The sequence below is a fragment of the Lactuca saligna genome, chromosome 5, assembly GCF_052625555.1.
Source record: "Lactuca saligna cultivar CGN05327 chromosome 5, ASM5262555v1, whole genome shotgun sequence".
Taxonomy (NCBI): domain Eukaryota; kingdom Viridiplantae; phylum Streptophyta; class Magnoliopsida; order Asterales; family Asteraceae; genus Lactuca; species Lactuca saligna.
In genome coordinates this window covers 231,023,337-231,095,425 of record NC_136421.1, presented here as the reverse complement: position 1 = coordinate 231,095,425, position 72,089 = coordinate 231,023,337, and the positions used below count along the sequence as shown (strand labels likewise).

The window sequence follows — 72,089 nt, the reverse complement described above, 5'->3', positions numbered from 1 at the left end:
TCAGGAACACGAAGCCACCAGACTTCGATGGGACGCAGGACCCGATTGCTGCGATAAGATGGATCTCTGACATCGAGGAATGTTTCTATACGTGTTCTTGTCCAGAACACTTGAGGGTGCAATTCGCTCTGAACTAGCTCCGCTTGGAAGCAAGGGATTAGTGGAAGTTCGTGACAGCAAGCTTCACTCTGGCAGAGATTTCTTAGGTGATCTGGGAGAGGTTCACCACCATGTTCAGAGATGAGTATGTTCCCCCAGTGGAGAGGGAACGGTTGATTCAGGAGTTCTTAACCCTCAAGCAGGGTACCGATTCTGTTACAGTCATTACCAGAAGTTTCACGAGAGGGTGATGTTTTGCCCTGAACATGTGTCTACTGATCAGCCTCACATGAGCCGGTATCTGAGTGTTCTGAGGAGATATATACGGGAGTTCGTGGTGAACTTGACTTATCGGACATTTGCTAAGCTCCATGAAAATCCCCGGAAGAGGGAGATTGAATTGGAGACTCAGGCCAGGGAGGAGGCTAAGTCACAGAGGATGGATCGGCGGCCGACCCAGTCTCAGCCGGCAGCCAGGCGGGCTAAGCTCGCTGATTCGATATCTGGGGGCACAAAAGGCCGCACTTGTGGGAAGTGCGGCAAGAGTCACGAGGGGTCGTGCCGGGTAGGAGTATGCTACAAGTGCGAGAAGGAGGGACACATCACGAGGGATTGCCCCAAGGGATTTTCGGTTTGCTTCCATTGCAACCAGACCGGCCATCGGAAGGCCGAGTGCCCTCAGCTTTATCAGGGATCTGTGCCTGCAACCAGGACTACCGAGGTTCGGTTAGTGAAGGCCGAGACGCCAAAGGCTCGTGGGAGGGCCTTTCAGTTGACAACGAAGGAGGTCCGCGCAGCACCCGACGTTATGGCCGGTATGTATTCTTTTCTCTATTTATTTGAGTATGAGAGATTATGCTTATATCATGTTATGCGTAGGTACTTTTCTTGTGAATTATGTACCTACCCTAGTGCTATTTGACTCGGGAGCGAGTCGATCTTTTGTGTCGTTAGCCTTTAGTCGTCATATCAGTATTTGTCGAGAGGCTTTAAGTTGACCTCTGTGAGTTTCTATAGCTAACGAGCGAGCAGTGTATGCCATGGAGGTGATTCGAGGATGTAGACTTGAGATCTTCGGTGTGGGGTTTCCGATCGATCTAGTCCCGATTGAGATTGGGGACGTATGTGTCATAGTGGGCATGGATTAGTTGAGCCTATTTCGAGCTATTATAGACTGCGAGCGTCAACTGGTGACGATTCGAGACCCTAGTGGGGGAGTACTTACGATGTACGGTGAGGGCACCCGTCCTGAGTCAGCATTTTGTTCGGCTGCTAGAGCGAGATAGAGTTTACATCAGGGCTGTAGGGGATTTGTGGCTTATGTGATGGATACGTGAGTGGCTGCTGGGAGGCCAAGTTCGATTGATGAGGTCCAATTGTGCGGGAGTTCCCTGATGTTTTCCCCGAGGAGTTGTCGGGTGTGCCTCCTGAGAGGCAGGTGGAGTTTCGTATCGACTTGGTGCCAGGGGCGACACCTATTGCCAAGGCACCTTATCGCCTTGCGCCGCCCGAGATACAGGAGCTGCTGGGAAAGGGGTTTATCAGACCGAGTAGCTCACCTTGGGGAGCGCTAATCCTTTTTTTCAAGAAGAAGGATGGTTCACACCGGATGTGCATCGATTATCGGGAGTTGAACAAGTTGATGGTCAAAAACCGCTATCCGTTACTGAGGATCGACGATCTGTTCGATCAGTTGCAGGGGAATCTTGGTTCTCCAATATAGACTTAAGTTCGAGATATCACCAAATGAGGGGTCGGGATGAGGACATCCAGAAGACAGCGTTTAGAACTCGTTACGGGCATTATGAGTTCGTGATGATGCCATTCGGGCTCACCAATGCACCAACAACGTTCATGGATCTCATGAATCGGGTGTGCAGGCCGATGTTGGATCATTCGGTGATTGTTTTCATCAATGATATCTTGGTATATTCAAAATCTAGAGAGTAGCATGAGGAGCATTTGAGGGAAATCCTCGGAGTTCTGAGATCGGAGAGGCTTTACGCCAAATTCTCCAAGTGTGATTTTTGGTTACGGGAGGTCCAATTCCTTGGGCATCTCGTTAACCAGTAGGGGATTTTGGTCGATCCAGCCAAGATCGAGGCTGTGATGAGTTGGGAGGTGCCGAGGTCACCTACTGAGATCAGGAGTTTCTTAGAGTTGACAGGCTATTATCGGAGATTTATCAAGGATTTCTCCAAGATCACCGTGCCACTCACCAAGTTGACTCGGAAGGGTGTTGCTTTTTTTTGGGGTCCGAAGCAGCAGACCTCATTCGAGACACTTCGCCAAAGATTATGTGATGCGAAGCTCGTTGTTGGCCCTTCTGGAAGGGGTGGAGGATTTTGTGGTATATTGTGATGCATCGATATCGGGGTTGGAAGCGGTACATATGCAGAGGGGGCATGTGATAGCATATGCATCGAGACATCTAAATCCTCATGAGTCGAGGTATCCCACTCACGATCTGGAGTTAGGGGCAATAGTGTTCGCCCTCACGATATGACGTCACTATTTGTATGGGGTTCGGTGTACGATATACAAGGACCACAAGAGTTTGAAGTATTTGATGGATCAGCCCAATCTGAATATGCGCCAGAGGAGATGGTTGGACGTAGTAAAGGATTACGATTGTGAGATCCTATTCCACCGGGGCAAGGCTAATGTTGTACCCGATGCCTTGATCCGTAGGGCGGAGGGAGCCCCGATACGAGATGTTTGCATGAGGTTGACAATGATGACTCCGGTGTGGGACACCATTCGTGGGGCCCAGGCGGAGGCCGTAAGATCGGAGAACCGAAAAAGGGAGCGAGTGATCGAAAAAGTATCGGAGTTCGTTACCGATAGTTGAGGACTTATAACCTTCCAGGGTCGGGTTTGGGTACCATTTGTAGGCAGAACGCGTACCATCTTGATGGAGGAGGCGTACAGATCGAAGTTCTCGATCCATCCTGGGGCCACTAAGATGTATTTGGACCTGAAGAAGGAGTATTGGTGGCCCTGTATGAAGAGGGATGTTGCATGGTTTGTAGAGAGGTGCTTGACCTGTCACAAGGTTAAGGTCGAGCACCAGCGTCCGCATGGCAAGTTGCAGCCGTTAGAAATTCCCGAGTGGAAGTGGGAACAGATTACCATGGATTTTATCACCAAATTGTCGAGGACTGCTAGGGGTGTCAATGCAATTTGGGTGATTGTGGACAGGTTGACGAAGAGCACTTATTTCCTTGCCATCAGTGAGAGCTCTTCTGTGGAGAGGCTGGCAGAGTTGTATGTGAAGGAGGTGGTATCGCGGCATGGAGTACCGATCTCGATTGTCTCAGATCGAGATGTGCGTTTCAATTCCAGATTTTGGAAGAAATTTCATGAGGAATTGGTATGAGGTTGCATTTTAGTACTGCATACCACCCGCAGACAGATGGGCAGAGCGAACGGACGATTCAGACGCTCAAGGACATGCTTCGGGCATGTGCACTAGATTTCGGCAGGAGTTGGAACACGTATTTTCCCTTAGCTGAGTTTTCCTATAACAACAACCATCACTCGAGCATTGGTATGCCACCCTTTGAGTTGTTGTATGGAAGGAGGTGTCGGACCCCCGTTTGCTGGGGCAAGGTAGGGCAACGTGTGATGGGTAGTACAGAGATAGTGCTTCAGACGAAAGAGCAGATACAGCAGGTCAGACGGAGGTTATTAACCGCTTAGAGTCGCCAGAAGACTTATGCAGATAGGCGACGATCCGAACTCGAGTTCCAGGTCGGTGACTTCGTGCTCCTGAAGGTATCTCCTTAGAAAGGAGTGATCCGATTCAAGAAGAGGGGCAAGCTGGGACACTGGTATATTGGTCCGTTTAGAGTGATCGTGAGGGTGGGCAGGGTAGCTTATCGCTTGGACCTACTCGCGGAGTTGGACCAGATTCATAATACCTTCCACGTGTTGCAGTTGAGGAAGTGTATAGCCGACGAGTCGGAAGTGGTACCATTGGAGAATATCCAGATGGACGCGAGTCTAAATTATGCTGAGAAGCCAATCTTAATCTTGGATCAGAAGATCAAGATTATGAGAAACAAGGAGATACCTCTAGTTCTGGTTCAGTCGCAACATCGGAAGGGGTACGAGATGACTTGGGAGTCAGAGTCAGAGATGCGAGGGCAACATCCAGAGTTGTTCGTGGAATGAGACTTCGGGGGCGAAGTCTGGTTCTAGTGGGGGAGAATTTTAACACCCCGAGATTCAAGTACATTTATTCCACCCTTATTCTTTGTCAATTGGTCATGATTGGTCCTTGAGTGGAGGAAGCCTTACAAGTGAGTACGCTCGGCGTACGGGTATGCTGCGCGTACTCATGCGCTTATTTTGGATGCGGAGTCGCTAGGTACTCTGGGCGTACCCATAGTTACGCCGGGCGTACCCGGCCCAGATGTAAAACCCTAATAAGACTTGTGCACTATTTAAAGGATGCTAAGGCTCATTTCTTAGCCTCCATATCAATGAGTAAAACCCTAAGAGAGAGCCTTCCATCGTCCTTAGTGAGTGTGTGTGTGCTTAGAGCTAATAGTGCCTTAGTGTGTTATTGAAGAAGGAAGAAAGGAGCTTGTGGAGACTAAAAGCTTGAAGTGCAAGTCTGGATATGAGATCTACAGAGAAAGGAGCTGCCTTTAGAGGTATAAAGTTCAAAACTTTCCTCTTCTTTTTGGTTGTTGTTGCATGTGCCATTTCTAGGGTTAAAAACCCCAAAGGTGGAGACTATATGAGTGTAAGGTGCTCCATGGTCCGAGATCTGTCCCTTTTCAGTAGTATTTGTGGTCTAGATCCATAAATTTCCCATCTTGGTCGTTGATATGAGGTCATGCTTGAGTTCTATGCTTTCTAGGGTTAGAGAATGAAATGTTATGGGTGCTAGTGACTTATTCAGCCATGCAAGGGCTTAAAGTCATCGACTTTATGGTTTAAGAGGCTTAGAAATGGTCAGATCTAAAAGTTGGACGTGGGTCTTAACTGTTTAAGACCCCAAGAGCTGAAGGACTGAAATTGGGTATTACGCCCAGCGTAATTCCAGTACGTGCAACGTAGGGGGTGGCGCACCCCGATCCTCTAAAGTTATCGGTTACGCCCAGCGTACATGTTTGGTACACGCAACGTAACCCGAAATATTGACTTTTGTTGACTTTTAGGGTTTGGTCAAGTTTAGGGTATTTGAGCCATGTGAGGGGTAAAATGGTCTTTTACCCTCATGAGAGTATTAAGAGAAGGGATGGTCTAGCCTTGGGAAATGTGTTGATATCGATTACTTATTTCATATGATTAGGCGGAGGTTAGGTCTTATCCCACGGATTCCGAGATTTCCGAGATTTACGAGTTATCGAGCTACACGAGGTGAGTCTTCTCACTATACGTTACCTAGAGTGGTATTTATGTGGATCGGAGGGTCTTATGTGTTATGTATGAGATTATGTGAATCTATGTGCTATGTGATATTTGTATGCTATATGATTGTGTAGACCGGACCGGAAGGTCCAACGATACAGACCAGACCAGAGGGTCCAAAGATTTAGACCGAGTCGGAGGGCCCAACGAACTACGAGACTAGAGGGTTCCGCTGAGACACATCGACCGGAGGGTCGTACAGTAGCCTCAAGTGGCTTATGTGTTGTATGTGGTATTTTGGGGAACTCACTAAGCTTTATGCTTACAATTGTTGTGTTTTGTGTCTCAGGTACTAGCGAGGACCGTCGGAAGGCGTCGACATGACCCGTACACATTAGAGAAAGGATTTGATTTCATGTGATCTTGGGAAATGTTATATTTTGATAACTATTGTTGAATACTTTGAGAATGTTTTTGCTTAAAATTGGTTGTTGAAAAATGAAAATTTTGTTTTAAAAATCTCGTCGTCACAAGTTGGTATCAGGGCCTTGGTTTGAGGGACTTGGATGCACCTTTGGGCGTATCTGAACTCAAACCGAGGATTTGAGAAATTTTCAAACAATAAAAACTAAATTTTCTAAAAAGAGCAAGGAGTTTTGAAACAAACAGAGCAGAGCAGTGTGTACGGTCAGCCAGCGCCCGAACGGTGAATCCCGAAAATATCCTTACATTATGTCTTATAAGATATGTTATGTTATGTTATGCATGCTAGAGTAGGAGGAGGCAAACTCGGTGGTCCGAATGACAGCAAAACGATTATCGATATTCCATATGATATTCTCATTAATGATCCAGATGATCCTATAGGTTCATTAATTGAGTTTGTATATCCTTCAATTTTGGAGAAGTATAGTAGTACCAATTATTTCCAAGAAAGAGCGATACTTGCTCCAAAGAATGAAGTTGTTCAAGAAATAAACGACCGTTTGCTTAAGAAGTTTCCAGGAGATGAGGTTGAATATTTAAGTTCAGATAGCATATGTGAGTCCGAATTTGTCCATGATCAGTTTGATGCAAATTTATACTCTCCTGATGTATAAAATGGTCTCAAAGTATCCGATCTACCAAATCATAAGTTAGTTTTAAAAAATGGTGTTCCAGTAGAAATATTGATCAGAAAAACTGCTTATGTAATGGCACAAGACTACAAGTGATATCATTGGGCAAACGTGTTATCGAGGCGCGTATAATAACTAGAACTAATATTGGAAACCGAACTTTTATTCCAAGAATGTATTTAACTCCATCACAAAAAAAAATCCATTCAAATTCACAAGAAGACAGTTTCCTTTGACGGTATGTTTTGCAATGACTATTAATAAGAGTCAAGGACAATCATTATCGAAGGTTGGTTTGTTTCTCAAAGATCCGGTTTTTCACATGGATAATTGTATGTTGCGTTATCTAGAGTTCAAAGCAGATAGAGATTAAAATTATTAATTTTAGATAAAGATGGTAGACTAACAAACAAAACTTCCACTGTTGTTTATAAGGAAGTTTTTTGCAATCTATAACCAACTTTTTTGTAGCATCTTTTAATTATTTTTAGCACAACACATTTCATCCATCGTAATAAGTAAATACTTTATAATTACGCATTGTTTTTTTTATGTTAATTTCATGATAGACATCGTTTTTTTAATTTTGAATGAAATCAATTGTGATTTTTTTTTTGTCAAACGTCTGTTGCATTATACAAAGTATTTACTTTTATAAAATATGTGGATTTACATTTGTAATTAAATACTTAAAGTTTACAAATTTATTCTAAATAGAAAACATATCCTAAGAAAAAAAACAGACGAAAACAGCAAAAATTCTATTAACCTAACGTACAATCGACATGAAAGATAACGAAAAAAAGTAAAAAATAAAGGTTTTAAAAATCTCCATTTGTAGTTAAATGCTTAACAATTCTTGTGTAACTACATACCTACAAATAAAATCCTTATAAAAAATACAATATTAGTCTTCTAACTTAATAATATATTATTTATTACATAATTAAATTTAAAATTTAATTTAACATTAACATCCGTGGATTCCATGGGTTTTCACATAGTTAAACATATAATACAACTATATACGATGGTCAGTAAATAAAATTTAAAACCATAAATGATGAACCATTATATAGAGTAATTTGGTAAAATGATAAATTTGATTTAGTATAATTTGATAAATGGTATTGGTAAATATGATTTCTGTTTTTTGGGAATATGTTATTGTCTATGTCATGCTATTTGGTACCGGAAACACACCAACGAACGATATATATATATATATATATATATATATATATATATATATATATATATATATATATATATATATATATATATATATATATATATATATATATATATATATATATATATATATATATATACTATCTTATAAAAGAAATCCTACTATTTCTAAAAATAGATTGAATATAATAATATTATTTTTTTAAGACGTTCAAATCACTAAGGTAATAGTACAAGTAGTCATCAATAAAATAATATTAAATTTTAACTTGTGTTTTGAATCCTTATATTTCTCAACAAATTCTATCCCTTTCCCTGAATTTCGGATAATTCAAAATTTGAAATCATCAGAAAATACATGTTGATTCAAATATCCTTCCTACAGATGACTATTTCTTAACAAGTTTTTATTTTAATTCTTATTTGTAATTGATTTCATCATTTTTAACTTTTTGTATTTTTATCTTATAAATATATTGAGTGAAGGCTTTATTATATCATGTTTGTTTCCTAAAAAGGTTTTTACTATGTTTCTTTAATGTGTTGGCTTTGCAGGTTCAAAGAACTCAACCAAGAGGGCCAGTTAGAGCATTGTATTATCATTAGTTTGTATATTTTGGCATCTTATTTTTGCAATAAAGAACAGTTAAACACAAGATTTGACATGATTAAGGTAGTTTGTATATATTTTTTTTATCTTGTTTAGTCTAAAAATGAAACATTTTTCATCATTGGTCCTTATAATATCAAGTTTCATCACATGGACTTCCTGATTACGGTGATTATTGTCCTTATTATAAGGTTCTATATAGATTTTGTTCAATATTTTAAGGTTTCGAGAACCTAAATCAATATGAATCCTTGAATTACATACCATCGTTGAAAATGTTTTAATTTGTGACCAAACTTGGTTTAAAATCACAATGAACAAGTTGACACCTGAGTATTTTGGCCTTCTCAAAGGTCTATTTATCGACTTTTGAATCACAACACCTGATATTCTAAAGGTTTATTTTTATAAACTATTATTTATATCTTTTTAGCATTTTACATAGTAGGACATTAAATTAATAAAGGAATTAAGGAAAACGAAAAAAAAGGACGATAAATAGTACAAGTGGTTTAGGTATGTATAAATGGAAGTAATAACCATTTAGGGGGTGCTTGGCAAAAAAGCTTATTGCTTATTAGTTTATTAGTTTATAAGTTAATAAGTAAGTGTAGGGTAACTTATGAAAAAACGACGTATTAGAGGTTCCCCGCCGGAATAAGTTATTTTAATCCAAACACTTTTTTAACTTATAGTGATGTGGAACCTAATAAGTTGTTTTAAAATAAAAGCTTAGCCAAACACCCCCTTAATATGGTAATGCTCTTGAAAAATAGATGCCATTTAATAATCATTTCTCAAAGTGAACGCAAAATGGTTTTAACTCTAAAGAGATCAAATTATTCGTCAGGCTACTATATATATATATATATATATATATATATATATATATATATATATATATATATATATATATATAGAGAGAGAGAGAGAGAGAGAGAGTTAATAGAGTGTCAATTTCATTAAACAATTTACACTACTTATAGCCTTTTCAGTTTCGTAAACTCTCAAGGTTTAGAAACTGAGTCTACTTTGTTTTTAATTTGTCCCTGCCCTGATATGAACTCTAACTAAGGTGAAAATGACCATTTTTACAGACTCGTCCGAAAAGAACTACAATGATATGCAATTTTGTAAAAAATCATAATAAATTGTATAAATATCGTATGAACATCTGCAAGTAGTCCTTAAAAGGTATCGATATGAACTACTTGCATACAAAATAGTTTTGCAAACCACAAGGTTTAAAATGTTCAAAACAGGTCTTGAATAATCCACAATCTTTCACATAAAATCATAGCATTATGTAGTATGTTTTCAAGAGTGTATATATATATATATATATATATATATATATATATATATATATATATATATATATATATATATATATATATATATATATATATAATTTAAAATGGGGCCATAAACACTCACCTTAGTTACATGAATTTTGTTTAGATTTGAGAATATGATTGTGATTTTCAGGAAGCACCGCGAAATAGCACGAAATGGAAATGAACTTGAACCCGATTTGGACTTTATTTAAACCCACAAAATACCACCAAAAAATTGAAACTTGGGTTTAGAAAAATACTACAGAAAATGGAAGCAACAGGTGCCATAAAGGTGGTGGTGTTTGGTCGTCAAAACATGGGTGGGGCAACAGTGGTTCTTGGCGGTGGAAGGGCTGCTCCGGTGGGGTGTTTCTTGCCCCAAAATGAGAGAAATGGAGAAGGGAGAGTGAGGGGGATGTGAGGGCTGATGAATTTGGAGGAAATAAGAAGCCAAGGTCCTCCTTTTATGGCCTTATCAATCTCTTACATGCCCACGCAAACCATACTCTTCTTAGAAAGTTAAACACATAATACATCATGCTTTGTACCTTTGGAAAAAGTGTATAGCCAAAGGGGTAAGGTAAGGGAAGAGGGAAGAGGGAAGAAGGAAGAGGGGTTACACACATAGGCTAGAGGAAAGAGTGAAGCCTTGGCTTATTTCTCTTCATGCATGCAAGGATGATGGGCCATAGTGATGCCATACAAATCAAAAAGTCCCAATAATGCTTCTAGTTTTGTGAGCCAAAATTCTGACACCTAATACTTTTTCTAAAGTGGCGAATAGTAGAGTAGATCTCAAGGATTTCAAAAACCCGAATAAATTAATTTTTCTAGTTGTAGAACTCCAGAGAATCATGTTTAAAGATTCACGTCTAATTAACCTAAAACGTCCAATTTTTCAGCTCTGGGAAATACTTTTACTAAAAATATTTCGAGTATGAAATTAAATAACAGGCCATAGTCTAAATCCGAAAACGCTCTCGAAATTTCCATATGAGGTATACAAGTTTCTCAACGGGTAGAAATGGTTTTAGTAGTTTAAAGAAAATCAGTATTTTACTGGTTTGTTTTCTTATAACTGTCTTATCTTTTGCATGCAAGCTCCATTTTGGTCGTTCTTTATATTTTCGGAAATTGAGAAATATGTACTACGAGAATAAAATGTTTTCTTCACTCACAACTGCTTAATACGAATTTTCAGTTTTACGGACATATTAACTAAGGTTACAGTTTGAGTTATTTGATTGTTCGAGATTTTCTACAATTGGAAATAAGATACTATCTAGTATTTCATAATAGTTGTAATAACACTATATATATATTTTTTTCAAAATATGCGTTAAAACTCAATAGGTTCGATTACAAAGCGGTTCGATGTAACGAACCAATTTTACAAAATAAAATTTTCATTTTTAATTATCCAAAACATGATTCCATCATCCACAAAAACTAGTTACAATTGTTTTCAAAACCATATCAATTACAACTTTATTTCAAAATATCAGAGTGTCCCATAAAATGCCCGAGTGAGAGTGCACGCCCTACCATCAAGCATTGCCATTGCCCTTGGGCTCAGATGTACCTGAAACAAAACCACAAACTATAAGCTAATGATTAGTGAGTTCCCCAGAGCATACCGCACATACAATCCACATATCACATATCATATTAGCCACAAAGCTACATATATCATATAAGCCATGAATATAGACATATAGGGTTTCCGTGGAAACCTTCCAAGGTCTTACACCAAGCATCACAGGAAACCCCCACGTGGTCTTTACTAGCCACCACTAGAACCCCCACGTGGTCTTCACTAGCCGCCACTGGAACCCCTACGTGGTCTTGGCTAATTGTCGCGGGAACCCCCACACGGTCTACACAAGTCATGAGAATATCATCAAAGCTAAACAAGTAAGCATACTAAGAATCCATGGAAACCCTCCAAGGACTTATACTAATGCCATGGTAAACTCCTTATGGTCTTAATATACTGCATCGAGAACCTCCCGGGCTCTTTCATACAAATGTCCTAGCGACATATCACGCAACCAACCATTGATCTGTATAACATTAAACGGGTCGGACTTGGTGCCTTAGACTCATTGGTATGGTGAGGAGACTCACATGTGTCCAAATCCAAAAGCTGCTCTCCTAATTTTTCGTAACCTCCCGTGCTGAACAATGATAACTCCTAATTGTTCGTAACCTCCAATGCTGAACAATGATAACATTACCCAAGGTTAGGGCTAAACACAATCCAATTAAATACCTAAAGTCCAAGTCCTTTCCCAATGGTCCAAAAGGTCTTCCTAAGTTAATGGGCCCAAAGTTCATATTCAAAATCATTAATGGGTCTTATGGCCCAATAAAGCCTAATCATAATATTCATGGCCCAAAACATATAAATTGGCCCACTAATCCCAAAACATGATCAGGCCCAATGACTAATTGAGGCCTAAGAGCTCAAAGGCCCAAAACAAGTCCAAGTCCATCTACTGTTCGTACGCTTAGCGTACCACCCTGGTATGTGCAGCGTACTGAGTCCCTGGGTCGTACTATTTCTTTGTTTGCATTTAAAAAAAAATCAATATAAAGGAACCTAATCTTCTTGAATCAGTTGAAGTGGTAAATGAGTTGTGGCATGAGGTTAGAACTTGTTCGTTTTTCATTAAAAAAATCTTGAAACAGTCTAATCACACACGAACATGTCTTCCGAATCTACTCGTGCAAAACAAAAAATGATAAGGTTATCAACACCGAAGCATAACAATCGGTATAGGTTAGCCCATGGAACACACGACCGATCTTATGAGTAGTAAGTGCTCAATCATACTACCCTAACTCCAAATTCAAAAGAATCATAAAATGAATATAAAATTTCAATGACCAGAATCTTTCAGCGCTCTAAAAAGTCCTTTCTACATATTCCCTTCTAAATATCCTGCTTGGGGACATTGTGTCCAACTATACTTACGGGTCTTTGCACGTTTACATCAGTCCCCCGAAAAATGTCTTAGAAGTCTTTCACGGTAATAGATTGTGAGATGTCCCAACAATAGAAAGAGTCAAGGACAAAAATATAAATAATTCGGCCGAGAAAATAACTTAAATATGTAGATATGGTAGTCTCCCCTCACAACTGTACTCCTCTGTTTATGTCGTGTCAAAAAAAGGAAAAAAAAAGAGTCAATAAGTGGACAAATCAGAGCACTTGAGTTGTATAAATCAACACAACTAGGAAATAGGCTTGGCTATCAAAAGATCCCCTTGGACTTGATCTTGAACTTATGACATCGGGGATGGATGTGAACTAGTATGACTGGTGTAAATGGTTTGGAACATGTAACAAATCTAGGTAAATATTAGAGAATTTTTATAAAATATTTTCTAGAAAAAGATTGCTGTTAGTCAACAAATATTTGGAGTCGGTCATTGTTATACTTTGTAAAATGAAGTTGATTGATCATGTTTTTCATCACATGTTTTCACAAGAGTAAGACCATAATTTGTTCTATTTGCTAACCCAATACCGATAAAGTGAACAATTGTCACAACTTTTGATTTTGTTTTAAATGTTATATATCTTTGTGGGGTTAATGCCAAGTTATCTCAAGGCACGACAGATACACCTTCGATTGTATGACACAATGAGGTCAAATGGATTGAATATGTTCGTTTTGGTTTGTTTATTGCATTAATGCTTGAAAAAAAAATCTTTGGGGCTTTGTTAATCTTTTTGTACATATGTTATTTTCATTGGTTTTTCTTTTATTGCATGCACTCACTCTTAATTCCCTTTAAGGTCCTTTTCATTCCTCGCATTCTTCTCATCTTAGTTTCTCTTTAGTCACCTATTGTCCTCTCTAAGGTGATTCTTCATTTTGTTCTTTCTTGAGGACAATAAAGGTCTAAGCTTGGGGAGGTTTGATAGGTGCATTTTATGCACCTATTTTGCATTTTTTTTTGTCATTTCATAGCATTCTACTTCATAATTCTTGCATTTAGTTAATTATTTGGGCAATTGCATATTTCATTAGGAATGCTTGGTACTTCACTATTTTTGATTTATTTTGTAGTCATCATGGAGCTTGGAGCTTGGAGCACGGAGCCTGGAGCTTAGGTTTCATATCATCATAGCAAAGGACTTAATCTGAGTTCTTGTTGCATTATCATCATAACAAAGGATTATGTTTGAAACACGGTTCGTGTCACACTGACATGGGTTGTGTTTGTCCTTTCTCATCTTATAAGCAACATGACTTGTGGTGAAGACTTATTGGACTTTTAGCAAAAAAAGAGTCATGCTAAAAACACATGGTCAAGACACATGAAAATGCCAAAAACACATGGGCAAAAAACATGGCTATGCTAAAAAAACATGGCCTTGAGTTAAGCACGTGAGCAGTTTATTAAAAAACGGACGTTGCCATTTTTCGGAGAGATGGTTTTTGGAGCTTTCTCTGGCGATTTTGGAAGATTTTTTTGGGAATTCTTGAAAGCTACTAATCATTCCAAACACTTTTGATTTTCTTTTGTAAGCATTAACCATTTCCAATCCCATCTTTCTTTTTGATTGATTTGTTCTTAGCCATGCGTGGCTAAGAAAACCTAATTTCTAGTTCTTGTTCAAAACATGTTGATTGCTTGACTTGAAGCATATGATTTGATGTTTGATTTGTGATTCTATTCTAGTGATTATGTTTTTGTTTAAGCTAGAACCCTTGAATTTGATTTGCGTTTGATTGGCCACTTTCATGAATTGAATTTGTGTGTAGTTAATTAACTTTTAGGACACCTAATCGTTTTATTAAGTTAATAATTGGTAACAAACAATAACTTTTCTTATTCTAAAACATATATCACATATTTTCACGTTTCTGAGAGTATGAGAAGAAATGAACATTGTTGGGAAGTTTGTACAAAACTTAATGCAGTTTTTCAATACAATCTAAGAGCGTGTTTAGGTTGAATAAGTAAAGCTAGGTCTCGCCAAAGAGCGTGTTTCGGTTAGATAATTCGGTAAGAGAGAGGTATTAGAGCATGTTAATATCTTTAAGTACTAACTTAGAATAGCAATCATGAATTACATCAAGTCATAATCAAGTTAAATAACAACATTGAGAACTAGAACTAGAACCCTTTAATCAAATTGTTTACAAGTTTATTTTATTTTTTGCATATTTTAAAGTAGGGTGTAATTTTATTATTTCACTTTTCCAAACAAAGCCCCCTTTGGTGATCAAAGTACCTTACACAAAGAGGTATAGACTATTATCCCGTGTCTCTGTGGTTCGACCATGCTTGCCTCACACTACTTTTTAGTGAATTAAAGCAATTTATTTGGAGTCTGTTGTACCCCTATTCTTTGTTGGGTTTAACACGCCTAACGGTCATGGTACTGAGTCGCCCAACGGGTGTAGATGTAACGTGCGATCTCTATCGGGGCAACAGAAGCATATCTCCAGTAGTGGGATGAGCAGAGTGCGTGGGGGAACGGGAGGATCAACTAGAGCTTCGTCTTCGTGGTCGACAATCATCCACTCAGGAGCTTGCGGGATGCACCCAGCAGGAATATTATTTGGTAATCACTATCACGTCCGAGTGATATCCTGCTTGAGCTGGAGGGAGCTAAAATCCCTAGCAAGAACTCAAAAATGAGGTTTTTTCTTTACCAACCATGTAAGACTACCATCACTCTCTTTGCGGAAGAAAGATGAAGCCTCAAGGACATTGGATGCGACCCTTGTGTAATTTTCTTAAGATTAGGGCGTTTCTCCTCGAAAAGTCCAACACAAGCAAGGCAAGGGGCAAGATAAGTGATTATCCCACCACAATGAATGGGGCCGAAATCACTAGTAGAAATCTTGACAGGTTTGAAGGCAATAAAGGTGCCAAAATATGGTTTTTTAAGGCCAATCACCAATGAATTTCTAGCTCCGTTTTACCGGCTCTGCTTTTGTCTTCTTGGGAGAAGGCAACATTAGAGAGAATTCGGAGGGCTACCCTTAAGACCCGATGAATGATTTGAGAAGCTTTGGCGGCTCGAGCCTCCTAGGAATCCAGCCTTGTGATTTCCATCCAAAAGTCCTTAGCTTTAAAAAGGGCATTTTTTTCTTGCCGAAATCACTTCATCTTCAACCTCAAGAAAGTTTGAACTCATTAATGGTGGAATGTACAATTAGAGGTAAAAGCTTCAATCTTCCTTCCAAAACACCTCCCTGATCTTGCTCTTGAAGCTCTGCACAAGAATTTTGAAACATAATACAAGAATCAAGTAAAAATTTACAAAACAAAAACTAAGGTTTTATGTAAGATCCGATTTTTACATCTTCTTGGGGAGAATTCAACCTAGATGATGAAGGAGGTGAAGTTATGAAGCGAAAATTACATACCTTGGTGTTTTTAGTGCTTTAAACTCGTATTGATTGAAAAGATTGAAAGAAAATCAAAAGTTTATTAGGGTTAGGAGGGTTTTTGGTTAAGAGGAATAGAGTGGTGGGAGGATGCACCATCGTGAGTTTTACGTGAGAATCAAGAATGGTCAATTAGGTTTAAAGAATGGTCAATCGGGTTTAAAAGATTACCTGATCAAAACACATGGTCACATACCCTAAAACGCGTGGCCAATTGAAGCCGTGAGATTTTTAAGAAAATGGCGTGCATTTTTTTTTCAACTGCGATGACATGCACGGTAGAGCCTAAGGTCGTGCATTTTATGCTCTTTGCCCATGTGTTCTAAGAACTGCCCGTGTGTTTTTTCTGAACGCACGATTTTAATAAAGACCGTGCATTTTAGACGCAACCCCATGCCTTTTACCCTTGTCGATGGTAAAAAATGAGACCTTGGGTTTGAAGCTTTGGACCGTGCGTTTGTGAGGGTAAAAGAGTAAGTTTACTTGCCTTTTAAATTGGATAAGAGTCCAACGGAAATAAAAGAAGTAATTCAAGCAATAGTTTTGGAAGAAGGAATTCAGTTTCATTGTTCCTTTTTTTATTAAATGACCAAAATACCATTGTTATATATTGAGATAGAGAGGGATGACCTTTGATAGTTCAAAGAGTTGAGAGTGCATGCCATTTTGATCATGGTTGAATTTTGAACAAAAAAACAAAACACCAAAAAGCTTATGATTCATCTTTCATGATAAATAATACCGGAAAGAAGAGTTAAGTCATGATATGTGAGAAAAAAAAAACTATTTATTTCAAATATTAGCAACATAATGTGTGTATAATTGAAAAACATAAATAAATTAACAACCAAATTTAGTTTCATTGCAAGGTTCATCCCTGGCACCACTGACAATTATTATTATTTTTTTTTTAAAAAGTTGACTGTTTGTTTTTAATGACTTAAGATGAAGGAGATTGAGAATATGAAAATATGGGAAAAAAGTCAATTTACTTAAAACCCAAAATTTAAAACAAAATCAACATCCAAAAAAAATAAAAATAACCTAACTATAATCTTTGGTACCCTGGATCTTAAGCAATGTACTTTATTTGTTACATATTGGAATATTGCTATTATTGGTAAAGAGATGGAGTGTGTTGCAATAACAAGTAAGGAAATGTAATTATGTTGCTATTATGGGTTACACATCGCTAATTCGCTATCGTAGGTAAAAAAATAAAGTATTTTACCTATTTTATAAAAAAGAATGAAGTATATTGACAAAAAAAATAATGAAGAATAATAACTTTGTCATGATAGGGTAGCAATTATATAATAAGAGATCTTGGAAGCTCCAGTGAAGACAAACTTCTTTCAAGGAAGTTATTCACAAGAAATACATTCGTGTCTGATGATCTGAAGCAAAAAACAACATATTACAAACAACAATAATTTTTGAACATATCATATATCAAACTTAGGAAGCATATGAATTTTCTTTGGGTTTTAACATGGAAATGAAAGAAAAGCAGAAGACGGGGACAAAATGGTCATGTTCAAATATTTAACATATGTGTTATAAAGTTGATGACCCATGGACCAAAAATGTTATGAAACCATGAAATGAGTACCAAATTTTCAAAAAATATTCTTTTTTCGAGAATTTTTTCAGGGATTAGTGTATAGTTACGCTCTTTAAACGTATATGACAGATAATTTTAAAGAAAAGTGATGAATGTTGTTGGGTGAAGAAGACAGTGGCAAAATTGTCATTTTCATAAAGTTAACATATGGGCTGTTGAAGTTGCAACCCAGAGACCAAACACATTTTGACACCATGAAATGAGTACCATATTTCCAAAAAGATTATATTTTTAAGGATTTAGGGTTTAGTTATATTCCTTCAAAATATATGACAATTGTTTTTAAGGATAGAAATATAATTCTGTTGAAATGTCATCATGCTCTTTGAATACGGAAATGAAAGAGATGAAGATGAAAAGTACCTAAAGTGTTATGAAATAAGGACCAAAATTGCAAAAAGATTCCATTTCGGGATTAAACCACCAATCTGACAATAAGGACATGTTGTTTAACTGTGTCAAGAAACTTCTGGACTCCACTCCACTAGAACAGGAAAGAGGAGGAAATGCTAGACCTGAAATCAAGTAGATCACATTTAAAAAAGACAAAATTACATAAATGGTCCTTATGGTTGACAAAATAAACCAACTTTAGTCCTTATGACAAATTATTTGCGTAGATGGTCCTTGTGGTTTCAAAATGTTGCAAAGATGGTCCTTTTAATTAACGGTGTTAACTTTTCCAGTTAAGTCTTTTGTGGAATGACACATATGCCCATTCTGTCATAAGGACCGTTTTTGTAATTTGTTCATGCCATATGGACTAACACAAAGGACTTAACTAGAAAATTGAACACAATTAGTCAAAAGGAACATCTTTGCAACATTTTGAAACCATAAGGACCATCAATGCAAACAATTCGTCATAAGGACTAAAATTGGTCTATTCTATCAACCATAAGGACCATTTATGTAATTTTGTCTTTAAAAAAAATCATAAACATACATAAAAGATGTGGGCTTCTAAATAAATTCAATGTAAAGCAACATGAAATGATGATTAAGTAACACACTACTATCTGTTCTTACTTTTACTCTCCATTTTTGTATCCATAAATTTCAGCTAATGAAAAGAATAGCAGAGATTTAGGCTCTCCAGAATGAATCCAAACACAAGCATCACTTAATTATGAATTCACATCAATAACTTTTAACATAAAAATAGATTAAACTATTTGCTAAATGAAAGCAGTTTTTATCAAGTCAAACATGGATATAAATATAAATCCTGAAAACTTAAGACATCATTATCCAGGTAGAACTTTATTACTGCAATAGGTTAGATTTTGAAAGTACAATATCTTAATTAAAAAAAAAAACGAAGCTATAATGCTAACCAAAAGCAAACATGGTTAGTATTTTTAAGTACAATGACAAGATAGGAAAAATAATAGAATTACAATGTCTTAACAGTGAAAGTGGAATTAGGGTAAATGGATGGAGAATTTAAGTATTTGATTGTGTTAAGATTTTAATCAAATCCTTGTTCTTTATTCCTTTAAAGCTTAATTTATGTTTCACAAAAATATTGGAGCAACAAACATCATCTGGTTTTGGTAGAAGAAAAGGGTGATGGTTGTTACTTCCCTAAAAAGAAAATAAAAGAACAATGTTGAGACAAAATCTGGCTGTAGGGGCAAATAATATAATTAGGTAAAAAAATATTACAAACAACCAAAACAGATAAACTTACACATCAACATTTATACCTCAGCATTGTAACATGTGATGAATGTTGTGAAGATGTAAACAGATAAATTAAGTTATACCTCAACATTTGGTTGTAGAGAACATCTGATGCAATTTGAACTTGTGTAGTACCCTGTATGTAGAGTTGAAGTGTAGAATTATTTTCTTTGTAATCTCTTATATTTCAATTCAAAAAATTAAACAATAAAGACAAACAGTTTTTTATGGTGGGCTACAACAAGCTCTAAACATTCTTATGGGACTAAATGCAATACAACTTCATCTTTTCCTGAAGATAATACATAAACACAAGTTTTAGGAACAGAGGCGTATTTCTGGAAATAAACAAACAGGGTCATAGACTCATAACTATAGATACCTGTACACCTACATATCGTTTCCATGAGGGGCTTTATAGTGTCAAGGATATAAAAACCTACACTTTGTTGTCATCATCGGATGTATGTATACTTCATTTCAGGAACATCCACACACTTTACTTCTAAAACAAGAGGAATAACATACATCAATATTGGTTTAAATGCAAGAAATATCAATCTACTTTTATTGATTTGTGTATTACAACATTTCCAATTATAGCATTGTACTTTGAAAAGTATGCATAGAATTTTCATAATGTAATGCCCTTATAAGAAAAAAGTTCAAAATTACAATACTCAAAGTACAATGTCACAATAAGAAAAAAAATTGAAGTACAATGGTATAATTGGGTAGAGTTTTCAAAGCATAATGCCCTAATAAGAAAAAAGATGAAACTAAAATGCTATCGACATCTAAAAGTACAAGGACCTAATAAAAAAATAGCTAAAAGTACTATGCTATAATGACTGGTTAAATTTTTATACGTGCAGAGTCATAATAAGAAAAAGTTGAAAGTACAATACTGAAGTAGAAAGAAATGAAACTAGGATGCTGTAAAACACAAAGGAAGGAAAGCGAGTTGTTATTTATTGCATCTGCCCCACAAGTTTCTTTTATATCTTTTATTAAATACCCTGTATGTAGGTAGGGTTGAAGTGTATAATTATTTTCTTTGTAATCTTATATTCAACAGACCGATTTCAATTCAAAAAATTAAACAATAAAGACAAAGAGTTTTTTTTTATGATGGACTACAACAAGTTCTAAACATTCTTATGGGGCTAAATGCAATACAACTTCATCTTTTCCTGAAGATAATAGATAAACACAAGTTTTAGGAACAGAGGGGTATTTCTGGAAATACACAAAACGGGTCAGACTCTTAAATATAGATACCTGTACACCTGCATATCGTTTCCATGAAGGCAAATCACCCAACAACCTTATTTGAGATTCAATGGAACTAAAAGTGTACCTTTTAACAATAACAAAAAAATAAACTAAATAAGAACATAAAAGACATGAGGGGCTTTACATTGTCAAGGGTAAAAACCTACACATTGATGCTCAGGGGCATCTTTTTTTCCTTTTGTTTATCATAAGTTCTTTATTTAGTTTCTAAAACCTTTTCTTGTTGCAGAGTAATGAATAAAAATTCGTGAAAAGAAACAATTTGGTGTATTATATCAAACTTTAATGACTCCATGTTGTTCCTTTAAAAGCAAAAATAAAACATTTCTATCTGTACACATCGCATGTTTTGTCTGGATACAAAAGGCGAAACTTGTCAGAAGAATGTAAAGCACGCAAACTTAAAAAAGAAGAGTAAAATACACTTTTGGTCCCTGATGAATTTGACATGTACCATTTCTGGTCGTTGTTCCAAGTAAGAATAGCTGATTATTGTAATTTTGGTCCCAAAAAGATTGTCATTTTACTTTGAACAATAATTTAAAAAAAAAAAAAAAAAAAAACATCATAAATCTCAAAGGACCAAAACTGAAAAAATCAGCTACACTCAGGGACAAAAATGTAATATTACTCTAAAAAGATAGATGAATCATTCATATATCACATAGTGTTACTTAACTATTAAAGTATTAAGATATGATCCAGTAACAAAAACTAAAGAATGAGATGCTAAACCATACACTCTTAACATAATTTGGTTTGACTAAAGGGTAGTGCACAAACCATTGAAGTTTATTTGAAAATTTTTCATATTTAAATATAATATTTTCATTAGCAAATAAGAAATGATTATTATCTCACCAGAGATACGAAAGTAAACACCATCCCCTCTTTATATTGACCATTTACTTTTAACATTTCAGCCCCTCTTTTTAACATTTTCCTTCCCTGATGTCCTAATTCCATAAATAAAAGCACATTTTTTATTTTAAATAAATAAAAGAATTGACTAAAGAACAAATATCTTTTTGTAAAGAATTACCAGGCGTATAGATAAGTGTTGAGGGTGTTCTCCAAATATTCTACATCTTTTTTTTGATTGATTCAACATCAAGTATGTTAATCCCATCAAGATAATGAATAGACACAGGTTTTGGGAACAGAGGGGTATTTCTGAAAATACACAAACAGGGTCATACACTCATAGCTATAGTTACATATACTCTTGCACATCGTTTCCATGCTTTGTCAGCTTGTAATCAGTGGATAGAAGGTGGTAATTTGATAAAGCAATTTCATAATAACCCAACACAACACCCTTATTAATGAAACTAAAAGTGTACCTTTAAACATCAACAGAAAAACTAAATAAGAGCATAAAAATCATCAAGTGTTTTTATAGTGTTAAGAGTTAAAACATACACCTTGATTCTCGGAAGCATCTTGGTTTCTAGTTTTCCACCATAAGTTAGTTGTTTATTTGGTTTCTAAAACCTTTTCTTCTTTCAGAGTAATGAATGGAATCTGTCAAAGGAATTGGAATTAAGAATAGCAATTAATGTCATAAAAATGCTATGGGACTTGTGGTTCAAATAACTGATTTTGAAATCAACAAAGTCAAAAATTTGGGGTTATGTTATTTGACTGAAGTGAAAGTTTTGAAGATTTTTTCATCATTCCATGATAATAAGTAACCTCACAACGCAGTGTGAGAATGCACAAAGCCATGAAAGAAATTGATTAAAAATAATAAACAAGAAATGTGATACATGGAAATGTTAAAGAGAAGAAAAACAAGTATTGGTCTGATTTGGTAAATGTTAGAATCTGAAATACATTCTCAAACCCATCCAAACATGCAAAACATTATTAAATGATCAACAAAATCAAAGAAACACATTCTGAAATAAGCCTACCAGACATTGTCAAAATCAGATTTTAGAAAGAGAAAAAAAAACAATGAAAATATAGAAACGAAACCCCCAACAAAACGATCAACAAAGCTATAGAAAAACCATGTAACAAAGGAAAATTTTCCAATTAAGATAAATTTATACATCAACATTTATACCTCAGCATTGTAACATGTGATGAATGATGTGAACATGTAAACAGATAGATTAATTTATACCTCAACATTTGGTTGTAGAGAACAACTGATGCAGTTTGAACTTGAATTAGTGACTACAACAAGCTCTAAACATTCTTTTGGGGCTAAATGCAACAAAGCTTCATCTTTTTCATATCATCTATATATCACACAATGCGATTCAGAAACACATACAAAAAAAACAGGATACACTGTTTTGACCTAACAAAGAACTTGTGTTCTTTAATCTTGAATTCTAGGAAATAGGAGGTGATGACATAAACAAGCCCACAAATAATCACAACAACTCATTTGATTGAGATTTAAGCATTTGATGAACTTATGCCCCAAAAATCAAATTTCAATCTCTAAAATCCTGTAGAAAGAAAATTACAAACACACATCCACATATTTTTGAAGCATTGACAATCAAAAAACTCTTTCAGATATGCAAATTATACAGTAGTTGGTTGACAATCAACAACACGCCAATTTTATCCTATCTTAATTAAAAAAACACACAACTTTATATGCAACTTTTAGTTAGATCTAAAATACAGGTCTATTTCTAATTCAAGTTAAATCTACAAACAATAAATTATCTTTCCCTAGTTGAATCTCTAATAGCTCAATAAGTTGTTTAATATTTTAATTTGGCATGTGATTATGTACATAATGTCCTAATAAGATAAAAAAAAAATGAAAGTACAATACTATAAGTGGGCAAATTATTCCAAGTATAATGACACAATAAGAAAAAAAAAATGGAAGTACAATGCTATAATCGGGTAAAATTTTTAAAGAACTGTTTCATTCAAAATAAACCACAATAATTCCCTTTTTATTTTTCAAAGAGACTATTATATTAAACAATGAAAAAAGAGTACTCATCAGCTTCTTTAACTGGATGACTACAAGCCACACTTTCCAACATATGTTTCATTGCAACATCAACCCTTTCAAGAAAAGCATACCACCGGTGTCCAAAGAGGGCAATATCGTAATTTCAACCAAATTGGTAGGCATATTATATCAAACTTCAATAACACATTTACAACTAGCTTACTATCCTATATGAAAAGGGAAATCAAATACTATCCTACATCTTCTTTCTACTTATCCTTCTACTCGTTAGATCAAGACAAGTTTCAAAATCAAGAGAGGAGATTACGAGAAAGAATTAGTGGTTTCTACATGTCATAATCTTATATGAGTAGGAGGATAAGTAGGAAGAAAAAGTATGATATTTTTTAATTTTTCATATAAAAATAGACATGATCCAGAATATTATTACTCCATGTTGTTCTTATAAAAATAGAAAGTGTGTTTTTTAACAAAAGTTTCAAATATAAATATAATATTTTCATTGACAAAAAAGAAATGACTATTATCTCACAAGAGATACAAAAGTAAACACCAGTACCCTCTTTATATTGAACACTTGTTTTTAACATTTCAGCCCACCCAAGATCACACCATGTGGCATTTCCCAATTCGCTAAACAATGAGTACACTTTTTAAAAAATAAAAGAATTGAATAAATAACAAATATCTTTTATAAAGACTTACCAGGTGTGCTAAATAAGTGCTGAAGGTGTTTTCCAAAATATTCAACATCTTTTTTTGATTGATTCGATATGAAGTATGTTAATCCCATCAAGATAATAAACAGACTCTGGTTGGAACAGAAGGGTATTTCTGGAAATACACAAACACGGTCATACATGGAACTTGTGGTGCATGGAATATTTTTAAAATGAATGAAATTTGTCAAAGGAATTGGAAATGGAAAGGATTAGATCTAGGTTTTAAATAGCGTAAAGCGCCTCAAAGCGCTTTGGGCTTTGGGAGTAAAAGCGCTAAGCGCTAAGCGAAAGCGCCCGCTTAGAGCACACGAAGCCCCCGTTATTAAAAATATATATATATATATATATATATATATATATATATATATAGAAATTATATATAAATACTTAAAAAAAACATATCCTGCATATTGCATAAGACATTAATTTCAAAAGTTAAAAGTAGCATAGGCATATGATCAAAAAAGGCAGAACTTAAGTCCTAAATTCCTAATCCTTAATCATAAAAACTAAAAATACGCGAAACGGTCATCATCATCATCAACTTGGACACTATCATCTCCTCCACAATCACTTCCGATATCCTCTTCCACCTCTTCACTTGATTCCAAGTTCCAAACGTTGTGTTCAGAATTCAGAGGAGAGAGGAGGACAGGAGGCTGAAGATGAATATGGAGAAGAAGAAACGTTTTCCCGCCTACTGATGTTGTCTTTGTGTTGTGACGGTTGAATTCTTATTTTAATAACCCTACTTCCTACGTATCTAATTAAAAATACACTAAACCTGGCCCAGCGCCGACTAAAGCGGCGAGTAAAGTAATCTAAGCGCATTACTAATTCAAAAGCGTTTTTGGTTTTCATATGAGCGCCTAGCGCTTTAAGCGGTCCAAAGCGCCGCTTTTTAAAACCAAGGATTAGATTCCATTCATTTGTTATTTTGTGTTTAGTTTGCAAATCTATCAAACGAGTTGAAGTGAAAACTATGTTAAAAGACCGAAACACAGTTTAGTGATTTTTTCTAATAAATAAATAGAATTGCTATTTACTGAAATAAGATTTTATTTTAAAACAATTACTAAACGTTAAAATAGAGTAATATGAAATATATATAATGGAATTTCGATTCTTCCCTAGGAATGATAAAATCATTTGAATACAGATTTTGGGAGAATTTGATGGAATCCATTTTGTCAACCAAATTTGTAACTGAAGGAATTTCTATATTCCAAGTCCTTCAAAATTCTATGGAAGAATGAGCAATAATGCACTTTAAAAACTTACATGTAACATGAATAAATAAATAAATAATGCACTTTATGCCCCCCAAAAATCAAATTTCAATCTCTAAAATCCTGCAGAAAGAAAGTTACAAACACAAGTCTACATATTCTTGTAGCAATGACAATCAAAAAACACTTTCAGATATGCAAATTACACAGTAGTTGATTGACAACAGACACGCCAAATTCATCCTAATACAGTTATATTAAACAAAAACACACAACTTTATAATTTATATGCATGATCTAAAATACAGTTATATTTCTAATTGAGTTAAATCTACAAACAATAAATTATGTTTCCCTAATTGGAATAGTATCATGTTACTTGCCTAAAAAGCACCAACTCTTAAGGCAGAAATCACGAAAGATTAACTCATGTTACTGGAGATGTTTTAAGTCTGTTATTTTGACAGAGTTGGCAAAAAGTGGAGCACTAAATTGTGATTGAACAAAAGGACTTGAAGTTACCTGAATAATGAGTTTTGAATTGGGCCCTATCTTTTTTTTTTTTTTTAAAATTAAAGTGTCAGTTGCCTGCTAATTATTCAGATTCTATCAGTTGTTGAGGGTTGCAGCATCATTTCAGTAAAGAATCTTGAAACAAATGCTTAACCATTATAATCTCGATCATAGCATTCAACTTTTAACTCTTTTCTTATATGTTGTAACAATATGGATAAAAATGCAAGTAACATGCTATTTTTGTCCTAACAATGAAAGTAACATGCTATTTTTGTCATAGCAATGAAAGTAGGATGAGGGTAAATTAGATAAAATAAAATTTAAGTGGTAAATGATTGGAGAATGTTTACGTTATCAGTTTTCGTTTAACAAATAGGTTATGTACCATTTCACCCATCACTCCTACTTTCCAGCCAAAATGATATTTTTGGACAAGTTTACCCTTGATGATCAACAGCATCATACTATTAGTATAGTGGCAAAAGTTATAGTTTCTTCACCTTCAAATGACTGGAGACTATAAGACTGATGGACATGTCCCCCTTCGGAAACTATAAGACTGAATAAGATCAAAAAGTTTTGGTATTAGTAATAATAAACAAATGGAATAAGATCATAAAAATTATATGTATGTTGCTTTTCACCTTGGTTGCTTCTAAAACAGAATGAACCCTAATTAATGAATGTCCCCTGTTAAGATGTTGTTGCTATGTGTGCACTGCAGCCAATGGGGATCTATCTATGAGCATCTATCTGCATTATTAACAAATCATGATTTCAAAATATTTTGGAATTAACTGCACCAAGGGTAGATATCTATCTAACTGATTTTGAAATCAACAAAGTCAAAACTTTGGGGGTATGTTATTGATTGTCATTTTTGTAGATTTTTTCATCATTCCATGATAACAGACACACCCCTTTTGTGGTACATTTCAACGAAGAAAAATCACCCAACACCTAAGTGTACCTTTAAACAACAACATGAAAGATTTGTTTTGGTAAAAAGTTCCTTGTTACCTTTAAGTTAATAACACCATTAAATCAGTAATCAAAATGGCAAAAGTCATGAAACACTGACTCATGTTATTGGAGATGTTTAAGTTTGTTATCATGATAACAAGACAGAATTAGTGAAAAGCCCCCTCTTCCAAGTGTTGTCTGTCATTTCTGCATGCTCATTATAATTAATGCCATGTAATTTAAATGGGAGAATGAGCAATATTACACTTTAATAACTTACATGTAACCTGATGATCAAAAGCTTCATGGTCTGAAAAGAATACACACACCAAATTCATCCCAACTCTTAGAACTGTGTGTAACTTTCAGACAGTATAATTAAGTGAAAAGCTTACAGATAACTTCTTTTACCCTTTCCTCTGTCACCTACTTGAATGAAAAAAAAAATAACAAATTATACAGTAATTGGTTGACAATCAACACACCAAATTCATCCCAACTTAATTAAACAGTAAACACACAACTTTATATGCAACTTTTGGTTAGAACCAAATAACACTTCTATCTCTTTCTAATTGAGTTAATAATACAAACATTAAATTATCTTTCCCTGATTGAATCTCTAAAAGCTCAATAAGTTGTTTAATATTTATTTTGGCTTGTGAATTTCTCTACATAATTTGATCCAATAACATTTTCACCCTCAAAACAAAGCAAAACAACTCTTGAACTTAATCAAGACATTTCATCAAACACCTAAAGTGCACAGAAGAACAATCTACAGCTTAACAAAACTTTTTTAGGTTTTCAAAACTATCAAAGTTTTACTAACAAAACATCACAAATTGCTTGACCAATCATCTTTTATTTGACGATAAAAGATAAGCAAAAGTTTTAGGAAAAGGGTATTTCTGGAAAAACACAAACAGGGTCATAGACTCATAGCTACCTGTACACCTGCATATCGTTTCCATGAAGACAAATCACCCAAAACCCTTATTTGAGATTCGATGGAAGTAAAAGAGTACCTTTATACAATAACATGAAATGAAACATGGGTTTCTCAAATCATATGCTTTGACAAAATAATAACTGATTTTGAAATCAACAAAGTCAAAATTTTGGAGTTATAACTCAAGTGAAATTTTTGAAGATTTTTACATCATTCCATGATAATAATTAACCTCACATCACAGTGTGAGAATCCACAAAGCCCTGAAAGAAATTGATTAAAAAGAACAAATAAGAAATGTAATGATACATGGATATGTTAATGAGAAGAACAAAAAAGTTTTGGTCTGATTTGGTAAATGTTAGAATCTGAAATACATTCTCAAAACACACCCAAACACGCAAAACATGTCAGTTGAATAACAAAATAAAAATGACCAACAAAAACCATGTAACAAAGGAATAATTTCCACTTAAGAGTTTATTATTATCAGTAGATAATAAAATTACTTAAATAAAATTATTCTTTTTTTTTTTTTCAGAAAGAACCTCATCCACATCCTCTTTTGTTGGGTAAAGGGTCAAAAAAATTCAACTGATTTCCCAAACAAAAAAATCATGAGTAACAAAAGCTGTAGTTTCTTCACGTTTGATCAGAGCTTGTAGCTACAAAAATACCAGGAAGCTATACAGTTGATTGATATTTGAAACTATAAGACTGAACATGATCAAAAATTTTGGAATTAGTAAAATAAACAAATGGAATGAGATAGATTTGAAGAACCAAAGAACACAAATTTCTGAATATATATTGTATTTTACCTTGGTAACTTGGTTGCTTCTGAAATAGACTGAACCCTAATTAATGAATGTCCCCTGCTAGGATGTTGTTGCTGTGTCAGCACTGCAGCATCTATGAGCATCTATCTATCTGCATTATTAATGAAACATTATTTCAGAACATTTTGGGAATTAAATGCATCGGTGCAGAGCATCTATCTGCATTATTAACAAATCATCATTTCAAAATATTTTGGAATTAAGTGCATCGGTGTAGATATAGAAATCTGGTGATAAAACGTACTTAAAATCTTAAAAAATAATACATGTAGTGACCAAGGGTAGATATCTACACATGAAATCAAACATGGGTTTCTCAAATCTTACGCTTTGAAAAAATACTAGCTGATTTTGAAATCAACAAAGTCAAAATTTTGAGGTTATGTTATCGATTGACATTTATGCAGATTTTTTCATCATTCCATGATAATAGACACACCCCTTTTGTGGTACTTGCTGGAAATGCTAGAAACCAATCATCCAAACATGGTGAAAATGTACAAAGTCCTGAAAGAAGTTGATTAAAAAAAACAAATAAGAAATGTGATATATGGATATGTTAAATAGAAGGGGGAAAAAAGTATTGGTCTGATACAGGAGGAATAGTATAGATCAATATAGGTTGCATCCTACTTTCAATTTTTCTAACTATACCCTTATACAAAGAAATTTTTTCCCAAGTATAGCAATGTCATCAAGATACAAAGCAACTTTCACAGCTATGCTCAGATAGATTTTTTTTAGAGTGTGATGTCCTAATATGAAAGATTAAAAGTAAAACGCTATTACTGCATAAAATTTTCCTAATGCAATTCCCTTATAATGTACTTTTTAGAGTGTGATGTCCTAGCAATGTACTTTTCAGTAATTTTTTTTTAAAAACAAAAATCTACTCACTTTTAGAAATGCCATACAATACAACTCGATTTCGCTGCTTAATGTCCTAATAAGCAAAAAAAAAAGTACACTTTTGGTCCCTGATCATAGCAAATTTATGAATTTGGGTCCATATTTGAGGTTCTTGTAACATTTGGGTCCATATACAATATTTTTATTCACAAAAGAGAACTGATTATTACCTCTTTATATTGACCACTTGTTTTTAACATTTCCCTTCTCTAATGTCCCAATTCACTAAATAAAAAGTACACTTTTCAAGTAAATAAAAGAATTGACTAAATAACAAATACCTTTTGTAAAGAATTGCCAAGCATACTAAATTACAAATTCAACATCTTTTTTTTATTAATTCAAGATGAAGTATCATTATAACAAGACAGAGTTACTGAAAAATCAAACAGCACCTAAGCTGATGTCATCTCTTCTTCTGGACCTGTAAGATTGGGCATTATCTGTAGATTAATACATTTAAAGCATAAAGAAAGATGATTTAACACTTTGATAATATAATGAGGGGACAAACCAAGGGTGTCGTATAAAGGGACAGTGATAAATGAATATGCATGATCAACAGCTAGCCACTCCAGTTTGTTGATAAAGTATACCCAACACAACACCCTTATTTGAGATTCATTGGAACTAAAAGTAAGCATCAACAAAAAAAACTAAATAAGGACATAAAAAATAATCAAGTGTTTTATCGCGTTAAATAAGGACATAAAACCATAGACTTTGATTCTCAAGGCTATCTTCTTTTCTTTTTCTCCACCATATAAGTTCTTTATTTGGTTTCTAAAACCTTTTCATGTTGCAGAGTAATGAATGGAATCTGTCAAAGAACTTGGAATTAAGAATAATAGCAAGTAAAGGAAACTTGTGGTGAACAGAATATTTTTAAAATGAATGGAATTTGTCCGATTCCATTCATTTGTTGTTTTGTGTTTATTTTGCAAATCTATCAAATGAATTCAAGTGAAAAGTGAAAAACTATGTTAAAATACAAAAACACCCTTTACTGATTTTTTCTAATAAAATAATAGAATTGCTATTAATTCAAAGCAAATACGACATTAAAAAGGACTTACGAAGGCAAATAAACAATTATAAAAACAATAAAAATCTTTTTAATGAAGAAATAAATAATGGAATTTTGATTCTTCCCTAGGAATGATAAAATCCAATGAATACGGATTTTGGGGAAATTTGATGGAATTCATTTCCAATCCATTTTGTCAACCAAATTTGTAACTGAAGGAATTTCTATATTCCAATTCCTTCAAAATTCTATGGAAGAATGAGCAATAATGCACTTTAAAAACTTACATGTAACATGAATAATAATGCAATTTATGCCCCCCCAAAAATCAATTTTCAATCTCTAAAATCCTGCAGAAAAAATATTACAAACATAGGTTCACATATTTTTGTAGCAATGACAATCAAAAAACACTTTCAGATATGCAAATTATACAGTAGTTGGTTGACAATAGACACACCGAATTCATCCTAATACAGTTATATTAAACAAAAACACACAACTTTATAATTTATATGCAACGTTTAGTTAGATCTAAAATACAGTTATACTTCTAATTGAGTTAAATCTACAAACAATAAATTATCTTTCCCTAATTGGAGAAGTATCATGTTACTTGCCTAAAAAGCACCAATTCTTATGGCAGAAATCACGAAAGATCAACTCATGTTATTGGAGATGTTTTAAGTCTGTTATTTTGACAGAGTTAGCAAAAAGTGGAACACTAAATTGTGATTGAACGAAAGGACTTGAAGTTACCTGAATAATAAGTTTTGAAAATAATAGTAAAACCTTAACACCAGTTGGTGATAGAAAAGGTAGCATTGAACTTTTAACTCTTTTCTTATATGTTGTAAAATCAGCAGTGAAAACTGCTTACCATATGGATAAAAATGCAAGTAGCATGCTATTTTTTTCATAGCAATGAAAGTAGGATGAGGGTAGATTAAATAAAATAAAATTTAAGTGGTAAATGATTGGAGAATTTTTAAGTTATCAGTTTTCGTTTAACAAAAAGGTTATGTACCATTTCACCTGTCACTCCTACTTTCCAGCCAAAATTGATATTTTTGGACAAGTTTACCCTTGATGATCAACAGCATCATACTACTAGTATAGTGGCAAAAGTTATAGTTTCTTCAGCTTCAAATGACTGGAGAATGTTCCCCTTCGGAAACTATAAGACTGAATAAGATCAAAAAGTTTTGGTATTAGTATAATAAACAAATGGAATGAGATAGATTTGAAGAACCAAACAACATAAATGTTTATGTATGTTGCTTTTCACCTTGGTTGCTTCTGAAACATAATGAACCCTAATTAACAAATGTCCCCTGTTAGGATGTTGTTTGCAGCCAATGGGGATCTATGAGCATCTATCTATCTGCATTATTAACGAATCATGATTTCAAAATATTTTGGAATTAAGCGCATCAATGTAGATATAGATATCAGGTGATAAAATGTACTTCAAATCTTGAAAAGGGTAGATATCTATCTAACTGATTTTGAAATCAACAAAGTCAAAATTTTGGGGTTATGTTATTGATTGACATTTTTGCAGATTTTTTCATCATTCCATGATAATAGACACACCCCTTTTGTGGTGGTACATTTCAATGAAAAAAAATCACCCAACACCTGAGTGTACCTTTAAACAAGAATATGAAAGATTCGTTTTGGGTAAAAAGTTCCTTTTTACCTTTAAGTTATTAACACCATTAAATCAGTAATCAAAATGGCAAAAGTCATGAAACACTGACTCATGTTATTGGAGATGTTTAAGTCTGTTATCATGATAACAAGACAGAATTAGTGAAAAGTCAAACACTAAATTGTGATTCAACAAAAAAGACTTGAAGTACCTGAATAATAAGTTCTGAAAATGATACAAATAAACTAATAATGCCATCTCTTCCATCAGCAACTGGACCTGTAAGATTGGGCATTACCTGTAGTAGTCTAATACATCTAAAGCATAAAGAAAGATGATTTAAAACTTTGAAAATATAATAGGGGGAAAAAACCCAACACAGCACCCTTACTTGAGATTCAATGGAACTAAAAGTGTGCCTTTAAACATTAACAGAAAAACTAAATAAGATCATAAAAATCATCAAGTGTTTTATAGAGTTAAGGGTAAAAACATACACCTTAATTCTCGAGCTTCTTCTTTCCTTTTTTTCCACCATAACTTCTTTATTTTTCTTGTTGCAGAGTAATGAACGGAATCTGTCAAAGGAATTGGAATTAAGAAAATAGCAATTAATGGAATCTATCAAAGGACTTAGAATTAAGAATAGCAAGTAGAGGGAAGTTGTGGTGCACAGAATATTTTTAAAATGAATGGAATTTGTCAAAGGAATTGGAATCTGTCATGTGCATGGTTGACAGGAAACAGAAAGGATTAGATTCCATTCATTTGTTGTTTTGCGTTTATTTTGCAAATCTATCAAAACAATTGAAATGAAAAGTGAAAACCATGTTAAAAGACCAAAACACCCTTCAGTGATTTTTTCTTAAAAAAAAAAACAATAAAACTGCTATTTACTGAATAAAGAATTTAACCTAAAACAAATACAACATTAAAAAGTACTTATGATGGGCAAATAAACAATTAATAAAACAATAAACAATCTTTTTAATGAATAAATAAATAATGGAATTTTGATTCTTCCCTAGGAATGATAAAATCCTATGAATACAGATTTTGGGGAAATTTGATGGGATTCATTTTCAATCCATTTTGTCTACCAAATTTGTAACTAAAGGAATTTTTATATTCCAATTCCTTCAAAATTCTATGGAAGAATGAGCAATAATGCACTTTAAAAACTTACATGTAACATGATGATCAAAGGCTTCATGGTCTAAAAAGAATACACCACCACATAAATAAATAACTTAGAAATGACAAAAGTTAGACTTTCACACAGTATAAGTAAGCGAAAAACTTGTGGATAACCTGTGTAACTCTATCAATTGCTTGAATGAATAAAAAAAACTAGCACTTGACTACATGGCTAAAATAGCTAGAATGTATATTGCTAATTGAGTTAAAAATACAAACAACAAATTATCTTTCCCTAATTGAATCTCTAAAAGCTCAATAAGTTGTTTAATATTTTAATTTGGGTTGTGAATTTCTCTACATAATTTGATCCAATACCATTTTCACCCTCAAAACAAAGCAAAACAACTCTTTAACTTAATCAATACATTTCATCAAACACCTAAAGTGCACAGAAGAACAATCTACAACTTAACAAATGTTTTTTAGGTTTTCAAAACTATCTAAGTTTTATTAACAAAACATCACCACTTGCTTGACCAATCACCTTTTTTTTGTTTGTTCAACATGAAGTATAACGTGACAATAAGACAAAGAAAATTGGAAGTAGAATGCTATCTTTAAGATATGTAATACTTACTTTATGGCATATGCCAAATATCATAAAGGAATAATTGTAATATAGTCTAGTTAAATTTATAAAGTTGCATTTTGTAGTGTTTAAAACTTGCTACCAAAAGAATTTACCATTTCAATCAACTTCTTTCTGTTTCTCCTTAATCTGCATCTGTAACAAATCAGAACATTAGAAAGATAAACTGATATGAACATGTATGTATAAAAAGGGAAAATTAAGTAAGTTGATCAATCCACCTGTGTAACTTTTGATATAGAGATAGCAATAGCATCCTCTGTTTATTATGAGGAAAAGAAGTATATCTTACTACTACAATAAACAATCTAATACTATAAACAAATGTGTGTATGTTGTTTTTCACCTTGGTCACTACAGCTATTATTTTACAACTAGAGGGGAATCATGCGCGCTGTTGACGCTGTGTTATTTTTTTTCTCTTGTCAGCAAAAACCTCATCTGTCAACAGAAGGTTCTAGAATTGTGGAAAAATATTTGAATTCTATTATTACCTTCCACACCAGTTGGATCAAAAACATCGTTGAACTGAAACGTTTTTTTACATCTTTAAAAGATCTAAAACCACTAACGACACATCTTCTCCAATGTAATCAAGCACGTTATTTGTGTCAGTTCTAAATGCAATGCAGGTCTAATTCTGCAGTAAACCCGAATGTTTCCTGAAAATTTAAAGATTCTGGAAGGTAAAGACAACATTTTCATTGAGTAAAAATAGAATTGTATACAAACAGTAATTGTAGTAATTGGTGTACGCATAAATGTGTTTTTGTATGCACGAATCGCATGCTTTATCTGATACAAAAAAGAACACAAACTTAGAAAGAAGAGTAAAATACACTTTTGGTCTCTAATTATAACTAATTTATGAACTTGACTTGTAATATTTCCAGTCCCTGTTCCAAGAAGAGCTGAATTTTGCAATTTTGGTCCCAAACTTTTTGAAATTTTACTTTTAACAAGAATAAAAAACGTTAAAAACCTCAAATAAGGACCAAAACTGAAAAAATCAGCCACACTCAGGGAACTTGTGGTGCATGGAATATTTCTATTAAAGTATTACTAATTATAGAAAACATAAAGAGTTTGGCAAACCCATCATATCATGATATACTACTATGTTATATAATCATGGAAGACAGTAGAGAAGAATAGGTCTCAATTCCACCATTTCAGCCAACAATTTCAACTTCATCCTACATGAATGAAAATACAGTAACTAAGTCAAAAAGAAATACTAACTTTGTCAAGATGTAATTAAGTACAATAAAGCAACAAAACAAACATCATATGATTTGTAGTTTACAAGTTGGAATTCTCTTCCTTCTTCAAGATGCATCTATTTATTTTAGTCATTCTTTTTTTTTTTATGGCAGGAGTAATAATACTAATTGAGAATCGATTGCCCCAAATACCATTAAAGCAACAGTCCTATATGTTTTGTCTAGAAGACCCAATAAAGGGTAAAACAGGAAAATAGCTTAAGTTAGTCAGGATAGAAAGAAGAATAAATAAATAAAGGATTTGATTTATGTTTCACATCCTTGTTCTTTAATCCTTTAAAGCTTAATTTATGTTTCACAAAAATATTGGAGCAACAAACATCATCTGGTTTTGGTAGAAGAAAAGGGTGATGCTTGTTACTTCCCTAAAAAGAAAATAAAAGAACAATGTTGAGACAAAATCTGGCTGTAGGGGCAAATAATATAATTAGGTAAAAAAATATTACAAACAACCAAAACAGATAAACTTACACATCAACATTTATACCTCAGCATTGTAACATGTGATGAATGTTGTGAAGATGTAAATAGATAAATTAATTTATACCTCAACATTTGGTTGCAGAGAACATCTGATGCAATTTGAACTTGTGTAGTAAGTACCCTGTATGTAGTGCTGAAGTGTATAATTATTTTCTTTGTAATCTTATATTCAATAGACCGATTTCAATTCAAAAAATTAAACAATAAAGACAAAGAGTTTTTTATGGTGGACTACAACAACTTTTAGGAACAGCGGGGTACTTCTGGAAATACACAAACCGGGTCATAGACTCTTGGGGGCATCGATTGTATGGTTGACAGAAAATGGAAAGGGTTTTGATTCCTCATTTTAGTTTTCTTCTTTTTGAAGAATGACAGGATTGCTATTCACTGAAAAAATGTTTTATTTATGAAACAGTTACTAAACATTAAAATAAAGTAATATGACATGAATAGAAAAAATAAAATGAAACTAGGATGCTATACAACACAAAGAAATAAAAGCAAGTTGTTATTTATTGCATTTAGCCCTAAAAATAACTTACACTTTAAGAAAATTCTAGTTTCATTTTTTTTTAGTATATACATAGGAGATTGAAAGATAATATCACATAGATTACCATGTAGGAAAAAAGGAATAAGTGGAAAAATAAACCTTATCTGGTTTTGGTGGACGAAAAGAGCACCAATTCATATGGAAAATAAATCGGTAATGAAAATGGAAGAAATCATAAAAGATCGATTGACTCATGTTATTGGAGATGTTTAAGTATGTTAACATGATAACAAGACAGAGAAGCTACAATTATATTAAACAATGAAAAAAATTACCTCCTCAGTCGGGTGTACAATGCTATCTATGATTGGGTAGAGTTTTCAAATCATAATGAACACCCTAATAAGAAAAAAGATGAAAGCACATGCTATAATTGGGTACACTTCTGTAATACTTTATGGCATGCCAAATATCATAAAGAAATTCTTCTATTACTGTCTAGTAAAAATTATAAAGTTGCATTTTAAAGTATTTAAAATTGTTAATTGCTGCCAAAAGAATTTACCATTGCGATTATAGATCACATTTAAAAAATCATAAATCAGAATACTTTGTCTGCAAAAATCAACATCAAAATCACATCCACAGTTCCAATGCAGATTACATGTGTATGCATAATTGCATAACATACAAAGAGTCAAAAGACGAGGCCACCCCACAATTTCAACTTGCCCTACATGAACGAAAATACAGTAGTAATAATGTAAAAAAGAAACAGCAGTTTGTCATGATGTGACTAAGTACACTAAAAAAAATCATTATCATGTAGGAAAATGAATAAGTGGAAAGAAAAGACTCTGCTTTGATAGACTTAGACTTGAAAAGAAAAGAAAAGGCATAAGTGAATCCAATCAATATGAGTTGAAGTTACCTGAATAATAATTTGTGAAAATGATACAAACTTAACCCCAGCCCTCCAAAAACCTATATGAGTTGTTGAGGGTTGTAGCATCATTTCAGTAAAGAATCTTCAAACAAAAAAAATCATGAGTAACAAAAGTTGTAGTTACTTCACCTTTGATAAACAAATCAACAGCATTATACTAGTAGAGTGGCCATTACTTCTGGGAATAAATATAAATTTTTTCCAAACAAAAAAATCATGAGTAACAAAAGCTGTAGTTACTTCACCTTTGATCAGAGCTTGTAGCTACAAGAATACCAGGAAGCTACAGTTAATAGATATGTGAAACTATAAGAATGAATATGATCAAAATTTTGGAATTAGTATAATATACAAATGGAATGAATCTGATTTGAAGAAACAAAGAACATAAATTTATGAATATATATTGTATTTTACCTTGGTAACTTGGTTGCTTCTGAAAAAGAAAGAACCCTAATTAATGAATGTCCCCTGCTAGGATGTTGTTGCTATGTGTGCACTGCAGCATCTATCTGCATTATTAATGAAACACTAATTCAAAATATTTGGGAATTAAATGCATCAGTGCAGAGCATCTATCTGCATTATTAACGAATCATGATTTCAAAATATTTTGGAATTAAGTGCATCAGTGTAGATATAGATATCTCGTGATAAAATGTACTTCAAACCTTGATAAATAATACATTTAGTCACCAAGGGTAGATATCTACACATTAAATCAAACATGGGTTTCTCAAATCTTACGCTTTGAAAAAATACTAGCTGAATTTGAAATCAACAAACTCAAAATTTTGAGGTTATGTTAGTCAAAATTTTGAAATCAACAAAGTCAAAATTTTGGGTTATCTACACATTAAATCAAACATGGAATTTGGAATTCTCTTCCTTCTTCAAGATGAATCATCTATTTTAGTCATTCTTTTTTTTTTTATGGCAGGAGTAATGATACTAATTGAGAATTGATTGGCCCAAATACCATTAAAGCAAGAGTCCTGTATGTTTTGTCTAGAAAGCCCAATAAAGGGTAAATTAGGAAAATAGCCTAAGTCGGTCAGGATAGAAAAAAGAATAAATAAATAAAGGATTTTAATCAAATCCTTGTTCTTTATTCCTTTAAACCTAAATTTATGTTTCTTAAAAATATTGTAGCAAAAACATCATCTGGTTTTGGTAGAAGAAAAGGGTGATGCTTGTTACTTCCTTAAAAAGCAAATAAAAGAATGTTGAGACAAATTCTGGCTGTAGGGGCAAATAATATAATTAGGTAAAAAAAAAATTACAGACAACCAAAACAGATAAACTTATACATCAACATTTATACCTCAGCATTGTAACATGGGATGAATGTTGTGAAGATGTAAACAGATAAATTAATTTATAGCTCAACATTTGGTTGTAGAGAACATCTGATGCAATTTGAACTTGTGTAGTACCCTGTATGTAGGGTTGAATTGTATAATTATTTTCTTTGTAATCTTATATTTCAATTCAAAAAATTAAACAATAAAGACAAACAGTTTTTTTTTGTGGACTAACAAGCTCTAAACATTCTTATGGGGCTAAATGCAACACAACTTCATCTTTTCCTGAACAAAATAAATAAAACACAAGTTTTAGGAATAGAGGGGTATTTCTGGAAATACACAAACAGGGTCATAGACTCATAACTATAGATACCTATACACCTGCATATCGTTTCCATGAAGGAAAATCATCCAACAACCTTCCTGAAGATGATGAATACACCTGTATATCTTTTTTTTTTTTACTTTCCTTTATCATAAGTTCTTTATTTAGTTTCTAAAACCTTTTCTTGTTGCAGAGTAATATGACATGAATAGAAATTAAAAACAAAGTAATATGACATGAACAGAAATTTAAAAAAAAATAAATAAACAAAGTAATATGACATGAATAGAAATTAAAAAAAAAAACAATGAAACTAGGATGCTTACACTTTAAGAAAATTCTAGTCTCATTTTTTTCAGTATATACATAGGAGATGCATTCTTGCCTTAATACAAAAGTTAAAAAGCATAGATTTAAATATGTTAGATTTCCAAAGTGTAATGTCTTATTGAAAAACAGAAGTTAAAATGTGTTAAAAAGTTAAAGTAAAATGCTAGAAGTGGTAACCAATATCAAACATATTTAGATTTGCAAAATACAAAGTCTTAATGCACTAAATTTTTATAATGCATTGTCTTAATAAAAAAGTAAAAATAAAAGTACAACATGTTAATAGGTTAGATATTGAAACCATAGAGCTATCACTTAAATAATAATGCTAAAACTTCTTAAAGAACATTATCTTAATATGAAAAAACAAATAAGAGAAAAATATCTTCATAGGTTAGATTTTAAAATACTATATTATAATTGTCTTGATAGATAAATGGTACCTAAATAGGTTAAATTTCAATGCATAACTTTTAGGATAAAAGAATTAAAATCTTAAATGGAAAAAATTAAAACGTTAATATCTTAGTAGGTTAGATAGTGAAACTACAATGTAATTGAATGTATAATAATACTACATGTGATTAGATTTTCATAATAGATAGTGTGTCCATAACCTTACTGTTATGTCGTATATGAATTCCCTGAAAGCATGTGATAAATTTTAACTAGTATTTAGATAGTGTGTCCATAACCTTACTGTTATGTCGTATATGAATTCCCTGAAAGCATGTGATAAATTTTAACTAGTATTGTAGTTTGTGAGGGTAGAAGAGTAAATTTACTTGTATTTTGAATTGGATCATAATCCAGCTGAAACATAAGAAGTAAATAAATACCAACTCCTCCTGCAAAATATAAGATATGTTAGTTATGTTCAAGCCCCAATAAAAGTAAATAAAGTATTAGTTATGTTCCTTAAACATATATGACAGATAATTTCATCTCATGTTATCAACTCCTCCTGCAAAATATATACCAACCTGCAGTGCTCTAATTCATTTGTTTACTATAAAATTCTACTTTTGTTTTTTGTTTTTCCTATTACATTGTAGTCACTTTTCCATGTTACATTGATAAAAGATTCTCAAAACTAAAAATAATGACCTATTAACAGATTAGAGCGTGAAAACCGAATATCAACATGATTTACAAAAATTTAACTAAGAACTTTGTAAAGATTATATATATATATATATATATATATATATATATATATATATGTATTACAACACTGTACTTTCAAGAATCAACCTAGTTTTAGTAATGCCAAAAGCAATTTCACTGCTTAATTAGGTGAATTTTTAGAATATAAATATCGTAATGAGCAAAAAAAAAATTAGAAAATTGAAGTGTGGTGTTATAAATGGGTAGATTATTCAAAATAAAATGTGACAATAAGACAAAGAAAATTGGAAGTAGAGTGCTATCTTTAATTGGGTAGTGTTTTCTAATAAGAAAAAAGATGAAAGTGGTACACTTGTGCTTAGTTAAAATTTATAAGATATGTAATAATTTATGGCATATGCCAAATATCATAAAGGATTAATTGTAATATTGTCTGGTTAAAATAATAAAGTTGCAATTTAAACTGTTTAAAAATGTTAATCTGCTTTGACAACCAAAGAATCTCAGGTGTCTGCACCTTTAAGAAATCAGAATATTAGAAAGATAAACTGATACGAACATGCATTCATAAAAAAGGAAAAATTAGGTAAGTTCAATCCAGCTGTGGCATATTGAGTTAAGTGAATTTAAAGTATGGAAAGCTAAAAGGCCCCCCTTGTGCTGAAGATAATTTTATCAATCAGTTGTTACTCCCCTAAAAACAACCAATTCTTATCTTATAAAAGAAATCATAAAAGTCAAACACTAAATTATGATTCAACAAAAGCAGTTGAAGTTACCTGAATAATAATTTGTGAAAATGATACTTTTGGACAAATTTACCCTTGATGATCAACAGCATCATATTAGAAAATCCATCAATCTAAAAAACCCCCTAGAAACCCTAGAAATGCATAAAAAAATACTTAAAGATATCTATTTTTGACAATAAAAACAGGATACAAGATTTTGACCTAACAAAGAACTTGTGTTCTTTAATCTTGGAATCTCAGAAATAGGAAGAGAGGCAATGACATAAACATGCCAACAAAAAGTCACAACATCGCTTGGAAGTTACCTCATTTGATTAAGATTTAAGCATTATTTACTTCTCTCTACATAATTTAATTCAATAACATTTTCATCCTCAAAATAAACCAAATCAACTCTTTAACTTAAAAAAGACATTTCATCAAGCACCTAAAGTGCAAAGAAGAACAATCTACAACTACACAATATTTTGTTGGGGTTTTCAAAACAATTAAATTTTTACCAACAACATCACACCAGGAAGTTGGATATGCTCAATAAATCACTGAACCTTTAAAAATTATACAAATCTACGCACTATTGGTAAATATTCTAAAGGTGGAATCCATAAAAACACCACATTACACAATTACAGATAGATAGATATATTACCTTGATCCCTTAAGTTGTTGCCCATGCTTTAATTACCTACTAATGACCAACAAGTAAGAAAATCAGTAAAGAATCATTAAAACATTGCTATACATGTAAAAAAAATCTAGCTTTCCATACATAAAACATTGACCAACACATATGCACTTGGCATATGTGTTTTCAAATTCATTAAGTTAATGCTCTTCTTGAAATGCCCAATTAGCATTTCTTCAATACGTTGCTATTAAGAATAAAAACTAAAGTATTTTGTAAAAATCGGTAAAAGTACGCTGTTATTTCCCACATTTCTTTATAAAGTTAACATAAGTTTTAAGGCTTGCTGTTATCCTAACCAATTTGGGTGATATCCATCATCTCTGCCTCTCTTGTTGCCATTATTCAAAAAAAAAAAAAAGTTTAATGTTTTTAATCTGAAAATGAAAACAGAAGCATTACATAGACCCCCCAGCTCTCCAATTTTCAAAAACGAAAATGATATCGGCCTTTAAACATCATAGTAATTATAAAAGCATTTTAATTTTCAAAGAGACTATTAAACAATGAAAAAAAATTACTTCATCAAGAGTTTTATCAGACCTTCTAGGAAACGCAAACCATTTGGGTCGGAAGAGGGTCATCGCGTAATTTCAACCAATTTGGCATATTACATCAAACTTTAGAAACTCATTTACAACTAACTTACTGTCATATATGAAAATGGATTTAAAGCACACAAACCAAGAAACAAGACTTAACAGCTTTAGCTATTGGGAATATTGTTACACCATGGTGAAAAACAACATACACACAAATTTATGTTCTTTGGTTCTTCAAATCCAGGCTGCCATGCAATTGGTATTTAAATTAACATAGTTTGTTCTAATCCTTTTATTATATGAATATATGTATATATATGATTTAGTTAGAAGGTTTGTTTAGGGTTTACTTTAAAGTATAGAAAGCCAAAATACATATATATATATATATATATATATATATATATATATATATATTTATCATAAACTTTTGTAAATAGTTACCTTTAAGTAATGCTTCCCTCTTTGCATTAAACAGTCTTTTTTTTCAGACCACCAGATGACTTCACTTCAATAACCACACACCTAACTGAGCATCAATAAGCCTAACTGATTATAAAATACATACATATATTTATCATACCCATCATATAATCATGGAAAACTGCATGTCATCCAACAGTTTCAAGTTGTCCTAGATGAATGAAAATACAGTGCCCATTAAGTAAAAAAGAAACAACCGTTTTGTCATGATATGATTAAGTACAAAAAAATCTTTATCATAAGGGCATATGTGGAAAGAACAGATTCAACTTTTAAAGGCAAAGAAAAAGGATAACTGAATAAGAAAAAGAAACCATTGGTGTCCCAGTTGTACAGCATATTGTAGCTTCCCTAAAAAGAATAAACCTTTGATCACATCTTTTAGCTACAAGAATATGAGGAAGCTATATATACAGCTGATGGAAACGCCCCCTTTGGAAACTATTAGACTGGATATGATTAAAAAGTTCAGAGTTAGTATAAACAAAATGGAATGAAATGGATTTGAATGTTGTTTTCCACCTTGGTTGCTTCTGAAACAGAATGAACCCTAATTTACTTCAAATTATTTTGAATTTAAGTGCATCAGCGTAGATATCTGGTGTCAAAATGTAATTCAAATATTGTAAAGTAATATATGTAGTGACCAAGGGTAGGTATCTACACATGAAATCAAACATGGGTTTTTTCAAATTTTATGCTTTGACAAAATAATAACTGATTTTTTCATCATTGTAGGTATCTACACTTTGTTAGAAATGCTAGAAAACAACCATCCAAACATGGTGAGAATGCACAAAGGCTTGAAAGAAAGTGATTAAAAAGAATAAATAAGAAAATGTGATACATGGATGTATTAAAGAGAAGATAAAGAAGTATTGTTCTGATTTGACCTTAGGAACAGTTACCAACAACACATTTGGTAAATGTTAGAAGTACAGAATCTGAAACAACCAACAAAACCCATCCAAACATGAAAAACAGTATCAAATGATCAACAAAATCACAGTTAGAGAGAGAGAGACAGAGAGAGAGAGTGAGAGAGAGAGAGAGAGAGAAAATCAGAAAATTTTTCTCATTCATAACAAGTTATATAGCTATATACAGGTAATTATTTATTATAATGCCATTATAATAAAAAAAAAAATTGGAAGTACAGTGCTAAAATTGGGTAGAGTTTTCAAAGAATAATGCCCTAATAAGAAAAAGATATGAAAGTACAATGCTATAATTGGGTAGACATCTAAAAGTATAAGGACCTAATAAAAAAATAGTTAAAAGTACTATGCTATAATTGGGTAAATTTTCAAAGTGCAATGTCTTAATAAGAAAAGCTGAAAGGACAACACTGTAATACAAAGAAAAATGAAACTAGGATGCTATAAAAACACAAACGGATGAAAGAAGGTTGTTATTTATTGCAATTAGTCCTAAAAATAATTTACACATTAAGATAATATCACACAGATTATACTCCTTAAAGTATTGAAGAAAGTTTTGTAAATTGTTACCTTTAAGTTATTAGCACCATTAAATCATTAATCATAATGGCAGAAATCATGAAATATTGATTGACTCGTGTTATTGGAGATGTTTAAGTACAGTTAACATGATAACAAGACAGAGATAGTAAAAAGTCCAACACTAAACTATGATTCAACAAAAGGACTTGAAGTTACCTGAATAATACATTTTCCAAATATTCAACATCTTTTTTTTGATTGATTCAACATCAAGTATGTTAATCCCATCAAGATATTGAATAGACAAAGGTTTTAGGAGCAGAGGGGTATTTCTGGAAATATACAAACAGGGTCATACACTCATAGCTATAGTTACATGTACTCCTGCATATCGTTTCCATGCTTTGTCAGCTTGTAATCAGTGGATAGAAGGTGGTAATTTGATAAAGCAATTTCATAATAACCCAACACAACACCCTTATTAATGAAACTAAAAGTGTACCTTTAAACATCAACAGAAAAACTAAATAAGAAAATTGAAATCATCAAGTGTTTTTATAGTGTTGAGAGTAAAAACATACACCTTGATTCTCGGAAGCATCTTTTTTTTCCACCATATAAGTTCGTTATTTGGTTTCTAAAACCTTTTCTTGTTTCAGAGAAATGAATGGAATATGTCAAAGGAATTAGAAATAAAAAAAAAAATAGCAACTACTTGTGGATCATGGAATATTTTTACAATGAATGGAATTTGTCAAAGGAATTGAAATCTGCCATGTGCATGGTTTTGACAGGAAATACAAAGGATTTGTTTCCATTCATTTGTTGTTTTGTGTTTAGTTTGAAAATCTATCAAAAGATTTGAAGTGAAAATTATGTTAAACAACCAAAACACCCTTTAGTGACTTTTTTTAATAAAATAAAATAGAACTTGCTATTTACTGAATAAATAAATAAGTAACAATACCGCAATAGAATCCTACAAAATTCTATGGAGTCTTGAAGAACACTGGGAATTTGGTTATGTTCAATAAATGATTGTACCTTGGAATATTATTCAAGTCTACGCACACCCAATAACCTTTTAATTTCTCAAAAACTACTTTTAATTCGTTAAATAATGAAATATATATATATATATATATATATATATATATATATAACCTCATCAGGAGTATTATCAGAGTGCGTATTCATCAACTTCTTTAGTTGGATGTTGTGCTTCATTGCCACATCAAACCTACCAAGAAAAACATACCACATGAGTCCGAAGAGGGTAATAACGTCTTTTCAACCAATCTAACTTACTGTCCTATATAAAAATAGACATGATCCCCGAATATATTTCCAACTCCATGTTGTTTCTTTAAAAACAGAAAGCAGATTTCTGTATGCATGAATCGCATGGATACAAAAAAGTAGACTTTTTTCAAATAAATAAAAGAATTGACTAAATAACAATTATCTTTCATAAAGAATTACCAAGCATACTAAATAAATGCTAAAGGTGCTTTCCATGCAAATTCAACATCTTTTCTTATTGATTCAACATGAAGTATGCTAATTACATCATTTCCTGAAGTTAATAAATGAGCACAAGTTTTAGGGACAGAGGGGTATTTCTGTAAAAACACAAACATGGTCATGTAAAAAAGTAAGAAAATCAGAAAACAAACATAAATCATTGCTATACATGTAAAAAAAACTCTATCATACCATAAATAAAACTTTGACCAACACAATTGCACTTTGACATATGTGTTCTAAAATTCATCAAGTTAAGGATTTCAAATTGTTCTTCTTGAAATACCCTTGCCATCAACCAAAATAATCAAAAATAAAACATGGTGAGTTGAAGATTGTTGTTTATGGAAGAAAATCCATAAATATGTTGCCATTATGAGTTCTAAAATTCATCAAGTTAAAGATTTCAAAATGTTCTTCTTTGAATACCCTTGCCATCAACCAAAATAATAAAAAAAAAATAACATGTTAAGTTAAAGATTGTTGTTTTTAGAAGAAAATCTATTAATACGTTGCCATTATGAGTAAAAATTAAAGTATTTTTTACAAATCGGTAAAACTACATTGTTATTTCCCTTAAAAAATTAACATACATTTCAAGGCTTGCTGTTATCTTAACTAACTCGGGTGATATCAATCAGCTGATTATTCTCATATGCAACATTTTTATTCACAAAAGAGAAATGATTATTACCTCTTTGTATTGACCATTTGTTTTATACATTTCAAGTTCAACCCACCAAAGACCACACATTGTGGCCTTTCCCTTCTATGATTTCCCAATTCGCTACATAATAAGTAAAAAAACTTTTTAAATAAATATAAACACTGACTAAATAACAAATATCTTGTGTAAAAAATTACCAGGCATACTATATAAGTGCTGAAGGCGTTTTCCATGCAATATTAAACATCTTTTGTTTGATGAATTCAACATGAAGTATGTTCATCCCATCATTTCCCGAAGATAATAAATAAGCACAAGTTTTAGGAATAGAGGGGTATTTTATGGAAATACACAAACAGGGTCATAGACTCATAGCTATTGCTACATGTAGTCCTGTACAAATAAATAATCAATCAAACAGTACTTAATCTTTTTTAAGAAAAAATAAATAATGGAATTTCAAATCTTCCCAAGGAATGATAAAATCCTTTGAATAAAGATTTTGAGGGAATTAAATGGAATCCATTTTGTCAACCAACTTTGCAACTGAAGGAATCTCCCATTCCCAATTCTTCAAATTTCTATGGAAACCATGAACCAAATAAATAGAAAAGGTAGGAAAGAAAGTAACATATTGATTAAACCTTTGAATTTCTATGGAAACCATAAACCATGAACCAAATAAATAGAATTAAGTCTTTGTTGAGTAAACCTTTAACAGTTGCAATTGAGAAAAGTTAAAGAGTTAATATTTACAGACAGTTATACTATTAAATAGCTTTGAAGTTTAAAATAAAATTGTTTTTTTCAGAAAGAACCTCATCCACATCCTCTTTGTTGAGTAAACAGCCAAAATGCTGACCAGGAAAGCCATTAGATTTATGCACTCCAAAACCCAAACACAATAAAGCATCATTTAGATATGAATTTCACATCAACAACTTTTGAACCAAGTGAACTTTTAACATAAAAATAGATTAAAGGGGTTATGTGCCTTATATAAGGAACAATACACAATCTGATATAAGTTTTTTTTTCCAAAATCAGTTGGATATGCTAAATATCAAACCCATTATTTTATTTGCACTTTACAACAACAAAACAAAATGTATTTAGTTCCTATGGCATTTGTTCCATTTTAATATATGTAACATTTTATGGCATGCCAAATATCATAAAGGAATTGTACTGTTGTCTAGTTAAATTTATAAAGCTGCATTTTGTACTGTTTAAAGTTGTTAATTGCTACCAGAAGAATTTACCATTTTGATCAACTTCTTTCAGCTTCTCCTTAATCTGCTTTGACACCCAAAGAATCTCGGGTATCTGTACATTTAACAAATATTAGAAAGATAAATTGGTATGAACATGTATAAAAAAGGAAAATTAGGTAGACCACCTGTGTAACTTCTGAAACAGAGTTAGCAAACGCTGCTTTAGCATCCTTTTCAATGGAGCATTTTCTGCACTTCATTTGGTACTTATAGGTTAACCTCCCAACATAATCATCTCAACCTAACCAAGTTCCTAGTTCAAATTTGAATTTTAGGCTTCAACTGATTTCCCAGGCATTTCATCCAACAGATAGAGGTTATACATTTGCTATGTTACAAATCTTGGGCTCTTAGGGCTTAGATAGCTTCTAGTATTAATTTTTCTTTGGGTTGTTGATGATCTTCAAGGGGTACATCCCAAATAGGAAGCAGAATAAACATTAGCAGATGAAGTATTCCATGATCACACACTCATAAAAAGAGATTTGACTAGAACATCATCATCATTTGATAAAATTGATTATTCATAAGAATGCTGACAGAATCTGAAATACATTCTCAAACAACCAACAAAAAATTATCCAAACACACAAGACATTATCAAATAATCATCAAAACCACAAAAACACAATCTACACATTATGAAATAAGCCTACCAGACAAGCTTTATGAAGATTTTACAGAAAAAACAAAAAACCTAATAAAAAGACAGAGACTAAAACCCTAAAAAATAGATAAAAGTACAGAAATACTATGTAGTTTCATTACAATAGAACTTGAGAGCTTAAAAAGTCAAATTTTACAGAAAAAACACGCCACTCAGAAAAGAAAAAAAGAGTTAAAAAAGCAGCAAAGAAACTTCGATCTTTTGTTGCCCTTATATATGATATATACAGAGGAAATTTCAACATGAAATTGGAGAAAAAAAAACCTAGAGAACTAAAAATAAGTACGAGAAGGCAAAATAATAAGAAGGAAAACTTACAATGATCTTTGATAATTTCGTTGGATAATAGACATGATTGTGAGTGTGCTGCGAAGGACTGGGGTGTGAGGATCTGAGGAGAGTGGAGTCACGAAGATCGGGCGGGATGAATCTCCGGCGGTGTTTGGAGAGCAGCGAGCGGAATGGGAGAAGAGGGAAGAAGAAAAGATTCTTTTTATATTAAGCGCCAATTCACCGACTCGATCCTTTCGACTTCCATTCCAACGGTTCTTTTATATTAAAAAAAAAAAACATTTCCATTAATCTTAAGCCAATTTATCATTAACTTTTGATTTTTACGGTAACCCATCTTCTTACCTTTTATTTTAAAATTGGCCTCTTATATTTTCATTTTAATTTTTATTATTATTATGGTATAACAATTTTATTTGTTCAAAATTTATATATATATATGGTTAGGTTCATTTGAGACCACCTATATTTTGTGAGACCGTGAGACGCATTTTTTTATTTTTTTTATTTTTTTTTATTTTTTTTAGTTAATTCATGTTCCGAAAATAATATTTAAAAAAAGAATTTTTTGATTTTTCCATTTATTTTGCATTTTAAAATTAGTTTTAGAATATGTACAGTTTAATATTCTATTTACAATATTTCACGTATTTTTCGAAAAAAATAGAATTTATTTTTTTTTTTTTTTTTTTTTTTAGTTAATTCAAGTTCCGAAAATAATATTTAAAAAAAGAATTTTTAGATTTTTCCATTTATTTTGCATTTTAAAATTATTTTTTAGAATATGTCAGTGTAATATCTATTTAGAATATTTCACGTATTTTTCAAAAAAAAAACGGAATTTTTTTATTTTTTTATATTTTATTTAGTTAATTCAAGTTCCGAAAATAATATTTAAAAAAAAAATTTTGGATTTTTCCATTTGTTTTGCATTTTAAAATTATTTTTAGATTTGGTCTCACGGTCTCACAAAATTAAAATGGTCTCAAATGAACCTGAACCTATATATATATATATATATATATATATATATATATATATATATATATATATATATATATATATATATATATATATATATATATATATATATATTGACATCTTATTTATTCCTAGCTTTATTTATTTATCCTTGTTTTTATGGTTTAAAAATCTTTTAAAAAATTTGACATCTTATTCGAATATATGATTTAATATATTTTTTTAATGTTTCTTTCGTTCACATTATATAACGTTTTTTTATGTTTTGCTCGTATAAACAGATTAAATAGAGCCCTGGATAATAGCAAACATCAAATATTATTATTTAATGTTGTTTTTGTATGTGGTTTTTGTTTACATCATTCGTTTATGTCCTTTACTTTTTTTATTATGCTTTTAAGAGGTTTTAATGTTTTATTGTTACTTTTTAAACGAATAATCTTCAATATTAGGATAAACAACTATCATATTGTCATAACAACTATATTTTAACAACCATTTGTTAAAAGAACAATTTTGAATAAAATCTAGTGTTTGTTAATAACCATTAAGTATATATTGCCTGAATAAAAAAAAAAAGTAAAACACCTAAAGTATATAAATTCTTAAATAAAATCTATCGTTTGTTGTAACATCCCGATGACGAGGTGCTTCTAATTTTAATCATATAATTTATTTATGTTGGGTTTTGGTTATTAAGTTCAAGAATGTATGCAAAAAGGGCCCTAGTGGCATTTTCATAAATTTGGCTTTAGGGGTACACCATGCGTACGTGTGTATGCTGGTACTAGGGCGCGTCGTACATCAGTATACGTGGGGCGTACTTGCCAGATATGGAAATCCTAATTTTTAGGGTTTGGATCGTATTTAAACACTCTTATTATCTCATTTCCTTAACCTCATATGCCTTCGACCCTCTTATACGTTTTTGCAACCCTAGTTTCACCTTGAGGGGAGAGTGTGTGTTTTTGTGCCTTAGAATACGAATAAAGGAAGCTAAGCTCATCTTAGAGGAGTAAAGCACTTGGATCTGGATTTCTACATCATTTGCAACCTTCTTAAGGTATAAATCTTGCAACTTTATCCCTCTATCATTTAGATCTAGTTTTGGGTGTCTTGAAGATACTTTTTGGTCCCAAAAATGTTAGATCTTGAGCATTGCATGTTCTTGATTCTTTAAGTCACATTTTCAGACGCTAGTAGTGTATTTGAGCCATAAAAATGGAGTCCTAATGGTTGATTCCATCCCATGCATGATGTAGAGTGTCTTAAGGCATTAAGATGATGGGTTTTTATGGATTAAGCACTTATTGAGCATGCAAGGTTATAAACGACATTTTGACCTTGGATATGCATTTGGACATGTTAAGACATTGAATTAAGCACTTAATAGATCATAAAGTTGTAAACTTTATGTGACATCACGGAATTTAGGGTTGAATCTGCAAACAATCAGTTCACCGTGAACCTTTTCATATCTCGATTGATTGAATTTTAAAGCATATTTTAGTAGAAATATAACTTCATTTTAAATACAATAAGATAGGAAATGGTATCTTATCTCAAATAATGGAAAATGTCGAACGAAATGTAAAGCACAAACTGTAACTCTAGTAACGACTGAAATAAAAATAATAATAATAATAATAATAATAATAATAATAATAAAAACTGAATTTTTCGTATTAAGTGTCTATGAACAAAGAAAATATTCTAGACTCGTAGTACATATTTCCCTGATTGCGGATATATAAAGAACGTCCAAAACGGAGTTCGTATGCAAAAGGTATGACCATTTTAAGAAACTGGTACCACTTACGTTATCCAATATCATAAACCATGTTGATCCGTAGAGGTACTCGCACACCTCAAATGAAAATTCTGAGTGTTTTTGCACTCAGACTACGCCATAATATTTTATTTACCACTCGAAATAATTTTATTAAAAATATTTCTAAAAGTTAGAAAAATCAGAAGTTTCAAACCAATTAGACGAGAAACATTAAACGCAAATCCCCGAAGTTCTACAACTCGAACAATTTGTCGGATCGGGTTTTTAGAACTATTGAATTAATATCTATAAATCGGCGCTATCATAAGCATTTCATGACGTCAAGAATCGGACACTTAAACCAAAATCCGTTTTTAAGACTTAGGGGTCGTTTGATAGTTGCTGACTGAGAAAGTGTTGATTGAGAAAGGTTTGTCGGGGTAATAAGTTCTTACTGAGTAAAAAACTATGTCGTTTGATTATACATCTGAGTGAATGTGCTGACTGATGTAAAATGATCATTTTACCCTGATGCTCTTTATAATAATAACTAGTAAAAAATTGTTGGATTCGCGCCCGTTTTTTTTTTTTTTTTTTTTGTAACATCGTGAAAACAAAAGTCATAAGTCATAGAAAGATTGTGTTTTATAGAATGCAACTAATAAGAGATTAAAAGTGTAAAAATTTGGAAAGTGGTGTGGTAAAATGAAGGTCAACAAAAGTTACTAAGAGACTAAAAATGTAAAAATTTGGAAAGTGGTGCCACAAAATGACATTTCATTATTATGCTTTTTATATTAAAATTAAATACTTAAATTATAGCAGTTGGTATAAGCTTTTAAAGTCGAAGGACCGGAGGAGACGAATGCAAAAAGTTTTGTGGCCAATCTCCAATAACCACAAATCTACTGTTCCTAAGTTCAATGAGCTTTTATATAATAATAATAATAATAATAATAATAATAATGTATACAAAAACTTCCAGCATAATAGACATTAAATATACTATTTTAGAGATTAAAACACAAAAACCCCTTTAGCTTGCTGGTAAACATCATTGTATGTATACGGGAGACCCGAGTTTAATTCTTGTAATCACCAATTTCATTTGTTTTTATCCAATGCCAAGGGTATTATTATAAAGTCTTGCTTTCTTTCTCAATCAGCCTCCTGCGAACTCCTTTGTCGGTCACACATTTCTTACCGAGTCAGATGGCCAAAGTTGGATTATCAAACACATTTTGCTGACCGAGTCAGCGTCAGACTTAACCAAAAACCGTTGTGAAGCCACAAACCACCGCAGCCCCACCGTAAACCACCAACCTTACACCATCATCCTTGTGACAATCGAACATCACCAAGAACCACCATACATCCACTGTTTTGGTGGAGTTCCACCATCATCAACTAATTGCCAAACTTTTTCTAAAGTTTCCTTGCTAAGAGTCGCCGGAAAATGCCACCCACCGCTCACTACCGACGAGAGAAGCACCCAACAGCCTCCATCATTGGCAGTGTTGCTGTTTCTGATCATCACTGTTTCCCTCCCTCCTTCCTTTCGTCTTTTCCATCGAGTTTAAGCAGAAGCGAAGCAACAGAAGGCCACCGGAGCAGCCTATTGCCACAAACCGCCGCCGCCCATCACTGTAGTCCAGCCACCACCAGGAAACACCGAAACACCCTTCTCAAACACCTTCAGACCATAACCTTGCACCTCCCTGTCCTTTATCTCGTCGAGCTCACCTGAAAAGAAAGGAAATGAAGGCAGTGAAGCTGCCACTGCAGGTCCTTCACCACCCACCGTTGGCAAAACCCATTTCACCTCCAACCACCGTTGTGACTATTGGAACGCCTCCATACCGACGTCTACCCCCTGAAACTGCCTGGCGTTCTTTCCCTCACGTCAAACCCGCCTGTACAGGAAAACAAACGCAGCAATGCAGCCATCGCCGCCATCCGTCGCCGTTGTTGTGGAGTACCGAACGCCACCGCCATCATCGAGTTGTTGCTGCCTAGTCACCCTAGCCATCACCGGCCACTGTAAGTCCGAATCACCACCACCAATTGTAACCTTTGTATATGATTCCTCAGGTAACGACACATCGATGCGAACCTGAAGTGGGTCTCATATTTTTTTCCGCGTTTTGTAACATGAAGGGGGGGGGGGGGATGAAATTGAAACATGACTTAAAGTTATTTAAATAAAACTCTAGGTTTACTGAAACTTACGACTTTAGCCCCTCCTATGACATAAGTCAGCAATAAAGTTCGGACTTACTTTTATATTAATCAGGATTGGCCCCTCCACCAGGAACCATAACAAATTAAGTCCTAAACCCTCAAATCAGTTTCAAACGTGCACATTTATCCTCTGGTTTTAGAATCATTTTCAAGATCAGTCCCTAGTGTATGATTTTGACAAAATCAATCCCTAGAATTTAATTATTTACACCAAGAGCACCCTATACTTAATAATTAATACCAAAACTACCTTTTTTTGGTTTATTAGGTAATATAAATAGACCCGATCATTTGTTTTAAGGGCATCAAACGTCACAGAACGACATTCACGACAAATTCACTCTCAAGCCTCGTTCACGCTTCAAGGGTGAGTGTTTACGGTCCCTTTTTAATATTTTTACGCTATGGGGGAGAATGCATGTGCTATATATATTTATTGATCTTGACAAGCACTTACCGATTTTAAAACTAGTTTATAAATATTATTTCGTTAAATAATATTTTATTTACAAATAAACTAGTAATAATTATGTTTTATGTAAATATGTTATAACTGTTTCTAAATAATACAACTAGTCGAGACAAATGATTTATGCATACAAAATATTATGATTTTATATTAAACTTATGTTATGAAAAGTTATCACCTTTGTAGAATTTCAAGTTCATACCAAACATACATATACGAGTTATCAAACTCTTATCTTGAAATCATTTGTGTATAGTGTACGCTACCATGGGATTTACCACTTGTTTGAACGAGCATTACACATTTTTATGGATTTTCCTATCGAGTATAACCGGTTTTTCATGACAAAATCTAGTTAAGGGTCTTATGAGTGAGACATTATTCATTACCCTAAGTGCAAACAAACACTTAGAAGACCCACACCACTATAATCGTTAATTTTCGGAGCTGAGATACGTATGTATAGATCTATACGGGTTGACACCCCCACCCGTGGTTGCTAGCTACAACCTCGACCCATCAATCGAAGCGGGTGATAAATATCTAAAACAATTTTACAACGTCCAATGAAGCGTTGTAGGGGTAGGTACAGTCACATAGCTCGGTTATAGGACTCACTATAAGCATTAACTAGATCTCATAATCTAGAAACCACGCATCCGACTTCTATGATTATCAAACATTTTGAGTAAGGATTTACTCATGGTTTTCTGATTACCAAACGTTTTGAGTATGGATTTACTCACGGTTCTTTGAGTACCAAACATTTTTAGTATGGAATTACTCATGGTTTTTATGAGTACTAAACATTTTGAGTATGAATTTGCTCACGGTTCTTTAAGTACCAAACATTTTTAGTATGGAATTACTCACGGTTTCTCTGCGTACTAAACATTTTGAGTATGAACTTGCTCACAGTTCTTTGAGTACCAAACATTTTGAATATGGATTCACTCATGGTTTATCTGATTACTAAACATTTTGGGCATGGATTTACTTATGATTTCTCTATTATCAAACATTTTAAGTATGAACTTTACTCACGATTCCTCTGTCTATCAAATACCTTATGTATGAATTTACTTATAAATTTCTATTTTATCAAACATTTTCAAACATGGTTTAAACTATAAATGGAATACTTTTTAATCTTTTAAAGTATCATTACTGCGGTTAGCAGAAAACCTATGAACTCTCACCAACCTTGTGTTGACCCTCAAAATTTCATGTATTCTTAGGGTATCATCAAACAAGCTTTCAGTCAGAAGATTAGTCATGGATTTCAGGCGACCTAGTTTTATCTAGCTTTTGTTATATCGTCCTATCTGTTAAGGCAAATTTATGAATTTATTATTATGAACCTTGTATTCAAACCTTAAAGTGTAATGTAACTGCTATGTTGTTATTGTTGTAACTTGTGATGTATATTCAATTTGTTTGTGACCCATGAACTAAGTCACACAGCCCCACGTATTCTGCCGCCTTGGTCGGGGGTGTGCTACTTTAGCGTTTGCATTCTTTCCAGGTACTCCTTGCATACGAAGTGTACGCCTAGCATACTAAGGCACGCCTTAGTAAGCTTAGCATACACACATACGCAAAACGTACTCCTCCAGTCCCACCCTTTACTAAATTGCCACTATGGGTCCTTTTGCACTCTTCCTTACACTTAGGGAACAAAACTGCATTTTAATAAAATTATAGGGTCAATTTAGAAGTAGCTCATCATCGGGATGTTACAAAAATCATATGTGATTATAAATCCTTTATATATCCAAATATATTCAATCATATATGATTAACAGAAGCAAATATATATATATATATATATATATATATATATATATATATATATATATAAAACCTTTTTGGCGGTTTCTTCATGATATGCCATATGCACAATCTATGCTTTAGGTGATAAAAAATCGAATCAATTGCTTGCTTTAATGTTGGATCTTGATCCGTTAAAACTAGTAATGGTTGTTTAATTGAAGGAGCCTTCAAAAATTGTTCAAGTAGCCACTTGTACGAATCCACATCCTCGGTGCTTAACAACTCAACTCCGACAGTAACATATGATTTATGATGATCAAGAACAGTGAATGGAACAAAAACCAATGCATACCTGTTTCATATATAACGACATAACCAAAATACAATTAACCATATTTAGAACTGAAATAAATTAAAAATAATGATAATAATCACATATGATTAAACAAAAAATGAAATCATAATGCTTGTTTACAATTAATAAATCACATGCAGTTAGAAAAATAATTACGTCAGCATACTTGTTCATAATTTAATCAGTCATCAATCACATGTGATTATAACACATAATTGTTGGATTAGGTGTCTAAGCCTGTTGAATCATGAAGTGACCCTCTTAAACTTCGTCTACCGCAGCCCTAAAGGATCTGCAGTCAAGCCCTCATCAGCAACCTCATCCGAAGTCATCTTCCAACCGCAGTCTTACTTAGTTTAACTTTATCTACTTTTCTGTAATACTCTCAATTGTCCAGTATGCCTTGCATGGCTACTCTTAGAGATTTGATCCAATGTAATTCTTGAGTCTCTATATATAGAGCTCATTCTTTCACAGTTAAATACATCTATCTGAACAATCTTCAAGTCTATCGATTACAGTTCTCTATCACACACCTGATATCTCTCCTTACTCTCAAAAACCTCTAGAACATAACTGAATATTATTTCTCTTCGGAGCAAGTCATTCGTGAATTTATCACTAAGCTTGATCTCACTCACTAACTTGGTTTGAATTCATTCCATGTTATGAATCAACTTATGTGTTTACTTGATATATCACCTGCTGTCATTTATATTTCCTTAGATTTTCACAGCTAACTATCTAATTATCTAACTCATTAACTTGTTATTGTTGAGCTTTTAAATCCTTTTAGCTTAACTATTCCTTAACTATACTTGTTCTAACGTTTGTTCAAGTGTGTCTCACGATTTTCTCTCAACAATTGGTATCAAAGCCATAGTGGTTGCTTTTTGAAAAACAAAACTCTGATTTTCAAAGGGCCTTCTATACCACTGAAGCTCATTTCTTAAAAAAAATAAACAAAAAAGGGAAAATGGCACAAGCACTATCTCTGAATGTTTCCAACATTGTTGGTGGTTCAAATCGAGATCCAATATTGGTGGCAAATGAATACCATTACTGGTCTCAGGGAATGGAAAGGTACTTACGGAGACTTGGTAGAGATGTATCGTGATCCGTAGAAGAAGGACCACATGTCCCTGTTCTTACACCTGTTCAAACTGATGGCGCCACAACCAGACTAGGAGGAGGACAACCAGTCATGAACCATCCCACTAAAGATGATCTCGATAAAATGGATGATGTGCACGGAAGTACCCACTAATTTTAATATCTATAACCTAACAAACTTAGACTAACTATGCACTTATAGGCAGTGTACCTAGTCAGATTACAGTATAACTTAGGTACGTCGGATGTCGATCACAGGGAACGGTGATACTTTATTTACTACTAAATTAATCTGATTATTAACAAGCTGAAAGGATTTTTATCTAATTTTGCAAGTTTAGATGAAATTAATTCTTTAACGATAACATAACCAATCAACAAAACACTTCTATTAGTTCGAATCCACTTTCACTCAATGGTTATACATTAGCTATAACTATTACTGTTGGTGACCAATTAAGATAGTATTTGTAGTTTAGTTCTAAATCTACTAATTACTAATCAATTCATATAATTCTATTTATGTTTATACAATAGTTAGCACATAATCAATTATTAAATAAGATTGGATCCATGAAAGATTGATTAATCAAAACACAATTACATTCATAATATGAGTTCTCTAACACAACTTAATTTAATTATTCAATTACTAATCTAAGATTGGTTTGATCTTAGGTCCAATAACTAGTGTTCACTATATTATTAGGTATTCAAGTTCATGCAGAATTGTGTTCACTAACTACACAAAACAAGGATTCAAAGCAATTAAATAACTAATTCAAGCATGCTAGGTAAAATCAATTAACACAAGCATATCACTAATAATTAAAGTCAAATCTAATGCATTAAAACCATGAGTTCCAGCTTCATCTAGCTAACAGAAGCAGCTAGATTTAGCTGGACATATCAACAGTTAAACAAACGAATGTTATAATCCAAAACATATTAAAGTGTACCAAACTATGAATCAATTTATGCACTTCTACTTCCTTGGTGTTGAAACCAGCTTCCACGTATATTTTCTCCTCTGATTTTTCATCTTCAAGAAGCCCTCTCAGCCACCAAAAGTCTTCTTAATTCGTAATGGAAGAGAGTTTATATAGTTTCTGGAAATTCACTTCTCACGTCGTGAGCATTCCAATTCTCACGTCGTGAGATCGAGATAACCTTGTTCTGCAAGGATTCCTTCACCCGCGTACATATCTTCTAGAATTCTTCCCACACGTCGTGAACCATATATTGTTCACATCGTGAGTACATCTATTTTGGGTGATTTTCTTGTCCTTTAATCTTTTAACTCCCAAAGTTTCTTCCTTTAACGTTTTTAGTCCATTTTCTTCAAAATATCTTCTTTTTGGCTGCAAATAACATTTAAACTCATAAGTACCATTATGCTAAACAAATTACCAACTTATATATAAAAATGTATTTAAATATTACCTAAAAATAGGTATAAATATGGCAATATCAATGGAAAATTATGTTGCTTTTTATGAAATCTCTTGTGGAGTTGCTCCTGGCAACTTCGACATTATCATAAACTGTAAATCAGCAAAATAGATCTAGGATGTTCTCAATAATTTGTATGAAAGCTTAGAACAAACTCAAGATAAGAAGCTCACAACCGCACTCAATGAATTCAACAACTTCAAAGCGCATACTGGCGAAAGTTTAGAAGACTCCTTCAAAAGGTTTAATCTAATAGCCACTAAGTTATCAAATGCTGGCACCATCCGCGTTAACCATGAAACAAACCTTCAATTTCTCAACGGTTTGGGAAGACATCGGACTACTACTATGTTGATAGTTCAAGGAGATAGAAAGATTCATTCCCCGTATCTCTACAAGCTCTACGGGGAACTGCAAGCACAAGAATCCACCGTACTCAAAGATTGTGCTGACTTTGGAGGACCACTTGCTCTGGTAGCACAAGCTCCACATAATCAATCTTACTCTCCCTCGTATGATACTACACCACAGTTGTACGAAGCCGAATCAGAGTATGATGATGATGAAGAATTTCAGAAGCCTATTGCTCTTGTTAGTAAATAGTTCAACCGACTACCACCTCCCTATTTTCGTAAGAATCAACAATTCAAAAAACCTCCTTTTCGACCGTAATTTCAACCCACAAAACAATCACTCTCATTATCCTAAAAGTTATCACCTACCATCGCAATCTCAAAACACTCAACCAAAGGAGCCACCGCAGTCCATTCAAACCTCTGAATTAGGTACCCCCTCAGAAGACAAAGTGATGTTGTAACATGTCACAAGTGTAACAAAGAGAAACATTTTGCAAAGGATTGCAAAGCAAATGTGGTGAAAGACAGAGCATTCTACCTTAGAATGGCTCAATAATTCGAGGAAAAGGAAAAGGATAGGGTATATATGGCCCATGTCAAAAGAGACCATCAAGTTTGGTCATCCAGAGATGAAGAAGAAACCATCAACAATATCAAAGGAAAAGGCAAGATCTACATGATAGCAACTGCTGATGATGATGGGTCTACAAACCTGGAAAGGAACTACTGCTCCATGGCAAAGGATGGAACTCTAAGTATCGTCGAACAGGTAAAACTCATGACCCAAACTCTAAACTACAACATGCATGATTGTCAACCCTTCATAGACAATCTTAATGAGACATGTATTGTTGTCCTTACAGACTACAACAAAGCCTTAGATGAGAAGAACATAGCATCCTAAAAGATGTTTCATGTAAGAGGACGACTTGACAAGAAAAGACTCAAAATGGCCATGTTAGAAAAGGATTTAGAATTAGATAAAGATGCAAGAATGTTGAGTGAAACACAACTAAAGATAACTTTGAACCAAAGAGATTTAGCTCAGAGTGAGAATGTACGCTTAAATATATTAATAGAAAAATTGTTCAATGAAAGTGAAGCTATTGAAAATTTGGTTAATAATGGAACTGTGGACAATACATACAATTGGGGTTGGTCCAATGGATATCCTACCACAAAGGATTCCTCACCCCAGTTTAACAAAGACCGACTATATGTCCCTCCGGACCGAGAATTTTATTTCTCAATCAATGACAAGACTTTTCCCAAAGATATCAGAAACCACTTCAGTAGACTTCATAATCTAAATAATAATTGTGTCATTGAGGAAATTGTGCCTGAGGTTTCGGGTCACACAAAAGATCAAACTCCTATCTGTGGCACGATCAACTCAAATTCTCAGACCTCATCTGTTGTTGATGAAGAAATCGTCATAGAAAGTCCTAAAGTCTCACAAGACTTTCCACCTTTGTTCTCAGACCGCAATGCCTCTCATTGCAGTCATGACCCTCAGAAAAGTCCCACTGAAGTCATAACTCAGACTTATGCTTCTGTAGCTAAGTCTTCCTTACCACAGTCCACAATAAAAAGCTTTGTGACTCTTCAACCAATTCACCATGAACTACCCATAGAGAACTTTGAAGTAGGTCAATGCTCTCAAAGCCCTGAATCTTCAAGTTCCGATGAGTCAATCCCTCGTTCTCAAAACTTTTCAAAGGTTTCCAGGAAACCACAGTTGAACACTAATGATTGCGGTTCTCCAAAAACATTAGCAAAAAAGGATTTCGAAGAGGAAATTCGATCCCGAGGCACAAATCGACAAACCTTTTCTAAAAATAAAAGACATATCAGATTTCCAAAATCTAAAAGTCCAGAAAAGTTTGTTTTTTCTCACTATTATTCAAAAAAACCGTCCCATCAAGAAAACATGCAAAAAGGAATGTACAGTTTCAACATCCATCCCTAACTCATCTGAAAAAAACAAAAAGAAAGAAAGGTCTTTTCGTAGCAATGATTTTCAAATCTATTCCTCAGATGATCCAAAATGGAAGGGTATGTTACCGACTCCAACACTTTTAAAGTCACATCAAAATTTCAACAAGTGGAAGGGCATTTTACCAAATCCTAGAAAAAGGTCTAAAGAATTTACACGTGCTAAATCTTTTTTGAAAAACACTTTTCATAAAAGAACTTTTTCAAATTCCAACAGCATAAATGTCATATTTTACCAACCTCTGACCAGTCACAAGCCTACCTCATCCTTCTGACCACTAACCAAACAAAGTGTCAAAAAAAAATACAAAATTTCAGCTTGTCAATGTCAATGTAGTTGTCAAAAAGGTTTATCTCATGTTAAAACTGATCCTTTTCAGAAACCTCGTAATTTTTTTTAAAAATGCAGCACTCCAAAAACTCACAAACACCTAGGACTAGGATTATAAGTTGACACGAAACCAGTCCCTGCAACCTCAATTTATGCATCAATCATAAACTCATCTTTTGTCCCAGGCTCCAAACTAGTTTGGATGCCTAAACAAATCATGTAATTCTCAGGCCTTGTGCAAGGAGGTACAAGAAGAAGAATGGTTAATCGACAGTGCCTGCTCCTTGCACATGACAGGAAGGTTATAATACCTTCGAGATTTCAGGCCAATTTGCAACGGTGGAAATGTCACATTCGGGAACAATGCGAATGGGAATATACGAGGTTATGGTGTTCTTACCATGGGAAACTTCTCTATTCAAAAGGTTGCTTATGTAGAAGGCCTTAAACACAATCTCATCAATGTTGGTCAACTATGTAAAGCAGGTCATCGTGTTGACTTTGATGAACAATTTTGTTATGTAATGACAAGCGATAGAAGCACTTGTCTAATTAAATCCAGATTCGAAGGTACTATGTATCCTCTGGATGTATCTCTGATCATAGGCAAATTGCAGTTATGCTTCCTATCCAAAGCAGTATCCGAAGTCAGCTGGCTATGGCACCGCAAGCTAGCTCACCTCAACTTCAGATACATCAACAATTTGGTCACAATTTGGCTATGGCACTGCAAGCTAGCTCACCTCAACATACTGGTTATAGTGGATGACTTCACACGTTTCACATGGATCTTCTTTCTTCGAATCAAGTCAAAAACACCGCAGGTGTTGATCAACTTCATCAAGGAAATTGAACTTCAGATCAAGTTACCATTTAGACGTATCCGAATTGATAATGGAACCGAGTTTACTAACCATCTCCTAAATAGTTTCTTGGTTTCAAAAAGCATTACTCACAACTTCTCAGCTCCCTACACACCGCAACAAATTGGGTTACTAGAGCGAAGGAATCACAATTTAGTAGAAGCTGCCAGATCTATGCTCAATTTCGCTCACCTTCCTTGCTACTTTTGGGTCGAAACAGTGGCCACAACCTGTTTTGTACAAAACCAAAGCATTGTGTGCAAACGTCTCAACAAAACACCGTATGAGGGCCTTAACAACCGTAAGCCAAATGTCTGATTCTTTCACATATTTTGGTGTACATGTTTCGTAATCAACAACAGAGACCACCTCAACAAATTCTCACCAAAGTCTAATGAAGGCATATTCCTTGGCTACTTCACTAACAAGGTTGCTTATCGAGTTCTCATTAGACGCACAAGGTTGATAATTGAAAGCTTCGATGTTAAATTTGATGACTATCACATCCGCAACACCGCTCCATCAACCGAAACCACACCAATTCTAGAAAGTGATATTCTTGCCTCTTCGGGTCCGTTAAATGTAATTGAAGTAAACTATGATGATATCTTCAACCCGGTAGATACAACCAACTTATCTGAAGTTCTTGTGTCCCTGGAAGCTCAGCAACAACATGCTGACATATCTGGTCCAACTTTTTCAGATGAAGTATCACTAATACTTCCACCCCGCCGGTTGAGGGGGAAAACTCGACTCCAGACCAAACAACAACCATCAAGGTTCCACTACTAGAAAATGCAACTCCAACCATCATCCGCAAAGATTTTCAACGATCAAACGTTTCTTTGTATTCGGATGATGAAAACATAGAAAGCATTGACACAAGAACAGATTCAAGGATTATCTCACTCCCATCCGCAATCCAGGGGGAACCTTCGCAGGTTCAAGGCGAACTCCCTTCTGCACTCCAGGGGGAACCTTCACCATCTGCCCAAGAAAACTTTGATCCCTCCTTCCCAAGTCAAGACAATTCAGCAGGATGTTCTCAAGTCCTAGGGGAACTGTCGTCTCTAACCGCTGAGTCTTCTGATATTGAAGATATTCCTTCCACCGCATATGTTGATCATCTGCAACCCCGTCTACATGTTTGGACGAAATACCACCCACTAGGTCAAATCATCGACAACCCATCCATAGGAATCTAGGCTCGATCATCCAAGGACTTATCCGATCACTGTCACTACGCAGCGTTTATGTCCTCCGTCAAGCCCTGAACGATCAAAGAAGCATTAGTAAAACTAGATTGGATATCCGCAATGCAAGAAGAGCTAGAAGAATTCAAAAGAAACAAGGTATGACAACTCGTTCCGAAGCCGCAAGGTCACACCATTGTTGGTACTAGATGGGTGTACAAGAATAAGTTGGATGAATCTGGTGCAGTCGTGAGAAATAAGGCAAGACTAGTTGCCAAGAGATATAGTCAACTTGAAGGTATTGACCATGATGAAACGTATGCTCTGGTAGCACGAATGGAAGCCATCCGGATCTTCTTAGCATATGCAGCTCACAAGAACATCAAGGTTCATCAAATGGATGTGAAAAGTGCTTTTCTCAACAGCGAATTAAAAAGGAGGTTTATCTTCAGCAACCTCCATGCTTCGAAAGTCTTGAATTCCTAGACCACTGCTACAAGCTCGAAAAAGCAGTCTACGGTCTAAAACAAGCCCCAAGAGCATGGTACGAGACTCTTTCTGAATTTCTTGTCTTGTCCGGATACAAAAGAGGAGTGATTGATCCCACTTTATTTAAAAAAGAAAATGGTGATCATCTAATGCTTGTACAAATATATGTGTATTATATCATCTTCGGCTCAACTGATCAAAAGATGGTGAATGAATTCGCTAAGCTCATGACCAACAAGTTCCAAATAAGCATGAATAGATAGATTAACTTCTTTCTAGGACTTCAAGTGAAACAAGTCCCTCAAGGGATATTCATTCATCAGGAGAAATACACCTCTGAACTGTTAAAGAAATATTCAATGGACAATTGTTCTTCGGCTAAGTGTAACATCCCGGAAATTCAAAAGTAAAGTTGAAGGGCTACAGGTGTACATACGAAGGTCGACTCGGCGAGTCGATGGATAGACTCAGCGAGTCGAGTCGCATTTCAGGTCGCGTGTTAAGTGACCAACTTGGCGAGTCGCATGGGTGGACTCGGCGAGTTGGTGCTGTGTGGAGAAAACCCTAATCCCGGGGGTTGAGCCCTATATAAAGAACATAATACCCTCTCCCCAGCCTCTTTACTCTCCCTTGAAGTCCAGAAACCCTAACATTCGTTTATGAGAGAATTAGAGAGCATTTGGACCTTGAAGGAGTGTTTTTTGAAAAGATCCTTAAAGACAAAGAGGCTTGGAGCAAGGGGATTTGCAAGGTTTTGGCTTATTCTTCTGTTGGAGTTTTCTCTTGAGGTAATGATTTGTTGCTTGAGTTGTTATCCATCTAGATCTATCATTTTGTGGGATTTTTGGGAGTATATCTAGTGCTATCTTGAGTTTGGAGGTTGGATCTAAGGTTGCCACCTTAGATCTAGTGTAGTGATGATCCAAAGGAGCTTAAAGTCCCTGTTCAAGAGCTGTTGATGTAGCCTTTTAGTCCCAAACCCTAGCCCTAGAGTATATTATGCTTAGATCTCCTTGGATTCACGTAAAATTTTCCACTTTACATGATGGATGGCTTGTAGAAGAGTAGATCTATGGATTTGAGACCCTGCATGGCTTGGAAAGCCTCTGTATGGGTTAAGAGCTAGTAGTACTCGGCGAGTCACATGGGTGTACTCGGCGAGTTGCTTGAAGATAAGCAGCAACTCGACGAGTTGGAAGAACAACTCGGCGAGTTGGTTGAAGATAGCCTTGGACTCGGCGAGTCTGGTCGTGAGGTCCTAACCTTTCCTGGTTGATCTGTGAATCGGTGAGTGAAGGGACGCTCGGTGAGTTGAGCAAGAAGTGAATCAGAGTTCATGGGACTCGACGAGTCTTGGGGCGGCTCGGCGAGTTGGGTCGTGATACGGGAGTTTTCAGAATTGAGGGACTCGACGAGTCAGCGGGCTGTCTCGACGAGTAGGGTCAGTCAGGAAGTTTGACTTTGACTGAGGACTTTGACTTTGACCAAGAGTTGACCAGTTGACTTTCAGGGGTATTTTGGTAACATTTGGTATTTATTGAGTTCGGTCTTTTGGTATTGTCAGTGGTGGAGTTTGTGTCAGAAGTTGGAGCAGCGCGATCTTATCTTTTTAGTCAGCAGTTGCAAGGTGAATTATCCTCACTATATCAACAGGGTCTAAGGCACCAAGGTCGACCCTTTATCGGATCATAATCCGGGTGTCGTTGTTATGTTGTTGCTTTGCTATGTTTGCATCCTGGTAGCTAGGATGGTATATGTTAGAGACCTGGTTAAGGTCGGTATCCTGGTATATAGGATGATGCTATGCTGGTGACCGGTTAGGTCGGTATCCTGTTTAAAGTATGTTATGTTATGTGATCTGCTAGATCGGTTTGATTAGATGTGAATTGTTATATGATTGTATATTTAGTTGCACATGGGTGTTTGACTAGGGTTGGGTTGAGGCGGGTCCTGCTTTGTGCTGTAGGCCAACATACCCAGGGAGGACCGGTTATCCCGAAGGCCCAGCGAGTGGTTCAGATAGGTTGTAGGCCCCACGAGGACGGACCAAACGTGCTGAGGCTTGGAGAGTGGACCAGGCCGACTGAAGGCCCTATGCGGGCGGACCAGTCATATTGTAGACTTAGATAGTGGACCAGGTGGGTTGAAGGCCCGATGCGGGTGGACCAACCACACTGCAGACTTGAGGGATATGGCTAGACTCAGAGGGTGGACCAGGTGGACTAAAGGCCCGGTGCGGCGGACCAGTCACACAGTAGACCCGAAGTGCATGGCTGTTTTGTTCGGTTATGATATGTTATGCGTGGTATATGTGGTTGATATTTTCAGGGTATCTCACTAAGTTTTTGGGCTTACAGTTGTGGTTTAATGTTTTTCAGGTACTTCATGAGACCGTGGCAAGGCAAAGGCGTGATCGTGCCGCTCCTCATGTTTATGTTTTACGATATGGTTCTGGGAAGACTCTGATAATAATTGTATTGAAAACCTTTTTGTGATAATTTAACGAAACTGGGTTGTTTTTGAAAAGTTTAAATTGGTTTGAATTTTTAGAGTGTTACACTAAGGTCCCCATGGCCTTCAGATATAAGATATTTGTTGATCCCTCAGGCGAATCAGTTGATCACAAGACTTATAGAGGTATTATTGGCTCATTAATGTACCTCACCGCAATCCGACCATATATCGTCTTTGCAACAGGTGTATGCGCAAGGTACCAAGCAGACCCGAAAATGTCACACTTGACCACAACCAATCAGATTCTACGATACTTAAAGGGTAGCAAAACTCTTGGTTTATGGTACCCTGCAGGAAACAGCTTCAGCCTACAAGCATTCATAGATGCGGATCATGTCGAATGCAAACTAGATCGTAAAAGCACCTCCGGTGGATGTCAATTTCTGGGTGGAAGACTCGTCAACTGGTCATCAAGAAAGCAATATTGTGTAGCATTGTCAACCGCACAAGCTGAATATGTGGCCACAACCAGCTGTTGTACACAAGTCTTATAGATGAAGACACAACTATTGGACTACGGATACAGAATGTTGCGAATACCAATCTATTGTGACTCTTAAAGTGCTATAGCGATTTCTCACAATCCAATTCAGCACTCCAAGACCAAGCATATTGAACTACGGTATGACTTCATCAAAGACCACATCCTGAAAGGTAACATTGAACTAATTTTTGTCCATACTCATGAAGAGATTGCTGATGTATTCACAAAGGCACTTGACTCTACAAAACTCAAAAGTTTCTTACAAATGTTAGGAATGATGAATCCGGACCCACAATTCTTTTTGAATTGATAGGTACCGTAGACCATCCTTGGTCTCTTTTGTAGTCCTAACTGAAGATACTTATGATAGATGGTTTTGATATATCCTGTGTACCGCAACCATATATTATATTTATCCTTCAATGGTCCTTATTGTTTGTTATTACTAATCTTTTTTCAAGTGTTCTCCTCGGTTCTTCTACCGCAGTCATCTATCCGATGGCAAATGATCCATCCACAATGAAGTTTCAATCCACAGTCACTTTAATTCATTTTCAAACTTTTTCATTAATTTTTGAATCATGGCGTGTTATTTAATGATCCTTCATTAAATCGGAAAAACATTAAAAAAACATTCTTTGTGTAACTGTCCCATTCTTTTTTAATAAACATTGTGTCAGACCTATTTTAGGTATGATGACAAAAAGAACGATTTCCCAAAATCAAATTCTTTTTAAACTGTCTCTTCCTATTACCCCAAAACGTCCAATCCGTTGCAACTTCCCTTTACACAATGGATTACTCCCTCCCTCGCCACACGCTCTTCAGACTTGGTGTTGAAGTCTGACATTTCATTAAATGCCAACCGTTTTTGGTAAATCTCAAAAAATAGATTAAACCTTTTCTTAATCTGTGGTTGAGATTTTTTTCCTAATCCAAGAAAAACACCCAAACGTTTTACCTAATTTCACTTAGGGTAAAACCGTTTACCGCTCCAAATTAGTCATTATAAAACCCCTTTCATCTTCCCCAAGAAAAGTTTATGTTTTCTAAACTTCGAATCTTTTCTTGCAATCTATTTTCTCTTGCAAAGCTTCTTCAACCCCTAAAAATGGTGAAATCAGGCATCTCCAAGAAACACTTCAAGGAATCTGGATCAGCAAACCCTACTGGTTCAGACTCTGCATCAAGACACCCAATGCCAACGATTGCTTCAAGCAAATTTAGGGTTGTGTTCGAAGAGCATTCCTTCTACAATGCTCTAACCAAGTTAATGATCAAGTTTCGGTCCAATCACCCATTGTTTGGTCCGTTCGATTCATTCACCGATGTAGTTCCTCTCTCAACTCTTTTCAAATGTGCCTTCTCAGTGTATCGGCCCCTCGAAAATCCTCAAGAAGTGCATCTAAATCTGTAAATGATTCTTTGGTCATTCTGACTACAGAAAAGTTCATCACTGCCATCAACCTGCTCGTTCATCCTTCAATCAAGGTTTTCACTCCAAGTATGGCAGACATCCTTTCTGCACTATACCAAATGGGTTACCAAAAGAAGATCAAAGGCATAGGCGAATTCAAGAAAAATCAATTGTCTGCGGTATGACAATTTGTTTGCCACTTTGTGATCCGCAACCTGTCTGGCAGAACCGGAGGCACTGATAATATGGGTCTAAAGATCCTAGAGTTGGTATGGAGCATTTTCACTGACCATGATGTTAACTACGATCAGATCTTATGGGATGACTTCTTGCAATACATTCCAAAGGAAATTCCAAGAGAGAACCCTACCAAACTCACATTTGCTAGGTTCTGGTCTCTATGCATCTCAGATCTCCATACGGATGCAGGACCTAGCATGGGCAACGACATCAATCTCTTCATGACTAAAGATCTCAAAAGGTACAATCCCTCTACTGATCAATCTACTTTAGGATCGATCAGACGAATACCAGTCCACATTCTCTCTACCCTTGGTCTTGGGACTGCTGATGTCTCAGACCATATAGAGGCTACAAAAGGTATTTCCCCATAGCTTTCTACCCCGCCTCTACAAACCACATCCGCACTCACTGTCCTTGGTAGTACCGCAGTCCTATCCTCCACCACTCTTTCAAAATTTTCTTTATCACAAAGACGCAAGCAGTTAGCCTCAGCTCATCAAGGTCCCTGCAATACCAAGAAACATGGAACTCCTAAGAAAAATGATGCTCCCAAGCAAGCTGACCCTTCAAAGAAAAGAAAAATTATCCAAGTTGTGCCCACATATGACAAACCAAAAAAACATCGATCTCACTATATTCTGATGAGGATGATAAACCCATCTCGATCCTCAAGAAAAGAAAAACCAATCCCATAGACCAAATGTGTGATCGGACTGATGTCGCAGCCTCTCAAAAGGCTCTGGTAGTCCTTGGGGTGGTCGAACACCCATTCGAATCAACCATCCAATACCACTCAGACGCAGAAGGTGTGTCTGTTTCACCGTAATGTGGAGACTCTCCCCTAGGTCAATCCCAAGAGGATGGAACTGACTCCCGCCCTAAGGTCTCCAGGGCTTCCCGTGTATACTTCTTTTCCCCTAAGGAGTTGAAATCCATACTTTTGTCTATCACCCAAACACTTCAAAAAACTTCCCAACGGCAAGGCGATTCTTCAGCCTTTGCCAAAACTGAGCCGAGGCCAAATTTGACCCCAGTTCACGGAGACCGAGGAAGCTAGGAAATCCTACTCTGCTTACATCTGTTACAGGTGGTTTAGGCACGGTGAGCACCAATGTACAAGGATTCGTGAACCCGAGGGACACCTCAGTGCGATTCCAATGAATTGACGATATTGATCTTAACGACTCATGGAGTAAGTATCAACCAACAAATGAAGTCGAAGCCAAGAAATATGCCGCTTTCCGTAGGGCATTTCAAGCAAGAAAGGCATGTCAAACAAAGCAACTTCAATAGAAACAACAAGAGATTCAATTCTTAGCGAAGTATTGGGCAGACGCAATCAATAATGCCAATACCGTATCTACAATCTGCAAAGTTCAAGCTTTGATGGACGAAATGGCTGATACAATTCGCAAGGATCAAGCTGCGACTGTTGATCAAACTTCCTCAAAGCCCCCTCCAGCTCCAACCACTAGAGATTCTCAAGATGAAGGCACTGCAATAGAAGTCAGCTCTGCTCCCACCTTCGGATTTGATGATGTTGATCTAAATGAGGTAAATCAACGTAGCCCTTCGAATGATGATCTAATGATGTTTGATGAGGAAGAGGAATCAAGTGGTTCTCAACACTCAACCTCTAAGCCCAAGGAGAAAAAGAAAAAGAAGAAGATGGCTATCTCTAGAAAAGAATTATTGAGTCTAGAATCCAAAGTAGATCAAATTCTTGCTGCTGTTAAGTCCACTCAACTGCAATCTGAAGACCATCCAGTACCGTAGTCCTTGATCGAATGGACTGAAAGATTGGAAACTCGGGAACGTTTAGCTGCTAATAGGATTTCTCTCAAAGTGGGAAATGGGGATTCGGTCTCTCGACAACACTCGACAGGCTGATCACAAGCAATTCATGGCTTTTGCGGAGCACCTTATCTCTGAGGTATCCGCAATCATGGAAAATTTGCAAACAACCATTGCGGACCAATCCACTCTTTCACAGAAGTTGATAAATGAGACTCACACTGCTTATGAGTCCACTATCTCAGTCCTTCATTCAACCATCAACAGACTTCAACGATCCCTATCGTCCAATTTCCATGGTCCTGAAATTCTACATCTCACAAAGGAGATTCATCGGCTACTCTTCAACACCACCATCCCAGACAATCAACAACTGGCTGATGTTCTCAAAGCTCACTTTCATGAGGTGTGTGCCAAGGTTGATGGTCTCAAACAATGGCTTGAGGAAGCTCCGGGTCTGAGCTCCTCAAGAGAGGGAAGTGAAGAAGACCATCGTAACTAAGAAAATTCCAGATAATCAGCAATTGGCTGAAGCCCTCCTATCATAACTGAGAATATCCCTTCACCGCAACCGTCGTTGCAACCATCTCCTCATAGGAGTCCACGCCATCAGTCACCTCCACCGCAACAGAAAGTCATTCCTTCTCCTAAACGACCTGAGACTCCTCTTCACTTGATGAATTTGGCTTCCGACATGTCATTCGCAAGCTCAAATGAATATCCCGTCACAAAACAGAAGAAAGCTGATTGGAAAGCAGATAAACTTGCTGAACTAATATGGAGAGAATTCGGTTTCGACACCAGCATAGATGAATCGTTGATCAATTCCTGGATTAACCCCCACCGTAGACTATTGGATGATGACTACAAACCCCCACCGCATGGATGAATCCTTGATCAGTTCCTGGATTAACCCCCACTGCAGACTATTGGATGATGACTACAAATCCCACCTTACCTATACTGAACCTCCCTCAGACAGCTATTGGGATGTTCCAATCTCCCCAAATGCCAAATACTTCACTGTATTTGAGCCCTTTGACCGGAGCCTACCAGATCACAAAAGACTGCCCATGGAATTCGAGGGACTCACTCGATTCTATGCCAAACATGCCTCTTCCATAGAGAAAATCTTGTCTAATGATAGACCATCCGCAGTCAAGAACTTCAAGCCCCGAAAATTCATGAAGGTAGACTTCGTTCAATACACACATACAAGAAGGAATCAAGACTATGTTCGCACCCAAGCTGACTTCCCATGTATGAATCTAGAAGAAGTCTTTCTAATAGCAAAGGTGTTCCAAAAGAAATGCGA

At 34.4% G+C, this 72,089-nt stretch overlaps 4 long non-coding RNA genes across 4 annotated transcripts; all 4 read right to left on the bottom strand.

Annotated features, from left to right (window-relative positions):
* Positions 1–14,755: 14,755 nt before the first annotated feature.
* Positions 14,756–16,294, bottom strand: LOC145046980 (uncharacterized). The gene is made up of 2 exons (XR_013682096.1): positions 16,115–16,294; positions 14,756–15,960 (listed from the first exon to the last, which is right to left on the bottom strand). It is a non-coding gene; the product is annotated as an uncharacterized LOC145046980 (long non-coding RNA).
* A 973-nt stretch (positions 16,295–17,267) lies between these two features.
* Positions 17,268–35,608, bottom strand: LOC145046037 (uncharacterized). The gene is made up of 28 exons (XR_013681938.1): positions 34,789–35,608; positions 34,641–34,697; positions 34,516–34,553; positions 34,390–34,429; positions 32,717–33,083; positions 32,554–32,638; positions 32,140–32,235; positions 31,879–32,036; positions 31,139–31,201; positions 30,339–30,454; positions 30,220–30,248; positions 29,995–30,049; positions 29,243–29,422; positions 28,898–29,006; positions 27,405–27,550; positions 27,243–27,331; positions 26,806–26,914; positions 26,662–26,720; positions 22,873–22,990; positions 22,166–22,265; positions 21,784–21,914; positions 21,603–21,697; positions 20,727–20,805; positions 19,828–19,950; positions 19,665–19,737; positions 19,529–19,581; positions 18,123–18,274; positions 17,268–17,532 (listed from the first exon to the last, which is right to left on the bottom strand). It is a non-coding gene; the product is annotated as an uncharacterized LOC145046037 (long non-coding RNA).
* A 1,278-nt stretch (positions 35,609–36,886) lies between these two features.
* Positions 36,887–39,039, bottom strand: LOC144998844 (uncharacterized). Its single transcript, XR_013660451.1, has 5 exons — positions 38,827–39,039; positions 37,920–38,014; positions 37,632–37,766; positions 37,488–37,540; positions 36,887–36,955 (listed from the first exon to the last, which is right to left on the bottom strand). It is a non-coding gene; the product is annotated as an uncharacterized LOC144998844 (long non-coding RNA).
* Positions 39,040–45,625: 6,586 nt separating this feature from the next.
* Positions 45,626–49,147, bottom strand: LOC144998695 (uncharacterized). Its single transcript, XR_013660400.1, has 6 exons — positions 48,968–49,147; positions 48,108–48,176; positions 47,971–48,034; positions 46,906–47,101; positions 46,736–46,828; positions 45,626–45,757 (listed from the first exon to the last, which is right to left on the bottom strand). It is a non-coding gene; the product is annotated as an uncharacterized LOC144998695 (long non-coding RNA).
* Positions 49,148–72,089: the final 22,942 nt, after the last annotated feature.